Source organism: Crocodylus porosus, unplaced genomic scaffold (genome assembly GCF_001723895.1).
Source record: "Crocodylus porosus isolate Cpor-Errol unplaced genomic scaffold, CroPor_comp1, whole genome shotgun sequence".
Lineage (NCBI taxonomy): Eukaryota > Metazoa > Chordata > Crocodylia > Crocodylidae > Crocodylus > Crocodylus porosus.
In genome coordinates, this window is record NW_017728924.1 from 6,411,459 (window position 1) to 6,483,547 (window position 72,089).

A 72,089-nucleotide genomic window follows, 5' to 3' on the forward strand; every position below is an offset into this window, starting at 1 on the left:
TTTTAACACTTCCTGAAGTATTGGTTGAGGGACTAAACATTCACAACGGGGTTCACATACTACTTCCCATTAATAACCAGACACTGAAAATAATACCTTGAATATGGAACCTGATATTCTTCCACAGAAATGTATAGGATTTAACCTAAAATAGTTTTGGGAACAAGTTACTCTCCTGTTTCCATTTAAGCAGGAAATGGGAGAAGTGACTTAAAAGAAATTTGCTCAGAAAGAAAGTTACAAAGAAGAACTTAGAAAAGAAAAATAAAAAGGAAGTACTTCTGAATGATTTTTTAAATGTAGAGATGAGAAGGAAACCATTTGAAAAAAAGAGAAAACCCAATAAAGAGATATTAGAATTAGATGGGATTTGAATGCAAATCTGAGATTATTTTTAAAGGAGTAGATGGTCTAGGCTATTGTATGCAGGCATGGAGTGAAATCCTAGACCTGGGGTTGCCGACCTGCGGCTCCGGAGGCACATGCGGCTCTTCAGAAGTTAATATGCACCTCTTTTAAAGCTTGCACAAGCACATGGTGACCAGCTTCCATATCTGTCAGCCAAATGGAAGTTTGCTTGTCCAAAGATTCAAGGAGAGCCATATTAACTTCTGAAGAGCCACATGTGGCTTTGGAACCACAGGTTGGCCACCACTGCCCTAGACCCTTTGAAGTGAATAATACAATTTTCATTGACTTAAATGGCACCAGGATTTCACCCAGAGCTTTTTTTCCCACTAAAAAGGAGTTGTTGACTGAAAGGCCTCCCCTCACAATCAGATGACCCAGGCACGAAAGTAGCGGCCAGCAATTCTTCTTGCCTGGATCATGCATGAGTGAGGCTTGGTTGAATTCACTGTGTTCATGGGGGAAGGATGGATATAGCACTACAAAATGGTATGGTGAACTGTAGGTAGAAAGCAGGGCCAGAGCCTTTCTGGGAAAAGCTGAACATTTTTCAGAGTACAATTAAAAGACTAGTAGACAAGGTACTAGTTGCCTGGCGAGCTAACTAACAGTAACAAAACTCTTTATTAGATTTGATTGCAACTGGAATAATACCAACAGTGAACTCATCTCAAATCATACTGTGATAGAGATGTCATATGAATATATATTATTTGCAGTATTTATTCTCTTACTCTTAGATCATGTAGTATCTATTACGTTCTTCCATGGAAACACTTAAAAACATTTAAGCACCAACTTGCAGATTGTCCACAAGGCCTCTGAGCATGTTATTGCATTTCTTTTTGAAGTCCCAAGCTTACAGAAACAGCTGTCTCCCTCTTATTGTGGGACCTGTTTCTCAAATGATGAATAACTTCCATCTAATTTGGTAACAAAAAGGTTGGTAACTTCCTAAGATCATCAGTGGAAATTCTCTTAATTTCCAAACCAGATTTTTTTTTCTTGGAAATTATGTAGACCAAATGGAATGGAAAGAAGCTCTTTTTTTTAAATTTTGTCTTTCTCCTATTGCTATTTTTAAACAACCAGTTCACTTGTGAAAGGGTTAAAGCTAGCTTTTTCTTGCACCGGATAGGGAGGGTGTGCAAGCTGAAGTTTATGTTCTGTCCCTGCTCCATGTGGGGATCCAGTGTCCAGATGGAGCCACATGCACTGGCTGGAGCAGAGTCACATGTTATGTGGGTCCAGATCATCTGAGGTAGGCACAACATGTGGCTTTGATCCTGAGCCTGCCACATGGATCAACTCTGAAGCCCAGGGGCAGCACCAGGAGCTGGATGATGGGTCTTCATGGGCTGATTCTGGCCTTTGGCATCCCTATTTTACAGGGGTAGGAGTGACTTCTTGCATTTCTATTAGACACTCCATAGACAGTGAGGATTATGCACCCTCAAGGTATTTAAGACAAAACTGTATTAGAAATTGCAGGAGCAATTTTTATTTTAAAGCCACATCACTCATTTCCCAGAATCCAGGGCTATCAAGCTTTCATTGTGGAGGACACCAAAGAAATGAAAGTACCAGTATGCAGGTTCTGTGCCAGGTCATAGTATTCTTAGATAATGGTTACTGCATTTTTATTATATGATCTCATTATGATTAAATATTTGTAGCTTTTTATGATAAATTGGTGAGCCAAGTTGTGGGAGACCAGTGTGCCCAAGATTCAATTACAGCATACCAGCCCATTCATCATCCCAGCTCTGGTTATTCACTGTAGGTTACAGTGTAGGTTATTGCAAAGGAAGCCCAAGTCTCAGCTTGTATAAACCAGTTTGGATTGAAGTCCATAGGTGTGTGTTTATACAAGCAAAATTTTGTGTCCCCTGCCCCATCTGAGTTCTCCATTTTATCTGTGTCCATATAGCTTTCAGCTGTTCGGTCATTAGATTTTATTATGGGCAGGCTTACATATCTGTCAGCCCTCTGAAGAGCTGAGATCCAGAGTGGATGTTTTGGGAATTGTTACTTGTATTAAGGGAATGTTTTACTAATTTAAAATTGAGCTCATATCAGTTTTTAAAAAATGTAGAAAAGACCTTTTTGTTGTGTTCTAGATGCTGAGTGAATTGAAGCCTTAAGATATACATGAGAGTCCATCATACACAATAATGTGGATTTTCAGGAATCTACTTTAGAAGTCATGGAAATAGATGCTCTGTTGTAATTTTCAATAGGCATGTCTACACGTGCATTTACACCAGGTTAAATTTACTGCAGAGTAAGCTATTGTGCAGTTAGTGGGAATAGACCGGCATCTACACATGCAGGCATTAAGGTGAATTAATGCTGTGTGTGGAATGACATGGGACTAAAGTTAATCCCAAGTCAGTCCACATACACAGGGTTATTGTGCAATAGGGCACCTATGTGTGTGTTACTGTGCAGTAACTAATCGGCATAAATTTTATACCTGCATGATACCAGTATCAAATTTATGTTCAAGTCCGTGCAAGCTGTCATCGTAGTATGGGTGTGCACTTGTAGAAGCGTGCCCATACTGCACAGTAAATGTGCATGTGTTGGTGTGCCCAGTGTTCATAAGGTTAGTTTCCATCTCTGTCATAATAATGAAGGGAAATGGAGGCAAATCCCATTTATGCACAACCAAGAATGCAACCATTCCAAATTACTCTAAATGATTTTAACTTGAGGGGACATGGGGGGAAAAAAGTATTCAATTGTTTCATTATCACTATTTCAGAAAGTACAGTAATTTTAGTTCTAAATTAAATCTTATAGGAGGGGGAAATCCATGAAATGGATAAATAGAATTCATTATTTTTAAAGATAATTTCTTTAATTTTTGGTAAGAGCAAGAAAGATAAAATATATGAGCAAATTTAATCATAGACTTATCAAGGCCAATAAAATTAGGATTCTTTACTTTAGTACAACCAATTTTTAAAAAGTAATCTTAAACATTTATTATGACTATTGTATCTGTTAGATAAAAATCCATTAATTTTTAAGTGACAATAATGTGGAGCAAGAAAGACTCTGGACACTCTTAAATAAGGAAATTATTATTCTAAAATTACTGTAATCATAGACTTGGAAGAAAATGTAAATTAAAATTTGATCTTAAACAATAGTAAGTATGAACATCTCCTTCTCCCCACCAAAACCTGCAGTAAAGTGTTCTTTTCTACTTAAAAAATTGTGAAAATAAGGAATTATCTTTAATTAGAACAAATTTGCTTTTATTAGAATACGTATAACAACTCATATTTGTGCTGCCTCCTGGATTTCTATTGAATTATATTTTTATTATGATAAGATTATCACATTTTAATGTACCATATTGCAGTTTAAGAGTCTGCTTTCTCAAAAATGTTCTTGGGAGTCATGTCTTTTATGTGTTATGGAAAGTACTGTTTTTATTAGAAGAAATAAAGAAGCTGGTGCTGGGAGCTGAGCCTGGTGGAAGGGGTGGTACACTGTGCCAGCAGTACGTACCACCTTCCTCCACTGGGCAGCAAGCTGCTTAAAAGGAAACGTTGGTGCTGGAGTATTCAAGAGATAGTCTGAAGGAGGGGTGATGATTATTGAATTTGTGATGGAAACCAGTTGGAGATTGCAGGTTTTCCATCCAAATGATGAAGATATCCTCTATACACCTCAGGTATAGCATGGGTTTGATGGTGCAGTTCTTGAGGAATTCTTCTTCCAGCTGGACTATGAAGAGTTTGGCATGTTGTGGGGCCATTTTGGTGCCCAGAACTGCTCATGGTCTGGAGGAAGCACTGGTTATTGAAAGTTGTGTGTGTGAGGATGAAGTGTGTAAATTCAGTAATATCTTTAGGTCTGTACTCTGAGTTGTAAACTTGTTCTTGTAGATATGTACGGCAAGCTTGCATGTCATCCTGGTGTGGAATGCTGGTATATAAGCCGATAACATCATGGTAGCTAGGAGGATATTGCTGGGAAGGCGGTCTGTGTTTTTAAGTTGTTGTAGAACGGCTGTTGTCTCTTGGACAAAACTCACTCTTTGGGTGACGAGAGGTTTTAGGATAGATTCACTGAAATCTGATATTTCCTCAGTTAGGATTCCATGGTTGCGTATTATAAGTCTGCCTGGGTTCCCTTGTTTGTGGATTTTAGGGAGTGTGTAAAAAGTCCCTGGGTTTGGGTAGTAGGGAAGATCAAGATCTATAGTTTGTCCTTTCCCTTTCTGTTTTTCAGCCGTACACAGAACTTATGTAAAATCATCTTACTCTTTAAACTTTCTTCACTCTTACCATATAACTATGAGGGTGGTCAGTCATTGGAACAGGCTCCCCAGTGAGATTATGAAATCTTCATCCCTGGAAATGTTAAAGAGCTGGCTAGACAGCCACTTGACTAGGATGATCTTGCCTTGAGCAGGAGGATGGAAAAGAAGATAGTAGGAAGTCTCTTTCAGCCTTAGCTGGCTATGATCTGAATGTTTCAGTTTTCTGCTTAGGTTGGGACCTGTTTAAACAGGGACCATCTTTTCATTATGTTCAGTACCCATTACAAGGTGTTCTGGTCTGTGAATGGGACCCCAAGGCGGCATGGTAATATATATAATTAGTGGTATGGGTTATAATACTAATGTTATTGTGGCACCACCAGTAAGACTGATATCAGTCTAACCAGGTAGGTGTGCTTAGCAGTTATTGGAGTTACTTACAGAAGCAAGAGCCAGGATTTCTGGGAGATGTTCTCACAACTCATATATTTCCAGGCTAAGGAATATTCAGAGCAAGGGTCTGTAACATTTCCAGAGGGCATTTTATTTCCTAGCAACAAAAACAAACCCCCATTATTTTATACAAATGCAAAGTGCTTCTTTTCAGAGCAGCCCTAATTGCCCACGTTTCTTAAATGGGAATAACAGCATTTAATTATGGCTGTGGGGCTGAATGGATCCCTGTTCCTGGCTTAATCAACAGTAGGTGTTCTGTCTGCCTAATGTATTTTGATGAAAACAACAGGTTATTAAGGAAGTAGAATGGGAAATGTAATACCTAACCATATATTGTTTCACGAGGTGATGAGGTTGACTCTTTATACTAATTTAAATCTAAATCTTATATTTTAGTTAGGTTGGGTAGCACTTTCCTTCATAGGGATTAAAATTGCCTTGCGTAGGACTCCTTTTCTGTATTCATCAGAGAGAATAAAAATTCAGTCAGTCCTTCCTTACTAATATTCTGCCACAATACATAATCAGCCATGATACACAGGACGTTGCCTTATGCACGTTAAATTCATCTGTGGATAAACGCAATGCCCAGGAGTTTTCTATGGGGATAAGTACTGCTGCTCTATAGACTTGTAGAGCAGAAGTCTTGCCCCACTCAAATGGATGGCAAGACTTCCGCTGACTTAGATGTGGGAAGGCATTTATTTTGGGGACATCCCTCATTTTGTGACCTGATGGGGAGATCTATCTGAGTTGCTCTTAACTTTTGTGCTTCAAATGCACATTATCATTAATAAAATTTGATAAACCAAAAGCAGCAAATGATTATAAAAAGGTTATATGCTGGGAAAGTGCTTCTGGTATATGATGCAGCTCCAAAGATGTGAGTTTAAGCCTTGCTCTGGACTTATGCTAGGAACTACCCCCAATGCGCCCAGCTATGAGTGAGTGGCAAGCCAAAGGTGGCCAGATGTGGTGCTGACCACAGTGTTCCCTTGAGTGCTGTTGGCTACAGAAGCAGGTATGCTTTAACCTCCCTAGCTCAATGTATTGGTTGGCTTGACTAAACTTTCGACCTTGAAACTTCCATAATACCATGTTATGGCATAGCAGATAAAATCCCAAAGTGAAAGCTAAAACTGTGGTTTTTCAAGAAAAGCACAGAAAGTTTCTCAGTTTCAGTGACGCGAGTGGGTTTAACATCCTTATGCTCTGAAAAGCCCATCGATGGGGTTCCAACGGTAGCATGGGCTCAGTTGCATTGCATGGAAATACACTGTGTACATGTACATGCCTGTAGTATTTTTTGCTTCTGCATTTAACTTGGTGAATTAGGGCTTGATCCTCACATCATTGCAGTGTCCACATGGGAGGTTTCTACTGAAATCCTTACTCCTGAGCCTCGTATCATGTAAGGGGACAGCCTGCTACCTAAGTGAGCCAGGGGTGAAGTGCAGGTGGAAGGGTGGGGGCTTAAAACTATAATCTGGAACATCTGACCAAAGAGAATTGGCTATCTCTGGCCATGGCAAGATTGCTCTGTCCTATCTGTGGAACAGCAGATGCTTGACTCAAGGACAGCCAATACACACTGCTGGGGTAGAAAGGCCTGGGTTCGAATCTCAGCTGCTCTACTGAGCCTAGAATGATTTGCACGCATATTTCAGATCACTCCAGCAGTGTTCCAGTAAATTCTGTGGGTAAAGCTAAATGCATCTTTCCAACTTCTTCATGACACAAGAACCATGTTTTTACTTTCAGTTGGTAAAGTGATCCCTGACTGAGATTCTGTAGCAAGATGATAATGCAACATAGAGAACTACCCCAATACAAATACAGAGTAATGATGAATATTGCCTTTTTTTTCAATGTTAAACTTTGTGATCTTCATATCGCCTCTGTAAATGCTTTGTGTATCCAATATCCGATGTAGTTTTCCTCCTTTTAAGAAGTAATTTTTCATTTTGTTGTTTGTCAAACTCTTTTCCCCCCAGCTAATCTCTTTTATCTGGAAAGGAATTCTGAAATTGATCTCTTTATTATTTAAAACGTTCTTTGCTACCCTTGTTAAGTTATTAATTTCTGGCCTGCCCCACATGACTTGGTATCCAGACTCTGAAAACATTGATTTGTAACTGAATGATGATCTTAATTGCATGGAAACTTTCCATTGTTAGCATTTGTCTATTGAAGTGGATCCAGTTTATAAGGATTACAAAGATAGCATTAAATCAGCAGAATTAGTAAACAGAGAGGTTAAGTGTTTGGTACAGTGGGACTGAGGGATGCTATACTACAGTCTGGGAAATAGATTGAATCTAAGAGTGCTCTGAAATGTCGTGAGTATAGTATATTCAGTTATAGTGAATTGCCACGCCACTGTCTTCATACCAAAAATGTTATCTTTTTCTTTAGAAGCCTTATAAACAAAGGGCTCCTTCACATTTTATATAGCCATTGTAACATGCATTTTAAAACTACAAAAAAATAACCCACATAGAAATGATTTGGCATGTACAGCAGTTGCAATATTGTAGATGAATGTTCTTGGGTACTTGGAAGAGGCAAATAGCTAATTTCCCTGATTTCAATGTCATTTGACATTTGAAAATTTTGAATAGTTTGGTCTTTCTAGATGTCATCATATATATATCCATTACAGTATCTGACTACTATAACGGTTGAAAGATATTGGAGTTGTTTTTTTCATTTTTTCTATTTCTCTCAATATCCTGATTTTGCCCATAATCCCAAGCAATACAGTTTCTTTTAGACGCTACTTCGAGTTCATTAATGCTTACTTTTTCTTTAAAATATTTTCTTTTTATTTTTTGATAGTAAGAAATTTGAAAAGTGGTAGTGCTCGACAAAGAGAATAACCAGGATGATGTGGGTGTTGGTTGTTAGTCAGCACAATGGATTCTATATATGGCAAGTACATATGGCAGCAGTACTTGTATCATCCCAAATTGATTTCATGTAGGTGACTACTACTGTCACAGGCACTGGATTATGATATCCCTGGAAAAAAAATTCCAGGAGGTGAAAGCCAAGAGGGAAAAGATGAAGCTATTTACATACAATGAGTTTGGTAATCTGTGACAAAGCTTGCAAGGAGGAATTTTTCCAATTATTTGTATTGGTCTAATAAAAGGTGTCAGATTTACCCAAATACCCTTGTCTGCTTAGGTCCTTAGATCAACACTGCTACAACCTATACGTCTGAAACATGGAAGATATTGAATTTTGTCTTTTGAAATGGAAACTACACAACGTTCCATCCAGGAAGACCACAGACCAACTGCAGATGATTCCTCAGCTTGACAAAGGGTATTTGTACCCTAAAGCTTGCAAAGAAGAATTTTTCCGAGTGTATGAGTTGGTTTAGTAAGAGAGATCAGATTTACCCAAAGAACTTAGAAAGCTGTTTATGCACTAATATCTTGGTAATCTGTAACAAAAGGAAAAGGAAAAGGAGAAACCTACCAAAGAACAATGATAGAAGGTAGTAGCTGTGTTGATCTAAGGACACAGGCAGACATGGGCAAGTGGTGCCTCCCAAGTCTAGGGGGGCACCAGATTGCCGATGGTGGCGGGGGGGACTCCCCCCGGCCAATCAAAAACTGAGGGGGGGTCCACCCAGAAGCTGATCACTGTGACCACTGAGTGCGGAACCACCAGCAGTGAAACCAGAAGTGCACTTCTGCTGGTACTTCTGGTTTGACGGCTGGTGCTTTCTGGTGCAGTCGATCTCAGGGGGTGCACATGCACCTGCGTGCACCCCTTATGTGTTGCAAATGTAGGCAGACAAGGTTCTGATATCTTTTATTAGACTGACTCAAATAGTCAAAAGATATCAGATTTAACCAAAGAACCTCATCTGATAGAAGGTGAGGCTCTTTATTTTAAACACTGGCTGTGTACAAACATTCATATAACCTAGGAGGTCTCCCAACCTTTTTCTCCTTGTAGAGAAACTTATCCAGCTGCATGTATCCAGACATTTGAATGTTGAGGACCCAGAGGGGTAGAGAGCTTGCACTGTGCCAGGGAGGGTGGGCCTGGACACACATAGGAGCATGCTCTGCAGGCTTCCTTATTCTGCCTTGGAACAGATCACAGCAGTGCATAGGGCAGTCCTGATTGGCTGACACAGACTGACCAAGGTTAGTCTGTTTTTCCCTGCAGCACAGTGTTGGGATTGTGAAGAGGGGGTGTTCTGGAGTAGCAGAGGCCAGTGAGTGACACAGCTTCATGGGGTGGGAGGAGAGGGGGTAAAAAGGGGGAAAAGTTGGATGATCATGTTCTCCAAGAGAAGTCATGGCATGTCCAGATGGAGAAAATCTCCTGGGAGTGATTTAAATCTCTTTGTTTTTCCCAGATAGTTTTTCTCCTGGAGTCGCCATTTTTGCCTGGGGGGGGGGTGGTGGTGGAGAGGAAAGCCTAAAGACTCCTGGGACAGCAGTGACTCTCCCAGGAGAAACTGAAAGTCTACATGAGGTTAGTGTTAAAATTTTGTTTCCTGATGATAGATACCTAAAATCTACATAGAAGGAAATGGTCTTTTCCTATAGGTCACTCAGGATCAAATGTTAATTTAGTAGAGTTTAGGAGGACATGACCAGTGGAAATAATGAGAACAAATAGCAGCTATTTTCAGCTAACTTAGGCTGGAAATTAGAAGGAAGTGCTTATCTGCTGGAGGAGGAAGGTCTTGACCACTATCCCTCCACCTGATCAAGCTCTTTCTTAATGCTAGGTAATGAAAGATATTCTATTATGTGGTTGCCTACAATAGTGGAAGACTGGATTCAATGGCTTGGGAGATCCCTTCCAGTCTAGTACTGCTTACTAGTACAAGCCTTAACCAAGTTCAGTGCTTAATATTCTATGTTAATATTAATATTAATATTCAGTGCTTAATATGTCCATCTTTATGACTACCAGGATATTTGGGGGTATATGAAAGAGCACCACCAAATATTCTCAAGTCCATGCATCTGCCTTACCCCATTTTCTCTTGGAGTATGTGCCTACCTTATGCTTCTTCACTTTCAGTTTTGCAACTGTTATTGCTGGTAAGCACTATCATGCAGAGTCTCAGAAAAAGGTATTCATCAGCAATGTACAGCAAAGTACAAAGTGCAGTTAAAGGCATGTAGTACCTCCAGTCACTGTCAGTGGTAATAATTACACATGTTTCTTACCTTAAGAGGAGGCACAACATTTTCAATTTGATGGTGTTTCTCTTACATGGATGATTTATATTTTAATGATGTACCCGACTAATACTGTTGTAAGTATAGGAGCAAAGCAAGAAGTTCACTGGATATGCTGAGTGACAGCAGATTCCTGGGATTGCTGACAAGAAAACATGTGTTTTGGTTAAGTGGAACAAGTGATAATTTATTTTGTCACATTTAGGAACAACAAAGGATATTGAGGACACACTCTGGTATGTCTTCCTGCGCTGATCCACCTGAAAGGAAGTGGTCTTTCCTGATTGGTGGTTCAGGATCAAGTTGTCAATTGAGTAGAGTTCTGGAGCTGAGATAATGGAACAGCAAGGATAATAAGACCAAATTACAGCTTTACAGATGTGCCTTAAAAACAACTTCAAATACAAAGGAGCATAGGATTTGTTATTCTGTGCCAAAATATTGGTCTGTAGGTTCCAATATTTTATTCTCAAGCAGTGGCTTAACATTTGTTAACACCTGACACTCCAGAGGAAAGTATAAACACTTACAATGAGTATAAATGTCAGGAGGCAACAAAGGAAAAGTGCAAACTGTTGACCAGTAACTAAATCCAAATTCATCTCAAACAAGGTATTTGAGATTTGACTCTGTCCCATGAAGGTTAATAGTAAAGATGCTGTTATAATCAGTTGTGGATTAAACACTAAGGTCCAAGTTCAGCAATTGATGTTAGAATGCTAGTAAGTAGGAATGGAAGACTTCACAAGGGATATGTCTACACGTGCATTAGATCCAGGAGCAGTTTACTTGTAAGTAAACACTCCCAGGCAGGCATCTACACATGTAGGGAAGCGGGAGAAGATTTGCTGCTAATGGCAGGCAGCACTGAGCCAGGAGACAGGGTGGGGCTGGCTGCTGCTGGGGTGGGGACAATGTCCCCCTGACCCAGCAGCAGGGAGTTCCCAGCCCCCTGATTGGGACATGGGACTTGGAAAGCGTGAACCACTGGCTGCTCCACTGGCATATCAGGGCCGGGGGCTGGGACCTGCTCTTTTCAAGCCCCGTGCTTCAATCTCTTGATTGGGTTATGGATCTGAGACCTGCCCCTGACTGGGACAGTTCCCAGCCCCCATTCCATGATCTTGGGCAGGGGCTGGAGATCTTGTTCCCTGCTCAGTTCTGTGATCATGGACCTGGGTGGAGAACAAACTCCCCAGCCCAACCAGCAGGGAGCTCCCAGTGCCAGCTCCACACTTGTGGGGCTGGGACTGAGAAATCCTTATCTCCCCGTTCCAGCTCAGTGGTTGTGGGGTGAGTGCTGGGAGATCCTTATCCACAACTGTGGAGCCAGCACTGGGAGATAAAGATCTCCCAACCCCTGCTCCCCTGATCATGATGGCTAATTTACTTGTGATTAGCAAAGTTTACTGCACAGTAAGCATGTGTATGTGTAGGCGCACATGCTTACTGCCCAGTAAATTGCACTACTTTGCAGTAAAGCAGCTCATGTAGATGCACCCAGGTCATCTAGTCCAGCTCCTGCTCAAGACAGGATCATCCTTGACTAAACCATCCCAGCCAAGTGTCTGTCCAACCTGCTCTTAAAAATTTCCAGAGATGGCGATTCCACAGCTTCTCTAGGTAGCCTGTTCCAGTGCTTGGCTACCCTCAGAGTCAGAAAGTTCCTCCTTTATTCACTTAGCTTTAAGTACATGCTTAGGCGTAATCAGGTCTTAAGTGAGAAGTCAGATAGTTTATCAGTGAATTACATTTTTGTGCCTATTGACATTCACATAACATCTTCTTCAACCAAAGCAGCTTATTAATGTTTAAATAGAATTTGAAATAGTACTTGAAAAGAGTTATCACATTAACAACAGTTTACCAAAATTATCAAATTTTTCTGGTGAACATCTGTGTCAGTTGCAAATGTAATAAACTCAGGGCTTTAATGATGCAAATTGAATTTTGTAGTGAAAGTTATGTCTGCATAGGCCAAGAATTAATTCAGAATCCAGAGGGGGAAGAGTGAGCTATTAGTTTATTGTATCTGTTGTAAATGTTTCAGCTGGTGCTTTACAGTTACAGTTATCCTGAGGCTTAAATAAAGGAAGAAAATCAACCCTTCATCCATTCATTTTGAGTATAATTTGGAAATATTTAAATCAACAGAACAATAACACATGCAGTGGTACTTTATTTTTCTTGGTACTGTTGTTCTTAGAAATACATTGTCGGGACGAGTGAAAAAAGCAAAAGGCACTAATGTCCTGATTCTGAAAAGCCCTGAAACATTTTAGTATATGAATAGTTTCCTTGAAGTCAATGCTTAGAGCAGGATGAGGGAGGACTCTCAGAGTAACAACCACACTGCATGTGTGCTGTGGAGAAGAATTAGTCTTCAAGCACTGCCCCAGTTAGAGTATTTCTGTAGGGGCTACAAATAAAGAAAAGCATACTTTTATACCTGTTTGGCAAAAACGTAAGTATAAACTTAGCTTTGCCAATAAGAAGATCTCTTCATTGTAAAGAGAATTTAGATTCTTAGCCATGTTTTATTCCAAATCCCTCTACTCTTCACCAAGAAAAATCTCTGAATGGGAGCTGGATGTTCTTTAAACCTTGGCGAATTTACCTACCATGAGAGGGAAGTTAGTAGATGAAAATCCAGGATCTGGTTTATCTCAGGCTGGAATCAATCCATGCTTTTATAGGCAAAAATCCTCAATGTTGCAACAGTCCTCCAGTGCCCTTTCTACAATTCCCCATGAGAAACAAGCTGGTTTTTCACAAGTGACTGGGCAGCAGGGGTGATGTGTAGGGGGTGCACATGAGTACATGTGCACCCCCTGAGCATGACAGTGCACCCTACAAAAAGGCACCGCCGACATTGTCCGCAGCACTGGCAGGCAGTCACTACTCGCTACCCCAGGGCCAGCACTGCTGGCGGTGTGTGCAGGTGGTCAGCAATCCCTGCTAGCTGCTGGTAGCAGCAGGTGGTCGATGACCCCTGGTAGGTGCTCCCCCTCCCGCCAACATTGCTGGTGGCGTCTGCTGGAGCTCCCCTGCTTACCACCTCTGCTGTGCCCCCCTGCAGCTGCCAGGGGCACAACTCATTCATGCCGGGAAGCGTGGCATAAAGATGCCATCAGGTAATTAAAGGCAATTGTAGAAGCTGTGAAGACATGCTGTATATTGAGGTATGGCTTTGTTCTGGTAGTGTTCTCATGCAGGTGCTGAGATCTGGGTGCTATTCAACAAGGTGAATTGTGCAGAGAAGATGTGCCTCAAGTCATTCACTGGAGTACTACAGATAAAATTTGCATGTTTGTATTGGGCACATCTCCACCTGCATTAATGCGCCTAATTACGGCGCATTAAGTTTTTTGTCCCTGCGGGCAGTTTTACACATGCTCCGGAGGTGGAGCACCATTAATTAAGGCTCTGCACAGTCTTGTGTATTAACATCTCTGCACTTCAAAATGGTGGTGGGAGCACTTAAACTAAAGCAGACTTGACTAGCCAAGTCTGCTCCAATGCGTTGTTATTACAGTGTGTCAGAGCAGCCCCTCGGCACATCTACAGGCACCCTGTAATGACAGGTACTAACTTAATATGCTGTAATGGGTGCTACTGAGCAGCAGCTCTGGTGCGCATCTTTTATGTGATGCTAATGCACAATAGACTACTGTGCATTAGAGCATTAGCATAGCTTTTCCTGTGACATGCTAATTCACAGTAGAATTAATCTACTGTGCATTTAGGGTCTTGTGTAGATGCACACACTGGGTTTTTGGTATCTCCTATTTTTCCTGAGGTGGTTGAAACAGTCAGTAATACCCATGCTCCTTTATAAGCATCTGATGGGTAGAAGTGGGTGGTTTCTCTGCCCTCTGACTGGGTATGCTTGAAAGGGATCCACACATTAACCAACTGCTCTTTGTGTAGGAGCAGCAAATCAAAATACTGTCTTAGCTTTCAAGACAAGTGTAAATATGCAGCTGAATGTTTTCCTTATGTTATTCTCAGGAAATAGTTTTGGCCGGAGTTGTCCTGGTCTACTGGGAATTGTGCTGCTTAAGAAAATGATGCAGTAAATTTGATGAGATTTAACTGGTTCTTTTTTTGTTGTTTTTGTTCCCAAAAATGGTAAGCTTTGTCCTGTCAGAGGAGTGGGATTGGGACATAGAAACACCTCCTTTAAGAATGCTTCTAAATTTGTGCGCTGATAAACCTGGCTGACTGCATATATGCCGAGTGTCAGGACTGGCAGGGTCTTGGGAATTTTGTTGGTGGAAGAATGAGTGCCAGAGAATTAGGTGCTGAAAGATCAGGTGGTAGCTGAGCTTCAGGGATCTAAATTTGGAATTTAAGTTCCTAAGTCCTTTAGGCTAAGTACAGACAGTCAAAAATCCTGAGGCTGAATCAGTTCAATCTGAACTCATAAGCAAGTGAACAGACATTCACTTTTGATTCTGGAAATGGAGCCATGTGCCTGCAGTGGCCCAAGCCAGAAGTGGGGCGGGCACAAGTGCATGTCTCCCTGCTCAGCAGGAGCAGACAGCTTGGCTCAAGGCTAGATTGCCCACCCTGCCAGGCAGAAGTTCAATAAACTGATTTAACCTAAATCAGTTAAGTCTGATACTACATCCATCCAGGTTCTTCTTAAACCAGTTTCAGCCGTTTTGAAAGTGTTTTATATGCACTGAACTTCTGTTGTGTTACAGACCTGAACCAATTTCTGATCACTTTTTTACTGGTTTGTGTCATTTCTGTTACTAGCCATAGTAGATATAGCCCTAAGATCCCAGACTGCAAACAACTTGCTCATAAAGCATTCAGATGATGCTTCTGTCTCTTCTTTTCTGTCTTTCCCCCACTCCTCTTGGCAGAGTCTATTAGATGTTTTTACATATTTCTCTGGAGTATGCAGCACAGGAGGTACTATTAGCTTAATCCAGTATGGACAGCAGAGTGTCTTATCACATCAGGATGAGGTATTATCCCCAGAGCTTTCCATTTCTTTCCACACGGTGCTTGCAACATATAGCTGTCTCTCCCTTCCTCTATGCCAAGTACTCATCATGCTAAACTAAAATGACTTTACACATCTGTTAGCTAGAGTATTGTCATCAAAAATCCCATACTGGCATCGGATCTATTCTGAGCACCAAAATAATGCCTGCAAGTATTGGGAAACATTATTGGGATTATAAAAATGTATTTGGAAAAACTGCTATGCTTGTATCCAGCCAGAACTACCCTTCACTCCAGAACGAGATTGAATACAATATACCTGTCTTGTATACGGGTCCTGGGATAGAGTTAAATCTAATGTCCTGGTCCATTGGGAATTCCCTTTGTTTTCTGTTGTGGTAGCACTGGAGTCACTGAAGCTGATCAAAAATTTTAAACATGCCTGTTGCAGACATCTATTCTGAAACATTCCAGGATCCCTTAGCTTTCCCACTTCCCATCTGAATGCCATACCAGGTTCTGGCAGAAAGAACTGTGGAGTTGGTCTCTCACTTATAGTATCACTTATCTGTTAACATGGAACTGCTCTGAAAGGAGAAATTCCAACCCTAGAATAGTCAGTAGTCTAGCAATCCTAGTACATTCATGTGCTATAGTGGACCCAATTGAAAATATTTGGGCAATATCCAGCAGAACAATGCTCTGTATTTGTAATTCTCCTACCCCTGGTCACTGCCTCTGCCCCTTTTGGCTGTGCTAAGGCAGACTCCCCTTTTGCTTTGACTGAGGATTTCATCCAGGGATTGTCAAAGCCTGCATGTTTCTACAAAAAGCTGTGTTTTCTGATGGATCAGCAATTTTGGTGGAAACACTGTTTCATCAGGAAATTCCTGACCAGCTGTACTGATCAGATGAGCAGTGGTGTATGTGTGAACAGCTTTATTTTTCATTTTGGTAGTGTGAATCTGGATAAGTAATCAGAATATTTCACATCTTTCATGCCAAACTACTGTTGACATCGAATGAATGGGGAAGAAGGGTAGACTATGCTCCAGGATTACAGACCACTTCAATGACTCTTACTCTGGTATGGACAGGTGTGTGGGAAAGGAACAGAGTAAATTTTTGCATATACTCTTGTTTATTGTGTTTGTTGAAAAGATTGGTGCTGATTCCAGCTGGCATTGACATGACTGTTTAACAAAGGACAAGGCAGAAGGGGTATCCCAGAATAGGGGTTTTGCAGAATGAAGGAAAACAGAAGCTTTCACCCCACTTTCTTTCTATAGGTCCTTTGGCTTTGGTGAGTAAAGGAACTGTGATCCCTCCTGCTGCCCTGGGTATCTTAAAGCATCTTAAATTCTGTACATCGAGTATGTATTCTGTGTTTTGCTGGCTCCCCTGATAGCAGATCAATGGATCAGCGTGCAGGACCTATCCAGATGCACACACACCAGGCAAAAGCAGTATGAGGTCCAATCTGGCCTGTAGATCAGCCCCACACCACTCATCTGGCCCACGGGGCCCAAAGTCTGAGCATGACTACACTAGGGGTCCAGACTCACAGCAGCAGGACTCTCCAGGGCTCCTTACCACTCCTCCTTCCTGCTTCCAGGTTTCCTAGGGATTTAAAGTTCATAGTCATAGCCAGCATTAAATAAACAGGGCAGGGCAGGTCTGTACTCAGGGGAAGGGAAGTTTAAATTGCCTCCCTGAACCCAGCAGGGGTTTGCCTCAGTGAGCCAGCCCTCACTGCTCGAGGGAGCAGAGGGGCAGGGCCAGACCTGCTTTCTGGAGCAGGCAGCACAGGGCTGCAAGGAACTGCGATCCTTCCTTTTGCCCTGGGTAGTCCAGGGCTGCAAGTTGCTGGGGAACTATGGTTTAACTTGAACCAGGAAGGAGTCTGGGACACAAGTTTCATAAACCGGTTTGAGCTAACTCAATTAAATCTGATACTATGTTCAACCAGGTTTATCTTAAAACAGTTTCAGACATTTTGAAACTGGTTTATATTTACTGAACTTCTGTACTGTTGCAGGTTTAAACCAGTTTCTGATCATTTAACCTGGTTTATGTGTAACTTCTGTCCCTAGCCTCTGGAGTTGGTAGGTACAAGCTGTATTGGAGGCAATGAGGAAACATGGCTGGCATTTTCTGGCCTGGAAAGTTTTTGTGTCATAGCCAGCCCATGTGGGGAGATAAGTAGACTGTGTAGCATGCCCCAGATAACTGCTAGTTTATATGCTATTCATATGGCAGTTAACTGATTAAGTCTCAGTCAAATCCTGATTTATGTTAAAGAAGTTAAGAAGCTTTTGTACACTGCTCATGTCCACGAGCACCAGGAAGACTGACTAATCCCACCCATGTCTTTTAAGCAGTCCAGTAACTAATTATGATTACTTAGTTTTATAGGAGTACAAGGTGTTTTCACTGGCATTTTAAAGGCATTTCCAGATGCCTTTTCCTTCCATTAAGTAGTTCAGTAGTCCTGGATAGGCACAGAAAAAGGACGCTTGCATTTGATTCCCATCCACTTTGCATAGACAAGGCGTAATATCCCTCTGGCTCATTCATATAAAAATAAGCTTTATCTGCTGATTTTGGCTGTATCCCCACTTGGTATTACTTATAACTGAATTCAACTGTGCGTTGTTCCAAGAACTTCAGGCTGTAGATGGTATCGTGAAAAAGATAATAGACAAGAAGAGAAGTGGGGCAACACAGTCAATCTTGTGACAATAAATGTGATAAGAATGGAAAACACTGAAATAATTTTTTTTTCTTTTTTTTAATCTGACAATTGCAACTGGGTTGGCTTACTAGGTACAAGCGGCGGTTGGATTCTTCCATAAAATATATTTTGATTTTATAGGTAGGCAGGTGGGCCCAATCCTGCAGACTCAATGTCCAAGTTAATGGTTGTGCAGAACTCATGTAGGATCAGGACCTCTGTTGGCAGAGGTCCATTCTCTTTTCCTCTCTGCAGGTGTGTAGAGGGATGCCGCTTTTAAACCAGAGGGTAAACTGAGAGCATTTTTGAAAACTTATCAGTAGAGTGCTCCTGCTCTGAAGAATTGGCGTCCCTAGGTAAACTGTTTCATTTGAAACCTATTCATCTTGGTACCTTAAAATTAATCCCTGAAAACAAATACAAGAGAAGGGGTCTTTATCCCTGGCATTTTAGGTTTTCTTTTGTAACATATATGAGATCTCTGAGGGATTCCTATATTTAAGAATTTCTTGCTAAATAGACCAATTCTACTGTTCCCCTGTAAGAAATACCTTCTACCTCATTTCCTTGTTGTTTTCGGCAGTACAGAGAAAAACACAAACTATTGTGACAATTATTTTCTCCTAATTTGCCTCCTGCTTAGAAGTCACCCCAGATGGAGCTTACTGTAAGATCCTTGGAAATTCCTTGGGCCTAATTCTGCATTCTTGGCATATGCCAACCTCTCTGAATTCACTGGGAGTTGGTGGTAAGGCAGGAATGAACAATTGGGTGCTAAAAATAGAAACCCATGAGGGGATAAATGATCCTTCAGACATGCAATTAAAAAACAAGTGCGGCTGGTTTAAAAAATATATTGTAATTCCCACTCGGGTTCACCTGAGGTTGTATGGGGTTTTCTGTCTGTCCTTGTTGTTTTGGAATTGTACAGGTTTTTTCATCAGATACAGTAAGTTTTGATCTTCTGAAGAGAGGGGAAATGAAAAGGAAGAAAAAAAATCAAAAGGAGACCAACACGGTCACTAATGAGTACCTAACATGAATGCCAGTTTTGTAATAATTTCATGCCAGAGCTACTTACCGACAGCAGAGAGCAGCACTGTGTGGTGACCTGAATTGGAAAGAATGGTGTTGCTAAGGGAAACTGGATGTAAATAAAAAGTGAAATGGGTTTGAAAATCATTTAACTGCTTTTATGATGTTACAAAGGAGCAAATCAAACAAACAATATACGTTAAAGAGACATGTGGCAAAGAAAATGAACAGAAGCAGAAAAAAATGACATTACCAATAAGACCATCATAAAGCACCATAGTCATTTTGGAGAGAGAGGAATCGACATCTGATGCAATGGGTAGAAAGCGTAAGGGAATTAAAGAATGAGCTGACCAAGAGAAATAAGAATAGGATTAGTGATTATATATATACATGTGGCAAAAGTGAAGAATAGGAATAAAAGCAAAAGGCAAATATAAGGCTACAAGGATATTGTTTAAAGGCAACACAAATGCACGAGTGAAGAAATTGGGCATCTTTAATTAAAGTCAGTTCTTTCTTTTCAGAAAACTCTGACTCCATCTGATAGTAATTTGTAGACCATGTAAGAATTCTTCTATTGTTTTTGACATGTCATACATATATATCAACTCTTGTTATATCATGAGTGGTGTAACAAGTCATGAAGAATCTAAACACAATGTAGTCTTTCTGGAAATTTGAAAATAATCTCCTTTTCATGTCTTGTATTACTATAATTTATTGTTCTATTAAGAAAGACTAGAATCTGCAATTTTGTTGGTAATTGGCAACTTATCTTTTACCCACAATCATTTTCGGGAGTAAATTTGTGATGTAGATTTTTGCAGGTAATGAGCAGATATAAATACTTATGAGTCAGATAAATTATTCTGTATTTCTACATTCTGGAGACACTGTTACAATGAAGGCTGTAATCTGATTCTGTTTCCCTGGTGATTGCTAGCTGAAGTTTAGATAGCATCAGTTCGGTGTTCAATATTTTTTCTTTCCTTAAGATACTTGCGTTTGTATACACAATTGAACAGATGTGGGCACATGGTAGAAATGAGATAAAATCAAATAAAAATAGTAGACGATTGTAATTAATGGAAAATCAGATATAAGTTAGAGAAATTACTAATATGTTGTTCTTAAATAAATTTTGAATAGTTTTTCTTTTCCTGGAGTTTAGTAGAAAGTAAATTTAAAGGGGCACAGTCAAGGAGAATGAGTGATGGATACGAGCTACTTCTCCTAATATTGTTGAGCCCACCACATAAATGAACAGGTATAGGCCTAAAGTTTAAAAAGGACTAGAAATTCTAGCTGCCTTGAATTTCTCAGTGCTCGGTTTGAGGCACCTTGGTAGGGGCCTGGTTTTCAGAGAGTGAAACACCAGCACTTTCTAAAAATCAAGTCCCCTTTTCAAGTTAGGCACCTAAAACTCACGGTTAGGGCGTAAAGTGCAGTATTCAAAAGTTAAACACTAACATGACAATTTTCTGTATAACCCCTTGTGTTCATAATGATAAATTTGTAACCGTGTATGTTCCTCCTGCCATTGGACTGTGACCATTGTTATTCCTTGAGATGAGTTCAAGAGTGAGCCAAATTAGAGTTGTGTAGATAGGTCTATTTCAAGTGCTTGTCTTTACAACCTCTACGCAGTATTTTTTAAACTTGATGATATTGTATGAAGTAATAAACCATAGCAAAGTATTTGTAATTAGTTTTGCCAAATAATTACTTCAAAAACCATTTAATATTTTATATGGGGGTTATTGTTTTTGTTCATTTGCAGCAGAATATTGCAGCACAGCAATGTGAAAGTTGTGTAGAGCAGTCTCGTAAGGGCGACTGGTCATTGGGTCTCCTGGGGCACATCTGCATGAGGTGCAGAGGTTTACTGTAGAGCTGACTAATTAATTCTGCATTAAAGTCTTACTGTCTACAAGTGCAGTGCTATTGGGGTGAAATAAATTAATTACCCCTGCTGTAGGTTAGTACTTGTAAACAGGAGTACTATCTTATGGCGGAGTTATTTACTCCACTGCATGCACATGTAGATGCTGCATGCACATGTAGATGCTGACAGGGTTGTCTGAGTCATGACGGTGCTTTGGGACCCTAGCCTGATCAAGCTTGTGCCCTAGCCAGCAGCTCACTCCATAGCACTTTGAGCCAGGTCAGAGCAGCCCAGGCTGGTAAACTGGTCCCTGAGGTTGTCTGCCAGCTGGGGTTGCTCCAACCTGGCTCAGTGTGCTGCAGTCTTGGGCGCATGTTCAAATGGCGTGCCTGGGAGCAATAAACTCCAGTGCGATATGCGATGGAGTTTATGATGTCAGATCAATTTCACGTGGAGACGTGCCCCTGGGTTCTTAGTGAAATACTGTTTGGGGGGTGCTTCTAAGATCGTTTGGTAAAATAGAATTGCAATATATTATTATTACTGCACCTTCTCTTCACATTTTTGCCAGATGAAAATTGTAGCTTAATGAAATTAACTTCTGCATATTAACAGTGATAATATTCCACAGGTAGGGCAATAGCAATTCAGAAACAACCAATTGTGCTTTTAATTGTATCTTTTTGTTTAATCTGAAAAGGAGAGCACATTGTGTGACCCGTGACAGCAATTTTAAAATAAGATGAAGTGCCTATCCCAGATATTAGCAAGAGCTACAAAAGACTATAAAAGACAAGTGACGAGTGGCTGAAATAGAAGGAAGTAATCCTGTATGCAATTCCAGCAGAATTTCTTTAAACAAAAATGGGCCTTTGTCAATAACAGTTACTTACATGCATCACTCCAAGAGAGAACAGGGTGTATGTCTAGAAGAAGACATCCAGATCTAACTTGCTTTGGGAGGTGAGAGAGAGCAATAAAGGCTGAAGATATTCCAGCTGTCACTACAATGGTTGCCAAGAAAAAACGATAATTAGGAAGGGGGGGGAGTATGCCATAGAATAAAGTAGCAAGATGAAAGACTCAAGTTCTCCAATACTTTGGTCACAGAAGATTGTGGTTCTTAAAGTGAGCTCCCAGGTCAGGACTATCCCATAAACTCTGGGAAAATGGGAAGGAATATAAGATAGGAAAATGTAATATAGAAACCACCAAACTAGAAGAAATTAGTTACAAACCATCAGTACGTGCCCAAATGATTGCAAAGAGCAGATAAACTGTCATCTTTTTTCTTTGCTTTGCTTTTTTTCTTAAGGAAAACAAATCTACGGCAACATGGGAAACTCCGGGTAAGTACAGCTTCCTTCAGCAAAGCTTCCTCCCAGTCATACCATTCATTTGTTACAAGTATTGCAATGACAAACAACCTGATCATTTTTACACTTTCCGCTAACCAGTGAATTCATGTCAGCCACAGGCTTGGTTCTGCCTGTGCTGAAGTACGAGACAAATCTCCATTGGTTGAAAATGTGGTTACTATTGAAATTCTCTGGGGTTTAAGAAATACTTGCCCTTGTTTTTCAATGTCTTGCTGTCTAGAAGTGATAGCATAATGATTGACCACATTCTTCCAGGATTTTGTTACTGCTTATACTAAAGTAAATTTTTATAGGTGTCAGGCAAGAACCCAAGGCAAGTACAAATTTTGTGAAAAATAGGAAACTTTGATTTTAGTACCATTAAAATATTTAAACTTCAATTAGTGCACACAGAAGCATTATGGCACCAGCCAGCATAAACAGGTCAGATCCATCAGTATGCTTGAATTTTACAAAACTCCCACGACTTTTCCTTCCAGTCTTGAGCTCTTCTTAATCAGGTTGCCAACTGTGCTGAATAATGCCAGAATGTGGAGTTATTTTAGGATGCTGGATAAACTTCAGTTGAATAATAGAAGTAGAATGCTGTCTAAGGAATAAACACATGCTACAGATGGTAGAGATGAGGATGATAAGGAATATTTAAGTCACTGATGATATACTGATAATGAGGAACACAATAAGTGTTCCTCGTTTAGTATGAAGTTACTGCCCCCTCAGAAAAATATCAGAAGTGTGAAACAACTTTCCTAAAATATAGTGTCACAAATTCATGTTAGTAGGCATGTGTTTTGGAGCAAAGACCTTCAATTAGCTCCATTCATTACTTCTTCAGCAATCCAAAGTGCATTGAATCATAGTAAATTAGGGTTGGAAGGTGTCTCAGGAGGTCGTCTAGACCAACCCCCTACTCAAAGCAGGACCGTCCCCAAGTAGATCATCCCAACCAAAGCTTTGGTTGTAGTACTTTGTCATGTCGAAGTAAAAGCAGCCTTCCTACAGATTGCTTTGTATATGAGCTTTGCAGTATCAGCTGTAGCTATTTTATCTCCCTTCTGCTCCTGAGGGACCTCTCTGAGTCCTGGCTGCTCACCTACCAGGTACACACTGCCTGCCTTTGTTAGAGAGGTTGAGATAATGGACTTTATTTGTCTGGTACATCATATTCTTGTTCCTCACTCCCCACTCTCACTTCACCTTTCTCTTAATAGAGATGGAGGGGAGCATCCAACTCATTTTTTATTTTAGCTTTTTGTCACCTAATGCCTTCATCAAGATAACTGTTCAAACCTGATTTTTCCACAACTGTAGTCAATGATATATAATTTTCAAACTACCGTTAGAAAAAAAATCCATATTTAGATAATTGAGGCTCTGCCATCTACCCCCTCAAATCTTATAATCACTGCATCAGCACTCTGTCTTCATAGAACATAATCCTTTTAATGCTTTCACTGCCCACATAGCATTTCAACACCTGCACATACCAGCTGGCTCAAGCCATTTTGATTTTTCTGATGTTGCTTTTCACAAAATAGGAATAATTTATTCCTTTTCTCTTTATAAACCTTATAGGTCTGATGCACTTGACTGCTTCAGGAGGTCAATAACATCATGATTTCTGTGCAGTTTGCTGTTGAATATCTCATTAGTACAAATATTTTCTTTTCAGAGGCTGGTAGATCTGGGTTGTCAATTCTGATATAGTATAAAGGGCTTTATGCCTCAGGTTTTTGATTATCGTCAGGACCCAGAAGGTATGAATAATAGCCATTGCTAGCTACATTTTTTCTTATACCAATAGCTGGTTTATAGTGTAGAAGGAACCCCTGTTCTGTAGCTAGCGTGACTAATTATCAATTGCTGCAACCAGAGCTAAAATTCAAACTATGTACATGTGAACTGACTTACTGGTGCTTCTTCTAGGGTCTTTCCTTCCACACCCTGGGCCCATCCCTCTAGGTTTGATGCAGGTTGCTACCCATATGAATGATGGCCTGTTGGAAATGGATTAGTAGAACTGGTCCTAGTGCCATCTCTTCTCTGGCAAGCTGATGCCCTGATTGCATTAAAATGTAATCTATAACACCAGCAATTTATTGGTACTCAGAGAAGAGAAGCTAATTATGTCAAGAACAGAGACTTTTCCTCTGACTTCACAGCCGTCCAAAGGGGTTGGCCACTGAGGCTAGGGAGGGACATTACACACAAACCTATTTAAGTGATCAGAAACTGGTTTAAACCTGTAACAGAACAGATGCTCAGTGCACAGAAACTGGCTTGGAAATGGCTGAAACTGGTTTGAGATAAAACTGGTTGAATGTAGTATCAGACTTAACTGATTTGGGTCAAACCAGTTTCTCCAATGCCTGTCCCAGACCCCTTGCTGGTTTAGGGTAAACCAGACTCCCCCAGGCATGCTCTTTGGGCTGGGTGGGGCTCTCTGCTTCACAGCAGGGCTGGCCCCTCCCCTCTGCTCCGTGGCTTTAGCTCTGGCAGAGACTTCCAGCATCTGCCTGGCTTTTTCATGTTCCCCCCTCCCATCACCACTCCCTGATAAGCAGGGATCTCTGTCCCCTCTGCCTTACACAGACACTTCAGCATTAGCTAGCAGACCATGTGCTGGCTCCGGTCCAGGCAGCAGTGTTGGCTTGGGGCTTTTTGGAGTTAATCAACAGCTCAGCTGGTAATGTCCCTCCGTTCCTTCTTTAACAAGAGTTTGAACTAATGAAAGGCTATTTGGGGTGATAAACGCAGATAACAGAGCTGATAAGTGCTCTGTCATCATTCAAGGGGGGGGGGGAATCCCTCCCTAATCCTGCCAGGGCCTGGCCACGCCTTCTTCAGCTCAGCCCTGTAGAAGGGAAGGGAAGGCTGCTCTAGTGCCCTCCAGCTTCTAGCCTGAGCATGTGCCTGGGATGTCTGTACCCTAACAAACTGATTTAGCTTAGCCAGGTTAGATTAACCTGCAAAGATTGAATCAATTCAGGTTTAGGCTTTTTGAATGTCCCCTAGCCTGAGAGGAAGCTTACTGCCCAGGCTCATACTATTTATACCTTGTCTTGGTTTCAAAGCCAGGACTGCCAGTCTGACACCTTTAATGAGCATTACATCCACTTTTAAAAAGTAACTTTCCTAGGTGCAAGAGAATATCACAAAACATTTGACTCATGAAAATGATGAAAGCCTGTACTTTAAAACCTATAGCTGTCATTTCATGTTCTGTCCTTTGTAATGAATCAAAGCCTGACTTCAGTCTGTCTTGCATATCTCTATATCTTATCTGGATTATGAGGAAATGTTGATATATGCACATGACGTGTTTGGACAGGGTTTACACGCACGTTACTTTCACTGAGACTGTACAACTGCATACTTGTCCATGAATGTGTTCTTAAAGCTGGTAACATTTTCTACTATCGTGTCTGACAGCTGACTGGCTTTTATCCAGGAGATGTTTTCCTGCAGCCGTACTAAGCTTTATACTAAAACCTTTTTCTCTAATGAGTAAGTGCAGTACTTACCAATAGCAATATTGCGCTTTGTCTGCGTCCACCACTGACATGCTGATCCTGGATAAGTCATTTAGGCCACAGCTTTCAATGGTATCCTCAAAGTGACAACCAAAAACTGAGGTTTGGAAATGAGGTGGTTTGCTTTATTTGGCTTAGTTTATTCATCAGTAAAATGGATAAGTCAATAGTTACTTCTCAGGTGCTGTGAAGGTAAAGTAACACAAGTAATGCACTTGACCCTCCCTGGGTGGAACTGGATCTATGAATATGAGAGTGTACCAACCTAAAATGCAACTTTCTTTTACTGTCCAACTTAATTTTTTTCTTTTCAGCCCTGACTGCTTTCACTTTTCATGCTTTTCCCTGGTCGAACTCCACTGACTCCTAGGGAGGCTTTTTGTGAATTGACATGTCAGTACTATCAAAATTGGCTTTTTAATTTGCATACAATGAAGGAATTGGGCTATGATCATGTCTTTCTAAATCTGCTGCTGCCCCTTTGAACTCATTGCTCTTGCTCCAGATGCATGTACTTTTATTTAGAGAAGACATGGCTTCAAGGTATGGAGTTTTCATCTAGTATTTGGGGATAAAGTGTTTGAAACTAGTGTTCTAAGTTAAAGCAGAGGAAGGGAAAAAGTTACTTGGAAGCAAAATTTGCATACCCACTCACTCGCAACTAACTGGCTGTGTTTCTGTTACAAGCTGAAGATCAGTCTAGTTTCTTCAAAACCTTCCCAAAAGGTACAAATTTGAAATCAACTGACCTGATCAATAATTTCATGTAGAAACTATAAAATCTAAGTTATTTTAATTCAATACTGCCTTGTATTTTGGGGTTTATTTGAGCTTGAAATTAAAGGTGAAACTTGGGAATATGAATCCGTGAAAATGAAAACCAGAAGTTTGATCATATTCTAGTTTGGATCCAAGCGTACTTTTGATTAATGAGTACTGATGTCCCAGTTGGAGTAGTTATTTGAGGGTGGAGGGCTGGTTATTTTTTAACCTGATTGTAAGAAATTTGACTGTATATGGATGCAAACAGAAGCCAAATATTCAGCTGTTTGAAAATATTTTATGGCATGTCCCCCCACATTTCTGTGAAATCTGCAGGATTGAGGAGGTGATTAGCCTGCTGGAAACTGTAGGGTAATTTAAAACAATACCTGAGGCTACTGATGGCCATTAAGAAATGTATTTACATTGCTACAGGCAGAAGGCAAGAATATACGTAGTTAATTCCAAGTTTTACTGAAATGAAAGGAGAAACTTAAATCTCAATTCATCAGGAACAATTTTAGTCAAGTCTATTGCTACATCCATTGTTTTATTCCTCTGTAATCTCACTATAGTAACTGATTGCCTAATAGCAGTACTGCTTCTGTAATACCAATTTCCTAATATTAAACTAAGTATTGCAGGATAATTATACCAATGGAAGTATTACTGATACAGACTAGGTACAGTATTATAATCATAAAGAATCAAAATAGACTGGATAAGTAGTCTTAATCCCACTTGTATTATAGAAAATGATTAACACAGCCTATGGATGGCTTTCTTATATATTTCTAACTATCGTCTTTTCGGATGAATCAGAAGGATTAGTGAATAAATGAGTAAATTAATGAATAAAAAAATAAACTGAGAGAAGTAAGACGACCGAACAAGATATAATAAATGTGCCATTTTTTTTTATGTTGTCAATTATAATTTCTTTCGTGGTTGGGGGGTCATATCTGGCTTGAAGATTCCCAAGTGAGGCTTGTGGTTTGGGTGTAGTGGCTGAAGTTTGTTCAGAATCATCATTATTGTTTCCACCTTGTCAGGTAAGGAATTTTTCACTTCAAGTTGAATAAGCCGCTGTGTGGCTGACAACTGCTTGTGGGTCTTTGATATCATGCTTCAAGAATGTGATTCTATCAAAGTCCTTGCCTAGCTGAGCATAGATCAATGACAGCAGTTGAGCTTGTCTTTGATTTTGGGATAAACTAATCTTCAGCTATGGAAAGACCCAAAGTGATAAAGCATCTCTTTTGAAGTGTAAGTGTACGATGCTGTAGTTGATTGCCTTGTTCGGTATAAACGTATCGGTAGTACACTAGCAATAGTGTAACGATTAGTAGGATCTTGCTCTCAATCTTCATTCCACGTCTCATTGTTTTCAGTGGAAATCATGCAGGCAAGGCAGCTGCAAGATTAGTTTCACTGGCTTGGTGGAAGTGGTCATACGGCATAAGTTGAAGACTTCAGCTTAAATGCAGTGTGAGATCAAAGGGGGACAAAGAGTGAGAGAAAGAGAGATGGGCAGACAAGGTTTTTTTGGTAAATGTGATATCTTTTATCAGACCAACTAAACAGTTGGAAAAATAGTTCTTTGCGAGCTTTCAGCTACCAACACCCTTCTTCAGGCAGTCTGCCTAAAGGCAGGAGAGACAGAGCTGTGTTGCCATTTAATGAATATTTGGCCACTCTGAAGAGATTTATTTTTGTATTAAAAAAAAAAAAAATCAGCAACCAAGAAAAGCTCTTACATGAAGCTAAGCAGGATTTTTTGATTCTTTATGATCTCACTCTGCATTTAAGCTGAAGTCTTCAACTTATTCCATATGACCACTTCCACCAATCCAGTGAAACTAATCTTGCAGCTGCCTTGCCTGCATGATTTCCACTGAAAAAAAAATAAGAATTTGAATGAACAGTAACAGAAAGGTCCTGCTAAGTCTGCCTAAAGAAGGGTGTTTGTACCCAAAAGCTTGCCAAGAACATTTTTTCCAACCGTTTAGTTGGTTTAATAAAAGATATTGATTTACCCAAAGAACCTTGTCAGCCTGTGTCCTAGGACCAACACGGCCACAACCAACAGCCCTGAAACTGTGTCTACTGCATTCCTGTTGACTGGGCTGGCTGTTGTGTGGTGGAGCGAGTGTCTCTGTTTGATCAGAAACTTCATCCTGGCCAAATTTCATTTATACATATGTATCCACAAAAGTTCTGATTTTAGAAAATTAGCTTTTTTTGATTTAATGTCCCTACCCTCCCCAAATTCCCGCCCCTGCCCCCAAAAAACCGCAAACTCAGTTTCACTGACAAAGTCCTGCTTAGCTCCTTCTGAATGTTTTTCCAGTTGCTGAATTTTTTGATACAGAAATAAATCTCTGCATAGTGGCCAAACACACAGCTTTGCCTCTCCTGCCCTACAGATACCTCAGTATTACATAAACTGCTTTAAATGTCCATTATTTTAAAAACTTTAAATGTCCATCTTTAAAAAACAAACGAGCAAAATAAAATGCTTTAGAATAGTATTGTGCAGATGAGGCGCAGTGGGTTCTGCTCTCTGGGGAAACGGTTGGGTGTATTATCTTGGGAGTGATTAAATGACTGGCAATGGTCCTGCCATGAAGGAATACTAACACTAACATTAGCGCTTTGGAGTAATGAGCTCTTAACATGAGCTAGACTCCTGCTGGCCCCAGGCGAACTTCTGGTATTGAACCCCCCATTTCCCAGAGATAATGAAAATAATAACTGGACAATGGAAAACAAAATTACCATTTTTGGGCCCGCTTTCTGGCTGGGCCCTGGCGAGCCACCTGGTTCCCCCACACCTGTGTCTGGCTCTGGGTATAGCTTAAAGAAGCTCTTCTCAGAGTATTTAGATTTTGATGTTAATATTATGAGAGAACTCGTTTCAGATATTAGGAAAATAAAGTTTTCATTTATGGATCAACTGGTAGCTCTGCTATAATATATAGCGAATGCTTTCCTATATGTATACACTTTAGAGTGTATTTGCCCTCTTTTAGATGCAGATGATTGCAGACTAAGGCGACGCACACGGTTTTCACAAAATCTGTCAGCTACTTTAGGACCCTTTCCTGCCTTTTCAAATCCACGTGCACGCTTGCTGACATCACTGGGAGTTTTAACATGAATGTAGGGCCTTAAATTCTTATCTGTATTGAGGCAGATAAGTCTTATGATCAGTTTATGATCTTTGTTGACTTTACTGCTAATGATTCTGCTGACCTGGCAGACAGGCATAACGAGGGTCAACAGGCGGGAAGCATTATCTGAAACTTTTAATATTATGATGCTTTGTGCAATTCTCAAGATTGACTCAGCTTTTAAATTAAACTTTAAAACCCCTTGCAAATAAAATCAAGTGGGAATTGCTACACTTGTTTGCTCTCATTTTTTAAGGATAAATCAATCATGCTGTTTCTTTTCTTATTTGGGCTGATGGAGGTAGTTTGCTTTCATATTTAAAGAAAGCTCTAATGCTTTGATAGTCTTCCTTATTATCACATTATTATCATCGGGTGACCTAATTGCAGATGGCAAAAGAAAGATAAGATGAGTCCGATAATGCTATGTTGTTTTGCTGAATTGTTTTTAGACATGAGACTATACGTGCTCCTAATTTCTATTATTTTAAGGGCCAGCAAGTAAGAGCGAAATGTAAGGATTTCTTCTATACTTACAGCCATTTTAGAAAAATGATAATTACTTTTTGAGATGCTAATGGAAGTAAGCACTTTTCTCTGCTGTAGTAGGAATTAAAAACACTTCCATGTTCAGATGAGGTCTGTACTAAGGTGGAAGCCAGTTTTCCTAATATCCATCATTGTTTAACGTGTTTCTTTTCATTCTGAAACTAGCCGCTCTAAATTGATATGCAGTCGTTATTCTGGGGAATGATGAGAATTGCAAACAATAAGCCCATTTCTACTAACTCTTTTGTCTATCTAAGAATTTATTTACATATGGAGATGTACATAAAACCTTGTTTCATCTGCTATTTAGCTCTGCTGTGTCTCCTTTTCTCCCAGAGACTGGAGGCCGGTGGTGTCCCAGGGGCCTATCTATGTTTCTCCCAACTATACAGTTAATCCAGTTAAAGATATCACCACACAAATCCTTTCCCCTTGAGGCTGTTTGAGGTTAAGGCTTCATTTCCATGGGTTCCAGCATTTGTGATGGATCTTTAGAGCTCTTACCACAGCTTAACGTACTCTTTGTCTCCCGAAGTGCAAAGCACTTTAAGACTCATTGAGTTAGACCATTTATAAATAATATAATATCAGAAAAATGACCATGCTGAGTGAATGTTATTGAACCCCCCCTCCCCCAACAACCTAGTGTCTAAGGAAGACTCTAATATAAATATTTCACAGAGCCAAGGAAGCCTCTATGTAAAAATAATAATCGGATTAATAAAGATATTCAATGAATTGAGTATTTGGCAGTTCTTTTCCCCACAGAGTAATGCTCATTTAATAGGAGGAAAGGTTTGTGTTTAAGAAACATGGGACAATTTTTGAGCCTGTAAACTTCAATCCAAGTACTGCTGATAGGTAAGGGCTACTCTGTTTATAGTCTTTTTTTGGTCAAAACTTTTATTTGGTGGAAAATTGGCATTTTAAACTAAAAAAAATTATGGGAAGTATACTCCTCAAAACGATCTGATTTGTTTTGAAAAACCCAAAACATAGATTCATAGATGCTAGGGTTGGGAGGGACCTCAACAGATCATTGAGTCCGACACCCTGCCTTGGGCAGGAAAGAGCGCTTGGACCAGATGACCCCAGCCAGATGCCTATCCACATTTTTGATGAGAAGTCAACATTTTTCATAAAGTCCGTTTTTGTCCCGTCACTCATGTAGATTTTCATTCTGAGATGAAATAGCCTACAGGATTTCTAATGATTCCTTTAAAATAAGAAGTTACAATTTAATAAAGAAGCCATTTGCATGCAGTTAGTTTTCTGTCAGTAATTATTTTATCACTAAAGCCAAGATGCTTGAGGGTATGTATATATGGAGAAAAAGATGGGAATATGTTGGAGAATAAAAGCAATAAGAAACTGAAACAGAATTTGTGGTTCAAATCCTGTCTGTTCAATGCAAGCCAATTAATTGTAAAAGCGTTAGAAACCTGTGACCTTTTAGAACAATATTTGCAGTGAACATCTTTGAAAGCTATAACAAATTGCAAGCTTGATTCAAGCTAGGCTTTCAACCAACAGGTTAATAAAAACAGAGGCCCCTTCAGCTCTTATTCTTTCCTGTGACGCCTGCATTCTCCCTGCAGTTTAGTCAAGTTTTCCAGCAAGACTGACTTGGAGTTACATGTTACATCCTACATTGTAATGTAAGGTTTTCTATTCTTTATCAGAATTATTTCATTGTTGAATTAAAGTTTACGTGCTAAGTATAAGGTGTTGATTTAGGTAGCTTGATGAGAAAACTGGAGTGTGTTTAATTTGGACTTTGTTTAAATGAGTAGATCGTGTTAGTACCGTGAACAATACATTTGTATGAAGCAGATCTTTCATGAGTGTTGGGTGAAGTCGATAAAAGAAAAAAAAAAGGATCAGGATTCTATCCTAGCCCACAGCAAATTTCATTAAGATGACTCCAGTCTTTTCCGTTAGAAAGAGGAACAAACAATCAATCCTTTGATGTGCTTAGCCTACAGAATGGGGACTCTGCTACTTCCAGATATAATTGCCCAAATTTATCATGTGACGTCAGAAAACGCAAGTGGGTTTTTCTGTTCAGCACAGCAGGGGAAGGAGGAGATGTGACTGAGTTAGGGCTCTTTGATCTGTAGAGTCCTAGCATGGCTTTGGCTATTGCAGCTCTGAAGCTGCTCATACGTGTCCATACACCATAGCTTGGGCAAAGCATTTAGGGATCAGGACATATCAGAGTTTCTCACCCTACGTGACTCCGGAGAAGTGAGGAAATTGTAGAATTCTGAAATGTTTTATTCTCCCTTGTTGAATCAAAACTGAGTAAGAGTAGTTGAGTAGATGACCTAGTATCCTATTTTCTTCTTCCCATATGATCAACTTGCACATTGTTTCTGTCATTGCCTTGACCTAGAATAGATACTGCTGAGTAGCAACAAAGCCTGTTGTTCAAAGAAAGCAGTTGTGTTCAACTCCCAGCCAATTAAGTCCTCTCTTCACTTGAGATATGACTGAATCAGAAGACGCAGTTTCAGCTCAGCTGTTCCTTCAGCCTGTTTCAACGTAGTAAAAATATTCAGTGGATGAACTGTGAATATAATCAGATTGGACATGGGCCTGCCTGATTGTAGAATACCCATAAATCATGTTTGAAATCTTGTTGTCATTGGATTGTGGGACAGTCGATTTATAACTGGAGACCCCCTAACTTAAAAGCATTTGCTACCTAGAGGGACCCTTCATATGTTGCTTCTTGCTGAATTGAATACACGTGCAACCTGTATTTGCTACACACATAGCACATTAAAGTGCTGTTACAAATGCCTGACCTCTCAAGGTTAGTCCTTAATCAGATCATTCAGATAATCAAAACTACCTTTAATCTGAATGCTGGGGTCTTTTTCATTCGTGATTCAAATAAAAGGGACTCCTTTGCAACTCAAAATGGACTTGGCCTTTCATTGTTGTATTTCAAAGGAACCTCTGCCCTAGAGATGAGAAGCTTAGACGCACATTGCCCACCCCCACGCCACTATGGACATGCCTAGCAGCAGGTTTCTGTGCTATTCTACACCTCCTAAAGCATGTCTGATATTCATTTTTCATTTGCCTTTTCTTTATGGGGACAGTCATGTAGGCCACAGCACTCCTTGTGTTCCTTTCCTTTCCTTTCCTTTCTTGGATGTTAGGGCATGTACCTTGTCACAATTTATTAAAGACTTTCCTTCTTACAGTAAATTAACAGGACAGTCTATTAAAAGGGAACCCATTGCACTGCACCAGGTGACAGCTCTTTGATAGAAACAGAATGTTGCATTCGTTGAATCTTCAGATTGACTTCACAAGTATAGGTGGCTTTTAATTTTTAACATGATATTATGACTTTGAAACATTAAGTTCTTAGAGTCTTTTGGCCGATGTGTCAAGCCTTAACCTCCCATCAGCGTTTTCAGCAGGTAGGAATTTGCCAGTTTGCCTTTTCCTCTAATGGTTCTGTCAAATTAGCTGCAAATGCAAGTTCAGAAGCATCTCTTAACATTATTTATATGGAGAAATAGTGCTAACACTTTACAGATCTGCATTACTGGCTTTTGAGGAGCTGAATTATAGTAACACAGGCAATGGAAAAAAATGGTTTTGCTATAGCAAAGCACCTGATATATCTAAGTTCACTTAAATTCCTGAAATACTCATTCCTTGAGGAAACCTTGATGTTATTGTTTAGATCTACTTCTTTCCCTCAGACTCTTGAGGATCTCAGAGGTGGTTTGGTTCTTTCTTTCCAAGGTTGCTTCACATTGATTCACATCCTTTGAATTTCAAGCCAGAATGAACATAGAAGCTCTGCTTTACTGCAGACAAGGTTCTTTGGGTAGATGTGATATTTTTTATTAGACTAACTAAATAGTTGAAAAATTTGTTCTTTGCAAGCTTTTTGGCACAAACACCCTTCTTTAGGCACAGAGAGGGGCTGTTGGTGTTTTGTGTGCTTTCCTGGGTAGAATATGATTTTTCCAACTATTTAGTTGGTCTAATAAAAGGTATCACATCTACCCAAAGAACCTCACTTGCCTATGTCCTTAGACTAACACAGCTGCAACCAACAACCCTAACGTATGGAAGATACTCAATTCTGCCTTACTGCAGTCTTTTGAAAACTTGCTTTTGTATGGCCAGCCCTAATGACCGCCAGTACGTTATTTGGAGTGTAAACCAATGCAGTGCTACCTTTACGGGACAAATTTCTGTGCCTCATTCCCTTCTTTCTCATCCCCACAGGACTAAAAAACCCGATGCAGACGAATCGCTGTGCTTCTGTGATGCATGGTGAGGTCCAGGTGCGCACACAACGTCTACCACTGGTACCCAATCTTTAGAGCCTGTGGGCTCAATGAGTGGTATGCTGTTAGTCCATGGACTGGATCCAGTGCCTGGGGCCAGGGCCTGATCTGGCATGCAGGTCTGGAGTAGGTCCTGAAAATTTGGCAGCGGGGAAGCATTGGCTGTGTTATTTGCAACTGTTCCTCTGCTGTCAAATTTTCAGACCTGTGCGGGGAGCCCCATGGGCCAGATGAAATGGCTCCGAGGGCTGGAGTTTGAACACTACTGCTTTATATATGAGAGTGCAGTGTAATGGAAGCATCAGAAAAAGGTCAACAATGCATTTTAAGATGCTCAGGAGAACCTGGAGAGTTATCTTCGCTGCTGGAGATGGGAGGTAGAAGGGAAGGAGGATGGAGACTTCAGGAAGGCCGCTATAGGCAAGACCTCTCCATGAGTGAACCCTGGGGCATGAATTTGAGCCTTGCTGTAGACTCACATGCATAGCAGGGAGGTCGTCTTCAAAGGCAGTCAGTTATAATGCTAGCCACTTCATTCCTTTGTGTGCCTTCAGCTACCAGGTGTACCTTGCTGAGATTAGCCTAGTGGTCACCTAAGCTCGAGAGGTCTTTTGACTCACCTGTTTCCCATTATTTTTCTGTAGCAGCAAACTGTCTGGTTGAGATTGCCGGAAGTGTGCAGCAAGATCTTCCTGTGTGAGGAGATAAATGCTTCCCTCCCCCATCCAGCACCCTGAACCTGCCCCAGCTACTCCAGCAGTGCCTGAGGCTACTTCTCTGCTGCTGCCTTCCTCTGCCCTTTGCCATCCTCAGGCAGCCCCAGATAGATCTCTGGTGCCCAGGGGTCAATGCCTGCAATTTCGCTCCCCCCCCCCCACAATCGGCAGGCGAATGCTGAGCAGGGGTCGGCGGGGGGGGGGGTTCCTCTGGTGTGTGATTCCCTAGCCTAGTTTCACCAGAAGTGCTGCCAGTGGACCAAGTACCCCCTGGAGGGCCTGGCCGGTGCCCCCGCACCCCAGGCCGATGCCCAGGGGCATGCCCCCCCGGTCATCTGATTGGTATGCCACTGGGCAGCCCCTATGATGCCCCTCCCATGCTCCCAGCAGCATGCCATGCTGAGAGTGGGTGGATGCACAGATGGAGCCACGCACTACCCATCCTTTCAGGTTTTTAACACTTGGCTAGACAAAGCTTTGGCTGGAATGATATAGTTGTTGATGGTCCTGCTTGGAGCAGGGGGTTGGACTAGATGTGACCTCCTGAGGTCCCTTCCAACCCTAATTTTCTATTATTTTATGCTGCCTTGTTTGTCCCCTCCACTTCTCCTTTGCTGCCAAAGCCTCCAGAAGGGGCTGCAGGGCTGGTCGCCAGCCTGTGAGACCTCGTAGAAGCAGCCTCAGCCAGGGGGTTGCCCTTGTCCCCTGAAGTAGAGACCAGGTGTCATAAGGGGCCAGTTAGATTGGCGATTCTCACCCTTTTTTTTAGCCTCAGCCCCCCCTCTGTATCTTTTCTGAAGTTAGATCCTGCTCAGTGATTTTCAGTAAGGCTGCTATGAAATTCAGAAACAAATATGGAGTTGTTTTCAGCACTGGTTTCCTTGCGTAGGGGAAGGGAAAATGTTACACGTTTTGAGGACAGTATAAATACCATTCTGGGTATAAGAGTGAAGTGCGCTGTCAATTTTAATTCAGAAAAAAAGTGTGCCTCGGGTATCAGAAGTTTGGGAAACACTGTTGTACATGTTCTGTCACATAGTCTATGAAAGGCACCAAAATTTAAACTGGCATTAAGATAAAACAGGGACAATAATGAAAATTTAAAGTGATCACATTCACTTTTAGTTCACAAAGCTGTTATCTATTGAGATAAGGGCTGAAAATAAGTGACAAAGAAGAACATTGTGAACAGGGCAGTTGGCTGCTATTCATGGACTATTCAATTAACCAGTAAACTGTTTGGCAGGTCCCTTACCTTTTACATAACTCTTGTATGACAAAGACAATAGATTTGTTCACCATGATAACTTCACAGGATGGAATGATACAGACTGTAGGGAGAAGAGCATTTCCTGTTACTCAGCTATCCCAGTTCAGTTAAAGTACATTATCTAAGTCTGGTAAAGATGTTACAGATCTGATGGGTCAAGTTCATTGGGGGTCTGATTCCATTGTATGTGCCGTACTTTACACCAGAGAGAGATTTGGAGAGTGCTGGAATCTGATGGTTCTCACTGACTTTGTGGGGTATTGGGTTAGGCTGAGGCAGGGTACTAACATCCTTTTGTCCCATGGTGGTGTTTTGTGCTTCGTCTGAACAAGGTGTTAACTGATATGGAAAGATGAGGGGAATTCCTAATGGAATTGTGGGAATTACTTGGCATAGTCATGTAAGGTGAATGGACCATAAAATGACCTGGGTCAATTATAGAGGTTCCTGAGTCAATTTGTCTGACGTTTTCCTTTGCCCTTCAGCTCAGCTAACCTAGGTTGTCCAGACTTTGGATCCAGAGGTCCTAGGCCTTCGTGATTATCCATCCTGGGCATTGTTACAGTGGGGACTTGTAAGACTTCAAAGGTTTAACTTTGGATTCTTGGCCATCTAGAGCTTGGTTTCTGAGAAGTAAATTTTATGGGTCACAGATTTAAGTGGAAAACCACTTTCTTTCCTATGTTCACCCCTTGCTCTTGCAGTGTCTACCATACCACACTTTCTGCTGCTCACTCTCCTTTTTAGCTTTTTGGAGAGAGTTTTATATATAGCGGGGTGTATAAAACAGCATATATATTTCCAAATCGGTAGCAGGAATGATCATTTCCATACCTAATAAGTTATTGTTCCCCTAGGTTGGTAAGAAGCCATTGTTTTGTACCTAGTAGATTATTGGTCAGAATATAGGTGAGGTGACCAAAGATACAAGATAAATGTCATTTTGATTCTGTGCGCTACAGTTTTTCACTTGGATGTCACCAGCACACATTGTGTATATGTACAGCAATGAGAAATTTGCAGGTGGCCTTTTTCACTGAGGTCCTTTAAATCTAGGATATTCTATGAGATTTGCTGGTTTTATTGCATGTGCCGTTGTTATTCACAATGAGAGGTGCCTGAACAGGTGTTTGCTTGTTTATATTTATGCAAATAACTGCATTAGTCAGATAAATGCTTTAGAAATAGTCTTGGGTTCTTCCTTACCCTTTGTAACACCATTAAATGCAACTTGATGCTATGTGGAGACCTAAGCATTACTTCTCTGACCTTAAGATGCATTGGACACTCCCAGCACCCAGATTAGACCCATGTTATCCATTAGGTGAAAGGTCTTTCCTACTCTATCTGCATTTCTAGATAGTCCACAACTTGCATGCTATATTGTTTTGTTCAATTCTAAGCATCTGTCTCAAAAAGCAAAGGCTTGACCCTCTTCTCTCTTGCATTAATTCAGATTTATTCTACTGAAGCAAAAAGAATTTTGCTGATATAAAACCAGAGTGTGTAGGAAAGAATTTTTTTTGACAGAAATTTGTTTCTGATACAAATTTTGACTGTTTTTTTTTTTCATAGATGGAGTGAACTTGCTTTTAAAGTTGCAGTCAGAACAATAATTTGATCAAACTACTTGGGGCTGTGATATGTTGTTGCAAATAGTCAGCTCCTGGGCTTGAACACTTGGTAATGCAGGAGAAATGTGGTCTAATGTTGCCAACACATTGGTAGTCAAGTGTTGCCAATTAGTAAATGAGGGCTGCCCTATATTATGTTAGTGAGTGCTGCATAGTCATCATCCGTAACACTGATAACAGTGCTTCCTTACTTCCTTAATTTTGTGTTACTTGTCTAACTTTCCTTCAACATGTTGATATACGTAGATGGTATGAGTTCTAGAAACACAAAGTAATAGCATATTGGGAAGGGCAATAGAGGTAGAAGAATCATAATTAGAAAGTGGGAACCAACCTTTCCTTTTTTGGAAATTCTAAAATGTTGATTTGGTGTTTGCCCTGAAGTTGAACCAAACATTGAATTTTGAGATTTTCCACACAATGGCATTTGTGAAAAATTCAAGGCAATCCAGAATATATATATTTTTTTAACTTTTTAGAAGTCTTTCTTGAATTGAAAAATCAAAATTGTTCTTTAATTTAGTCTGAAGTTTTGTCTTCTGCATTTCCCTCCTCTCTTCCTTTGATTGTTTAGCAAGACTGACAAAGCTGTCAACAATTAAGTAGCAATTACATTTCTTACAGCAAACTAGAAATCTAACTGAGAAGTAAGTTGGCAGAGGATTATGATTCATTTGCTTGTCAGCTAATATTTTCCACTCTTGCATTTTATACCTGAATTGTCCCAATTTTCTTTTGTTGGGTTGTGTTATTTTAAATCTTTTTTGACAACTTTACTCATGGGAAGGGTTAACCCTTTTAAGGTAGAAACCAGCTATAGAATCTGAAAATTTGACATCACTTGGCAGATTGCTGGGGCCACTTTCTGGTGGTCTTTGAGCTGTCGGAAAAGCATATCACGTTAGCTCGGATAAAACACCGTACTAATACAGCTCTGTAGCTTCCAGTACCTGTGCTAGCTCAGTGTCTACTTGCCTTGGTGGACGTTATACTTAGTACCCTGGCCACATGTCCAAGCAATTAATGGTGCAATAAAGCAGGGAATAAACCACAAAGTTCTTAAATGAAATATGTGTAGTAACTTTGTGTAGCCAGCTCCCGTTTCACCCTAAATTGAATATGTGGCTACTCCTAGCCTTGGGAACATGTTGGCATCCTTCAAGACTCCAGTGTATTCCCAAGTCTGGGAGTCCTAGTCAGATGACCGGCACTCCCAACCAGAGTGCTGTGGATCCAACTGTCCTTGCGTGCATCTACGGCTGGGGGCACCGATCAGCTGACTGTTGCTCCAAGAACAGGAGCCTGGGCCCCTGGTTTCGTGATTCCTGGTGCAGAGGGAGCCCAGGCGACCCCAGCACTGGCAGCATGGTCCATTTGGGATCTGATCCATGGTTCCACAGCTGTGCCTCCCGCCATACGTGTGTGGTATGGCAGAAAGCCTGCCTCTTGGGGTGGCAGTTTCCACCTTTACCTGAATGTCTGTCAAGGGCCTCAGTGCTGCTGCACTTCCTCGTACAACGTGGTACTGCTCAGCCTAAGTAAGGGCGAAGCATCACGCTGTTAATGATTCTTACTTGCTGCTTATTGCTCTTCCTTGTTCAAATATTAACAGGCCCAAAAAGGGAAGTCTTGTTCATTTTCAGGACAAGCTGGGTCATTATTGTGCTTTTTATTCTGTTCTGAAAAAATTAGCTCAAAGATGGAGAGGTTGCGCTTGGTAGGAATGTGGCTTTTTTCTGCCAAGAGCACATATATATATATATGTATGTAGATATAGATAGATATAAAGTTAAAAAAATCTAGTTAGTAGAAAATCTGGAAACTAAACATTTGTGGACAAACCCAAGAACTGTAAACCAAATATTTCCTTTTTTTTCAGTTTTGTTTTTCCCCCCAAGGAAAGCATGGGTTTTCTGTAAAAACAACAACAACAAAAAACCCTGAAATTTTTCCACAAACTGATTTTTTTCCATCAAAACTTACACACACACACAAAGGTTTTGAAAGAATTCTTCAACCTGTTTCTAGTCCTTTTGTTTAATGCTCAATCACTCTGCTGCGTTGGTAATTTAATTAAGTGGATGCAGTCACTAATAGCACTTGCATACAATGGGCCACCAAGGTATTCTTTGCTACTAGCTACTGCCAGTCACTATAGGTTTCAGATTTATTATTTGAAGAACTGCGCAGTAAAAACTGGCTATCCCATTCTCAGTCACTTTGGCTGTCTAGCCCCTATTTATTTCAAGGCTTTCCTTGCTGTCAGCAGATGCCTCTTTTTTTTTTTTTTCTAGTTTTTATTTTGTTGAGGAAATAGCTTTCTAGTACTACAAACAGTAGATTATTAAATATAACTACAGAAGTGCCTCAAGAGTTATAGAGACTTGATCCTTTAGTGCAACACTAATTATATTGTTTTCTTCACAATTCTCGTACGTTTAATTCCATTTCCTGAGCTTGATTTGAGGGGGTCTGTTTCTGACATCCCAACACAGAGGGGATTAGCTACTGATTCAGAGCAGTAGTTGCTACCCACCCTATCTCTTTGGATTAATACTCTCTTTTCCTTCTCACATTTTTTTAACCGGATGCCTTCGTAGTCTGCACTGTGGTGAAATGCCATGCAGTGAATTTTTCAGCTCTCAGTCACACACTGTTTAGTTCATGGCTGAGTACAAATTCCCACAAAAGCCTTTCTTTTTTTTAAAGTCTGCATGCTCTCTTTCCAATAATAAGCATTAAAAAGACCCTCCAGCAAAAAATGCTAGGTGATCTTTATTCCTACTTCATTAAATTAGTGAAAGAAAACAAACACAATTTATTTTGAAAATGTAATTGAACTTTACCAAAAAAAAAATTCCAATTATGTGAGGCAGGGGACTGAACACAGACTACTTTAATTTTTTCTAATGAGTTAAATAAATTGTTTCATACTAGATTGTTTCAGGTACAATAGGCTAGAAAATACTCAGACAAGAAGTTTAGCGGTGCATAATTAGTAAGCTATTAACACAAACCTCACTGTGTAGCAGGTTGAAATGAGGGCTTTAGTTTCAAATTAGTTTTTGGATATTAACAGCTTAATGGTTGTGGAATTTTTAACAGGATCTCAATAATCTTACATTTTAAGTAAGCTATAGTAAGAATTTTCAAGGCAGCTGTTAGGAGCATTAAAAGCCAGCTTCCCACGAGCAGGAGAGCAGCAGCAGAATTCACGAGCTATCAGAAAAAACAGAACATTTGTGCAAAGTACAAAATATTCCTAAAAGCAGGTTGCATTCATTATATTCTCCATCAGTAAGCACTGTTGGTACAGTTAGACAGTTCGGTGCCAACTCGAAGTTCAATGCCAGTAGAAGGTCATCAGAAAATGAATGGATTCCAGCACCACTATTACTTTATGAGCTATTGCTCCTTTTACCACTTGAACATTGGGAGAGATAAATTTTATAATCCTCAAGTTATTTGGATTAGCTGCTTAGAATCTTTTTGCAAATTACAGGCCTTTAAAGGACCTCGTTTTTACTTTTGTGAGCAGAGAAGAACTTATCAAACAAAAACACTGCATACTGTCTATGTGCCAAAGACGCTCATGGGAGGTTTGAATGCCTCTGAACAAAGCAGTGCCAGCGACATCTTGAGCTGAGTATGCTGGTCTTAAAGTAACCGAGCATAGACGCGTCTTTTTAATAAAAAAAAGTAAATAATCCCGACTAGATAAACCATGCCAGCTCCAACGTTACACGTGTTGGATCTCACGCTGCTTGTCTTAATGAAGCAGTATTTTGTGGGGCAGCTTTTGCGAGGAGGAGGTATTTCTGTGCAATAAACATGCAGCTAGTCGTGGATGTGATGATCGCCTCTGTTTTCGGAGATCACATAATGAGAAGGATGGAAGCAAAGAGGGTGGGTGGCCCAGCGGTTAGGGCACTCGTCCATGACTTGGAAACCTGGGGTCCCTTCCCTGCTTTGTGTCCTTGGGTGCGTTACTTGGCATCTCCGTGCTGCATTTTCCTAGCTGGAAAACAAGGACAGTAACAATGCCTTTCCTCACAGGGGCAAGGATTTCTTAGGGCGATATCTTTTATTGGACCAAATCCAATACTGGAGTAAATGAAACGCAAGGAATTTCCTGGAGGAATGAATGGAAACCAACACAGCGGAGACCTGTGGGGCTTTACTCGCCCCTCTCTCCTGGTCAGCCACTGAAGAGGAGATTTTAAGCTCTCTGTGTGCAAACTCCAACTTCCCTGTAAATCAGCAGAGGTTGTTCCAACCCTTCAGTCCCAGGAGGAATTGAAGAGTCCTGCTTGGCTTTACAGCATTACATGGGCTTCACTTCCCTTGCAATAGATTTATTTGTAGAGAGCTCTCATTCGATATGTGTGAAATGATCCCAGCTTAATGAGAGAGGTGCAGAGTTGACAGATACAGATTAGGTATTAATTAGCTGGACGCCAGAATCATTATTGATCTCAGCCCTTCATTAGGCTAACAGCCATCTCTGGCAGCTGGATTGCTTTAAAAGAGCTATCTGTTAGGTCGCAGTGACTGGCATCTGTCCTTGAGTTGGGAGTTTTAAATGCCCCTGCCCTTTTCTGTTATATTTCACATACAGATCAATCACCCATATCGAGAAGCTCAATTATTTATCTCCAGCATGTGCATTTTTAAAATAATTGATAAGTAACCATGTCTGGTACTCTGAATGCAAGGCTACAGCATCAGTGAGGAGCAGCATGAAGGAAGGAAAACCAGTGCCTCTATTTCAAACCTTGCATTCATGGTCGGTGGCCAGACAGAAGCATTCAGATGTTACGAGTCAAGGCACACAAAAATCAGGGTGCTTATTTTTAAGTCGCTTTATTTTTATGTTGCTAGATGCACTGAACTTTGTACTTGCTTTTCGGTGTTGAAGCATAGTTGGTGCTTTATTTCTGAAAGCTACTGAAAGCCTGTACCATAAGATCAGTGGTAAAGTCACGAGAGGGGGTGACATTATTTAAATGCATTTAAATAATATAGTTGCCTGGTGAAGTTGCATGTTCTGTCCTCTTGGACGACAAGTCACAGCACCACTGAAGGAGTCATGATACAGCCTGGATTGCTGTCTTTGGGGATGTTCTTGGTATTAGTGGGCTTTATCCCTCTGAAGCCGCTGTCTTTCTGTTGACCCTGGTGGCCATTGGCTGATGCTGAGGGTCGATGGGCTTGATTCTCTACTCCACTGCTAATATAATAGACTTTAACTGAAATGGAAGCATGCTGCCATAAATCTTCATGAAGAGGTGGCAATTCTGTGGCATGCCAGAGAAAGGGAATTAAGAAGTAAGTGGGAAAGTGTCAAATTAAATCTCTCTCAGTATAATATTTATACAGTACCTAGCACAATACATTTCTGATTACAGCTCTCAAGTGCTATGTGAGTATGAAAGTACTAGAAGGTGAGCTAGCAAATCAAGGTGATGTGTTAAAACAGCAGTAAATTGCTAGGTTTGGCTTGCTTTAGGTCAGCGTTTCTCAACTGTTGTGTTTTGAACCTTTGGGGTCACAAAAGGCAAGTAAGGGAGGTGAGAGGTATTGAGAGATTTATTACAGGGTAAAAAAAAAAAAAGAAAATCTTTCTTCTCTATTTTTCTGATTCTTCCTAGTTGCCTTGGCCTTCAGGGTTAGCTGTTCTCTGTCAGCTTCTCAAAACACACGCATGAATACATTATACATTCATAGATTATTTTCACCTTTATTTTCAAATTGAATATCAGAGGAACATGATTTGTCTTTGATTGAATAAATTGAATAAATTGTCACCCACCTGGAAATGGTGAAGATCTCATGTACAAGCTAGATGCACAAGCGGCTGGTACGTGCCTAGCTGCACACCTGAGTCCAACATTTAGGCACTACTGGCATTCCCAAAATCCCTCTCAGTTCCTGCCTACCTGTGTAAATCCTGCATTTTTGCTAGCAGGCGTGTGTAGAATTGGTAAAATCTTGACGGTGCCAAGGTCAGGCCTACCTTATGCTTGCCCCCAAAGGGATTCATACACTAGGCACTCTCTACACCCATCTCAGTGGCAGGTCCTGATCCAGACCCCACAGCTAACTAAATGAGGAATGGCAGCTTGGGGTGGTTGTGCCCCCTCTCAGACATAATCACCCAATGCCTAGAGCAGTGATTCTTAGCCATGGTACTGCAGGACCCTGGAGCTCCTTGAGATCCTTCCAACGGTGCCATGCATTGCCACACAGTGTTAGCACTGTTGGGTTTACCGACATGATTCACAAGATGAACCCAGAGATTTCAGAGAGAAATCCATAGTTGTGGTCTTTCTGAGTTCTTTGCAACAGAACCCCTCCCCCCCCGCTGTATTATTTTTCTGTAGGCAAAAAAAGAGTGACGACTAAGAGCTGGCATTTTCCGAGGGGTGCCTTGGGTTTATCCAGGGGTGTTTGAGTCTGAGAACATTGAGAACCGCTGGCACAGGGTGATCACCATGGTTGTTGGGTAGTTGGTTCAAATCCCAGACCTCAGTCAATCTGATTGCTGGCCTACGGGCAGAAAATATTGACTGGGGTCTGATGTCTGTCTTAAAGAGAAGACTTCCAGCTGTGACTACAGAGTGGAGAGAGGTGCCTAATGCTAAGTGTCTAGGGTCATGAGTGGAGCCCTCTCAGTGTACTCTCCCTGCTTCCTTTAGGAAACTTCCCTCTCGGTGTACTGCCTTTCAGGAATCCTATTCTTGAGGTGCCGTGATGGGGCCCTGGCCAATGGCCATCGAACCTGGGCTGTAATTGCATGGCAGCCTGGAAGTGCAATTCTTGTGAATCCGACTTCCCATAGCTCAGAGGCAGCTCACGGTCATGCTTGTTGGGACAAATCCTGGAGACTTCAGGCCTTACACAGATGAAACTCTTTTTAATGTCCAAAGGTCCATTGACTTAAAGGGAGCTGAGAATGTTGTCATGTCCTTTTAGTTATTAAAGTTTCTCTCATGGCAGCCTGAAATTTGCACTAGCCTCTGTTCGGTCCTTCACACTTTCCGAACAGCTTGTTCAATGGTGCCAGCCAGACTTGCATATTAATATCTATGTTTAAATGGCTTTTTTCTTTAAGCGTTTGAGCAGCATCCGGTACTGCATAATTTTCTTTCTGAAGGGGAGGATATGCCATTATCATCTGAATGACTGCCCTTACTCACTTTTAATTAATAACACTCAAATCTCATTTGGCAGCATGTTTCTTTAAATCTTTCTGGATAAAGATACTGGACCAATTACAGTTATGCATTATATTTTTTGGAAGTCTGTGAATAAGTGATTTGATGCTGAAAAGTATTTAAATTATATGCAAATAACACATAACTTTTTTTATCTTGCTAGAATTCCAGCTGTGTATAAGGAACAAAATGCTCCATAGGCAGAATGGTACAAATCATGTTATTTTTATGCCTGTCTTCAGAATTGAACTTTTTTTACTTCTTAAGAAATGCCTTTCTACCTTACAACCATAGCCAGAATCTCTAATTCAGATGTAGAGTCCAGTACAGAACAAGAATTCCTTAAATCTTTATGAAGGCTAACTGAACTTTGAAAGTCTGTGAACAGGAATACACAGAGCTATTTACCCATTTACTTTCTGGAGCATGGGGACAGGGAAGAGCGAGATCTTGGCCTTGGATACAAATAGTGAGCAAAGGAAGAATTGCAAGTGTTATGGATCACAGTGTATCCCATTGTGCATTATGAGGCAGTTAGAGTATTTGTAGCTTAAGCGAAAAGTGTCATTTCAAATTTGTCAAAGTTAAATATAGTAATTTCAAATGAAATAGCTACACCATTATTACCTCCTTTGGAGGTAATAATCACTATCCTTTTCAAATGGTCATTCTAGTTCTTACATTCTTATACAATCTAGTAACGAGTTTGAACCTGCAGTCCCCTCTCAAGCAAATTAGAGGGAGTTATGACTGAGTAAAGATTAGAAGCCAGGGCCTTAAAATTACCATTATCATTGTCATCAATTATAATTATAAAGGAGCACAGAGAAATTTCACAGAAGGAGAGACATAGTGAGATATACTGTAATCTCAAGGAAAACAGTCAGTCATTAATGATAGGTAGGTACCATATTGTCATATTCATCTTCCATGTGCTTTGCAGTGCAGAGATCGAATATTCACTGTTTTCTGGATCGTCTTTAACAAAGGCATCAATATAGAGAGGGATGGGTACAAATAAATGGAGGTCCCTGAGCCACTTAACTTTAAACTCTAAGGTCTGAGCCTTTGCCCAGTTAAGCAGGTAGGAGGTTTTCATGAGGCAATTTTTCACTATTAGAGTCTTAATGTCACCTGTTTCGTATAGCTGTCTCGCAGTATGTGTATGTGCAGCCTGCCTTGCAGTACTGAGCGTGCTTCGCTCGTCAAGTACATTATCTATACAGCATCTCATCCCTTGGCCAGCTGGACACTGGAATGGGCTGTTAGTGCTAGCCGAAACACCCAGATGGTGTTCTTTGCTTTTATTCCCCGTGCATTCCCTATTTGCTTGTCTATTTTCATGGTCATGTTTTGCCATCTATTTATTTGTGTAAGTAAAATTAAATTTCCCTGTTTTCTCCTCCTCTTTTATTTCCTCTACTTGTGTTACATGGTGGCATCTGTGTAATGCTGTGATTTTAATTACATGTTTAGCATGCAAATTGATGAGATAAGCTTGGGAGACAGCAATAAAAAGCCAAGACAAATTTAAACAAAAGTCCCACAGATTCTGCTAAAAGTTCCTGCAGTTTACTCTGCAATTTGGCAGCATGGGTTAATAGCCTCCACATCTTTTCCTATTCCCAGTAAATATGTGTATTTGCTTGCACATAATGAGAAGAAACTAAATATGAATGCATGGTAAAACTAGGAGAGATGTAATATGCACTTGCTATGATTCATACAGTACCTAACTTTACTTTAGACACCTATTAATTCAGCAATAAATATAAATAAGTCAAGATTAGGGGGAAAGTTAGTCATTTATCTTACAGGGACACTTTGGAATCCAAATTATGTTAGCAACCTAGGTTAGCATCTACCACAAACAGTTCACAAACTGTACATGGCGTACTACTCCGATGTTTAGCATACGTTTTGTTGACAGTCTGTTACTACCTGGCTGCACATTGCAAAGTGCAGGTACATTTTAAGAAAATTGGCCTTTCTCTTGTGTTTGCTTCTGATATCAACATAGATTCAATGTAAAACCTAAGAAAGGACAAAGATATGCCAGTTATTAGCAAGCTTTTGGGCTCAGTCACCCTTTGTTAGGGACAGGGAGTCTCTATTGGTCTGAGACGGCACCTGAAAGCTTGCCAAGAAATTTTTTCAAGTACTCAGTCGGTCTAATAAAAGATACTGCATTTACCCAAAGAGCCTTGCTTGCCTATGTCCTTAGGCCAAGATGGCTACAACCAACAACCCAGCAAAGATATACCATGCCTTTAAAACTGCAGTGCAAATAACTTGATTTGGCTGATAACGATTCCCAGTATCTCTCTATCTAGATACTGGGAATTGTTATCAGCCAAATCAAATTATTTGCACTGCAGTTTTAAAGGCATGGTATATCTAGATAGATAGATAAAATGAGGTGTGTGTATATATTATTACTGACAAAGAATTGCAGGTGCAAAGAATCACACCAATCAGAGCCTTCTAAGTACACTTTTCCTCTTTTTCCTACACAGTAAATTCAAAAATAGGTGACATATAGGTGACAAGAATCCTCAGCTGGCTAGGTAGGTTTGATGTGTGGGCCCTAGAGGGAGGGCAGCAGGGTGGGGAGCCCAAACCTACACCGAGCAGCCCTCCCCCACACCTTGTACAAATCTGGGGGGCACATGCCCCACATGCACCCCCCCAGGAGTGTGCAGTAGCAGGGACAAAGCCCTCTGCCACTCTCTGGATGAGCCACCTGCAGCTCCATCCCACTCCCTGCCTGGGCCCTGCAGCCATGCATTCTGACTCGAGGCCCTAAGCCTCATGCATTGGTGCAGCTGGGCAGCAGCCCCAAGCCCTGCCCAACTCCATCCCTCCCTCCCTTACTATGGGTGGCATCAATCCCCAGCCCCCCACCAGACTTACCTGAGGGGAGCTGCTCTCCAGGTTGCCTGGCTGCCATGTGCACGTGTGTCTGCGCACATATACCTGGTGCCCCCTGCCTTCTCCCACTCCCCCCAGCCCCTTGCAAGCTGCAACTTGCCAGCTTGCAAGGGGAAACCCCCCATTGTTTCCCAAGTTTATCTCCTTTAAAGGAGAAAATCAGGGTTTTTTTCTTTAAAATTAGGAAATCTGGGTTTTACTGCATTTTTCTATGGCAAATGGAAAACTCAGATCTCTGGTCATAACAGGAGCCAGTATCTTGTCTTCTGAAACAACTCTGATGTTCTTTCAGCAGATCCAGTCCACCTATGCTTGTGTCCCTGCTACCTCATTGCAGCTTGCTGCATAAGTTTATCTTACTTCCACTTTTGTCTTAGGCTTTTCATTTTTGGCCTTTCCCTAGGGCTAAACACAGTCAAAAAGCCTGAGGCTGAATCGGTTCAATCTTTTGCAGGTTAGACTAAGCTGCATAGATTGAACTGATTAGCAAGTGAACAAACATTTGTTTTAATTCCTGAAATGCAGTCACCTGCCTGCAGTGGCCAGGGGGTGCTCGAGCACCACTCTCTGCTCAGCTAAATCAGTTAAATCTCCTACTACATCCATCCAGGTTTATTTTAAATCTGTTTCAGCCATTTTGAAAGTGATTTATGTGCACTGAACTTCTGTTGTGTTACAAATCTGAACCAGTTTCTGAGCACTTATGGGTAACTTATGTCCCTAGCCTGTGTGTTTGTTTTAAGTGTGTCAGGCTTGCTGCATTTTCAGCTATACATCTGTATGCTATAGACATGGCTCCAGGGATCAGGTATATATCTCCTAGTTCTTTTTCAGCATGATTGAACCAATCTGAAATCATTCTAAAATCCTTTATTAGAAACTTTATAGTTTCTAATGCTCTTCAACAGCATTTTCATTTTGTAGTAGGTTCAGTGCTCCAAGTTCAGGGTTTACCACTGAATGAAGCAAATATAGTGCTAGAGATACAGTGGGGCCTCAGTAGGACAGATTTAGCTAGCTGATAATAGATGTTACAACCTAAAAGACATTGCAAAATGGTTTATTTTTTGACAAAACTTAAAGCTGGTAGAGAGTGGACAGTACATCACACGCTGAATCAGCAGGATACTAGCTAGGCTAATGTGCTCTATGTGCTATGTAGCTGAGAGACAGCAGAAGAAAACTTGCAATGGCTGATCTGGTCTGAGGATTCTCCATGGATTATTTATAGTGCACCTTTAATGGGGAGCTCCGGGGTTTTAGGCACATTATAGTAATTAAAAACATGTATTATATTAGCACTGTTGTATCCAGCGCTGCTTAACGGTCCTCCTTTTTTCCAAGCCAGCTCTCAGTCATTTCCAAAATGATGTTTTCCCTGAACTATGGAAAGTTTTATGAATGAACAAATGAATGGACTTGTTTTCCAGTAGACTTTGAAGCCAATGTGCCGTGATTTCAGAAGGGATGGTACAGCTTTGTGTTTTGTAGCATCAGCTGTGTTTTACTCAAATCGTTGCTTCAAATTATTTAGTCAAATGATTGTTTTATTCAAATGATTGAAAATTTTTGCCAGTTCCTTCATGTGCATGGCACCAAAGCACTTGGAGATGTCTAGGATAATTTAGCCAGGCAGCAATGCATGCTGCTGCAGCTAGACTGATCATTTGGAGAGCGCACATACCCAGAATCTTTCAGGAGATTTGTATTGGCTTTGGTGGATTGTTTGTGAACAAATCTATACCTCATTCCCTTCTCCCCACAATATGCCTTCCCACCTTTTCCATCACAATAGCTAGTTCCATTTTCTCTGTATTATACCCCTAGAATTTTGACTTTCTTCTTAATTTAGGAGCACAGACTTGTTCTTTGTCTTATATTGCATCAAATAATGAAAATGAAACTGCATTCTCCTAATGAGTTCTGGGATAGTTTTGCCGATTTAGCTTGGACACAAAGGAAAATATACAACTCTATAAATATCCTATTTCCTTTCTGATTTAAAGTCCTGTCTGTTTGCATTTGCAGTTATGAGGCAACTTCAAATATGCCATCTTGGCAGAGTAAAATAACTGGTATGCCTCCATCTAGCACAAATAGAAAGCCTTCTTATTGGCACTAGGTTAATGGGATGATATGGCAGTAGACTTCACTTGGATAATGATACTTCAGTTTATTCTGAAGAAAAAAAATCGGCCGTTCCAGCTTAATTGCCGTCCTTTTCTTTGTGCTGTCTCTCATTTCTTAAATCTCTTTCTTAAGAAATGCAGATATGGTGTAATTAGGAATGTAAAAATACCCAGGTAACAAACATATAAATATTGCAAAATGTACATGCAAGAAAAGTACATCGTGAAGCAACATGGTGCTGACAAAGTGGCAATGTACTTTTAAAGAACCTTCCATCTTGTGATCCCAAGTCATTTTCTAAACATTAATTGGCTAAGACTTGCATCCTTATGAGATAGGCAGATGTTGAACAAGCTGGCAGAATGGGAAGCAGAAAAATCTGGAGCACGGAAAAGTCAAGTGATCTTCCTAAAATCATTAAGGAAGTGTGTGGCACAACTGGCCACAGAAGCCACAACCGTTGTTTCCAAGGTACACGCATCAAGCACAGGTTTATCTGTTGGAGAAAAGAAGCAACTGTTTCATTTCGAATCAACTGATATCCCTGGGGCCCGCTCTAAAACTCATTGAATTTAGGGGCTTAGACCCTCAGAGTGGAAATCTAACGCAATAAATATGTTTTATATCAAGCATCAATAGGCTGTTGTTTAACAAATACACTACTTTTTCTCAGTCCCGTTAAATTCTAGGTTAACATTGAAAGCGACAAAGCATGTGGATCAAGCAAAATTATGCACATTTGACACAAAAAATAGCACGTTGATGAAAAGCAGTATGCTTGATTGGTTTTGCTTTAGCTGAATCATGTACAACATTACAATTAATCAAAACAATGCCTTATTAAATACATTAACATTTTACATTTTAAATCCTGTACTAAAAGCCCCAATGAGTCATTCCAGCAACAAAGCTAGTAAATGATTTTATATTTGTATCAGTATAACTGTCCCTGAGGTTTACAAATTGTTCTCCCTTTCAAAGCTGCTAAGTATGCAGAAGTTGCCTGAGCTATATGGACTTCCTCATTAGGCTGAAGAACTTCAAAGTATTTGGGGCATCTTCCAAGTCTGAAGAGAAAGACACATGGTGCATTTCAACTGAAGCTGGGGATAAAAGGGACACTTTCAGAACATAATGTTCCAAAGCCTTCATCTCCATTTCAGGGATATCTAATTCCTCTTTTAGCAAGCCACTTGCTTTCCTTTCACAGTTCCTGAAGCTAGAAGCTCAGGGCGCCTATACACGTGATGGACCTCTGCTCTGATGCGTGCTAATTAGCATGCATCAGAGCAGACTCAATTAATCGAATCTGCTGGAGCGTACTAAGTAGCACGCTCTGGCAGCTTCACTTCATGTGTATCCAGCGCTCCCACATTACAAAATGTTGGCGGAGATACTTTCACTAAAGCTTGTTGAGCGAGCTTTGAAGTGCCCCCGCCGCCATTTTGAAGTGGGGGATGCTGAATAGACATGACGCTGTGCGTGCTTTAATTAGAGCAGCTCTCAGAGCTGCTCTAATTAAAGTGGTCCCCACACTCCATCCCAGGGAGCATTTGTATAGATGCTGTTAAGTTTTATTCTGCTGAAGGCCTAGCTGCTTCTCTGCTAAATTTGCCTCTACCTGAAAGAGGAGGTGGACACATCACGTAGAATCCAACTTTGGTCATAGTTTAATGCATTGAGATATTTAACAGTATTTACTCACAGTCTCTAATTTTCTCATCTTGAGACCTTTCTCAGCTGTTCTGATGTTATTCAACTACCAGCCATCCAAACCCCATTGGATACATACTTAAGTTAGTGATTGGATACATACTTGGGTGTATTACACATGATTTCAAAAGCACATTTCTTAGGAAGGCTCTTATTTTTCATTTTATTACATCTCAGCCAGAAGGCAGAGATTCTCACTGATTGCAGTGTTAAGAGAATATACTGCAATTTAAACTTGAAGGCTTGGATCAGGCACTGGGCATGGGGAGTTTAGTGTTCTAGGGACAAAGTTGCTTTGATAGGGCATCAAGGCACTATTTCTGGGATAGCTCCAGATTGGAGTGAAGTGAATAGTTCAAGGCACTTGTTTTTGTTTTTTTTTTAACCCCCCTAAGTTCATATAAGTGCCAAACAGGGCTTGATTCTGTGGGCTGGGCTAGAATTAAAGGATGCCTAGGATTTGAAGTGCATTTTGCTGTCTCTAAGCAGAACTGGGGTGTACCCCACTACTTTCTAAAGGGCTGGGCATATTGCCTTGGGAGTATGGTGTGTGGACCAACACATTTATCAACTTTCTCTCCTAGCTGCGAGAGTTCCTGAAATACATTTTGTTTATAAGTAGTTTGATTTATATTGGAAAATAGAAGAGTATTAGCTTAGAGAAAAGAGGCAGACATATTCTTATGGGAATTGTAGAGATATATTATGGGGAAAGCATGCCTCAAAGCTTTTATGCATATCATACTTTGATGTACCAGCTTGCCTGTGCTTCCTATTTGACAGAGAGAAAGAGAGAGAGAGCGCGCGAGAGCTGATTGTATAGTCAACAGAGCAGCAGGACATTTGCATTGCATTGCTTTACTTGAGATTGCACACTGCATGCATTGCTATGTAAGCAGACATGTTTAACCCTTTGTGGTAGATCACCCTAGCTTTGAACACTAAAAGGCTAACATGAATCATCAGTATGAAGGAGGCATTTTTTCCCATGTAATAGAAACGGGCATCTCTTGTTTTAGCCCCAAGAAGAATATATTTCTTAATAATTCATGGCTGCTTACGATTTCAGTGGTAGAGAACACAGTCCATGGTCTGTCGGATAAAATGACCTGCTTCCTATGAGCCTATGGATGAATTAAAGTGTAATAACGTTGCACACTGTGCAATGTGTTGCAGACAATATGCCACGTTGTTTGGTCAGATCACGGTTTATATGATGTGACGTAACTTTATGAAGCTTAATGGCATGGGAACATTGCACCGTAATAGGTCAGCAGTTTAAGGTGATGGCAAAACTTACTTCCCATTCAAGCTGTACTTGTTTTCATCATAGGAATTACAATTCTATATAAATGACTAGAAGCCTGGTTGACCCAACCCAGATATAAAATAAGGCCAGAATGGAAAAAGTGGGGAGATGGAGTAAACTGGAGGTAATAATAGAACAAGGTGCAGGTGAAAGGCATCTCTTGTGTCCCTTCAGAATGCGTTTCTGATGTGAACTGTCTGCTTCTGCACCTAGGTTACTCCAGACGGGACGTGGTATTTGGCATCCATCTGTGCATGCTGCTATTTGCATTGCAATAGCTTGTAGCCGTTGTAGTCGTGGACACCCCCTTTCTGTTAGGCACTAAGTGTGTACAGTGTATACATGACCTCTAAGGATGTATGGCATAAAGAATGAATTGGGCCCTAATTCCACAAGCTATTTCATCTGGATAGGATTGGGACTTTACAGGTTCACGGGATTTCAAGGATCTTAGGGTAACCTTACATATCCATGGAATAGACTGATCATTGCTGACACTGTTACTGCAAGATAGCATATATGATATAACCATTAGGCTTGCTTCATTCTTTCTTAGAGATCCAAATGTTTATAAAAGTCTCTTATGGAGGCTTGCAGGGGTCGTTTGACCCCAGTACTCTTTCCTGCCGTGGCAGGGGGTAGGACTCGATGATCTACTCAGGTCCCTTCCGACCCTAGAAACTATGAAACTTATGGTTATAGACCAAGCCATTATTTAAAATCAAGATACCTGGTATTCAGAAGGAAGGAGAAATATTTATAGCTGCATTTCCTAAGGTAAATTTGTATCCTCTGACCTTCACAGCTGTCTTTTGAAAAGTAAGGCTGTGAACCTCAGCATCTATTTTAAACTCCCTCTTTTGGTTCTTCGTACTCTTCTTAAGTCAAGCAGTTTTCTTCTGGAGTCCTTAATCTAGAGGAGACAGGCATAATAAGATCCAGTGGCTGGACAAAATCAAATGGGAAATAAGAATCGGTTTTTTAAGAGTACGGGTTAGAAGACTTTACTAAAGGATGGAACAGATTCTCCATCACTTGAAATCTTTTAGTCAAGAAATGTTCTTGTTAACTGGAAATTGTTGGGTTAGATCCAAGAAACCCTGGGCAAAATTAATCGCGTTGTGTAATAATAGGGTTTCAGACCAGGTGATCCCAATGGGTTTGTTGGCTGTTAAAGCTGATGGTTATATTATGTATTCTACCCTTAGTTTAAGCGAAAAAATATGCTTTATTTTTTATTTGGGCAGAATTGGGAAACCTTGCATGGAAATTGAACCAAAGCAATGTTTTTTTGGATTTTTAGTTTCCTAGGTGGCCTGACGCACAGTACAGTACGTATTCACAGATTTTGCCATTCACAGAGATCTCTAGAGTGTATCCCCCCACGAATGGTGAGGGTCTGCTGTATTAGAGATCTTGGGAAGATCCACATAGATTCTGGGAGGACTCGGCTTTGCAAATCTGTGGACAGCATTTTTGCTGATTGAATTGAAATAATTTGCATTTAACCATAGATTTCCACACTTCAAAAAACAAATAAACGAACTATAGATTTCGTGCTGGTGGAAACAGCATAGTCCAGGCAAATGGCAGTTTCTGTTTCACCATAAAGCAGCAGTGGAGTGGGTTTTCCATGAATGTTTCAACAGGAAGTAACTGCTTTGGCAGAGGAAACAAAAAACTGAGTGGAACTTGTACATCTGGACTCTTGATGTTTCCCTTCCACTTAAAGTTTTCAGAAAAGTATACAGAAAAAGGGAAGCGGGCTGATCATTGAAATGCTCAGAAGGATGCAGAGTTAATAGGCTTTGCGTGCGCTTCTCCCACATGCAATTTTGAAAAATTATTCCCACTGCCCTAGTTTACCTGCTTCTTCTCTCACTTACACTGGTGTGACTCTAGAGTGTGTCCGTGGATAACAATGACGCTGATGTAAAACTGGTCTGGAGGACTGGGGGATTGGGTTATAAATCCTTGTTTTGTTCAGCAGCTGGCCAGTCCCCTCAGGTTGCTGCTATTTGAATAGAATCTCTAAAATATTTCTGACTTTGACCTTTTTATTCCCTTATTGGAAAGAAATAAAAAGGGCTGTTTTTAATTAACAAATGCAGCAATTACAAATAGAAGTGATATGTGCAAAGTGAAGCAGGTACCAGTATTCTCTATTCATGGAAGCATTTTTAGCGTTAACAGCAGACCAGAGCTCATTACATTGCTTCCCTCTAGAAACCATCCTTTCTATTTCCTCTTTTCTCATGGGGTAGATACTCTATGACTGTTGCCTGGAGTATTAAGATATGAAAAGGTAATCCTGCAATGGTTGGGGTTCAGCTGCTATATTGGAAAAAAGTGTACAGCTCAATGAAAAGCCCCAATGGCTGTAATTAAGATAACACTTCATTTGATAACTGAATATGGGCCCGACCCTCAGTCACTTTGGAGCTGTGGTTTTTCTTCTTACCATTTATTTTAAATCTCCACAACAGAGCTCATTTGTTCTGTGGTAGGACACTATTGATACCTTTGCACCTTTCAACCAAGTAGGGAGAATCTATTAGCGGCCGCAGCTCAACCTTTAAGGAATCGAGCACAAGTGAGTGTGGATGAGTATTGACTGTGATCGTGGTAGTGACTCTACAGTTGACTGTGACAGGTTCTGCGTGTTTGGTAACAGCATGAAGGGACGCCCTTTACAGACGTTGTGGAACTGCCGTGGCATTACGGCCACATGATGCAGCCTGGTGTCTCCTCCAAACCTTTCCTTCCCCTGGTTTACCCTCCACCCTTCAAGTTCTGTGCAGCTTCCTACACCTTCCATTTCAGCAGTTTGCCCTTGTTGTGTACTTTGTGCAAGCTTTTTCTGACTTGCGGGGGCTGGAGGTAACCAGCAGATAGCCTAAAGTACAGATACAGCCTTCACAGCCATCTCAAGGTGTATCCATACACTTCAAGTATGATACTCGCTTCTTATTTGTGACATTTCTGTTCATGAGGTTGTAGTTGTCCCCAACTATGCATTTTATACACTCATGCTGGGTTGGTAGGTTGGATCACCCCAAGTGTGTTTCTATTGCCAGTTATGAAATGTGTGGTTTTTTTCATGATGTCAGCTCTTAAATGTGCGGTGATGTGCCCTTGGCCTTACTTAAAGAAAGCCCTGTGTTGCATGTAGCAGGGCACTAAAGAGAGCCTGCTACTTTAGGGATGAAGCTGCCTGGCTAGAGGGCTCTGCTCAGCCCTGTGGTTTGCTAGGGAGGGAAGGGAATCAGGAGGGAACAGGGAACACCTGACTGGGGGAGGCTGGGTTTGGGCTATCTCAGTGAAGGGCTGGAGTAAACAGCACCCACTTGACCTCTGGCAATTGCCAGGGAAAGAGCTTCTTCCCATGGAAGCTGCCTGAGACCTGTGGCTGCCTGCCTGACTCCCCACGGCTGCCTGCTTGGCTAGCAAAGTGTTATATGACTCCATGGAGTCTGTCAGGTACCTAGGCTGAGAGTCTAGTGTCGAGAGGTGAGAAGTTTGGTCCCCATAAAGGGTTATTATACTGCTGTTATTGGTTGCATGTTAAGTTGTTGCCTAAGGGTTTGTGACTACATTCATGTGTAGTCCAGTGGTTTGTTGTAGAGGAGGTGGAGGCCTCATTAACATCCAGAGAAAGGATGCAGCTGCAGAAAGCCCGGAGAGTCCAGCAGGGCAGAGAGAGACCAGAGAGCCAGAAGGGCTCAGAAGTGATTGGAGTATAACACTTGCGAGGGGAGGTTGGAGGCATAGATAGAAACCTGGACACCAGCACACAGAAAGGGGCAGCCTCTTACCATAACTAAAACATATTCACTCAGTCAAATGCATGCCAGGAGAGAGAGGGGGGCAGACTGCCCAAACAAGCAAGCAAGCAAGCCGTGGGGAAGACCAACCTTACGGTATAACCCTGTTACACTGCACATACAACTGATCCCTTACCTGCTGGCAAGAGATAGGATCCTTTATTACTTATTTCTTGAGATCTGATTTGTTTTATTCCCTGAAGCACTCATCCTATCCGGTGCTTTTTTGGACTTGAAGCTTCCTTTACAATATGTAAAGATACTGTAGTATGCTGATTCATCTCGTGTTCACAGAGCCATCTGTGTTGTGCTCTGGAAGTACACGCCTCGTGCTGTATCAGCAACTGTATCGCCAGTAGTGACTTTCCTGGGAAGTACTTTATCCTCCGATCTTCAGTGCTGCCTTCTCTATAACATACGTTGTAGTCCTTGGGTGTACTCAGCAGTGGCTTCCTCGTGATGCTTTCTAATGCTTACAGGGTTATTGCATGTCCAACTTATGCTCAAAGGTGAACTGATGGGTTTGATCCATTCCAAAGAGCACAGTGAGCACTCTTTTCCATATGGTTATATTTGCTTTCTATGTCTGTCCAGGGTCTGCTAACAGATACTATGGAATGCTTATGCATCAGATTTGCTCCTAGGTAGTCCTGTTTCTAAAGCATTACCCTGTAGCTCTGAAAGCTCTAGAGCAGGGGTGGGCAATCATTTTGGCTGGAGGGCCATTTAACCAGTTTTAGTGAGCTGTTGGGCTACAAGGGTAGCCCCGCCCCTTGACAGATGCCCCGCCCCCTGGCCACCATCTTGGGACCAGAAGTCCCATGCCCTCATCCCTGACCTTTGCAACCAGAAGTCCCTCCCTTTGACCCTGGAAGTGCTCTTTTTGGGAAGGGGGTTTGCCATCTTGGAACTGGGGAAACCCCCCCCCCCCAAATTATATACTAAAAATCAAACAACCACAATAACATATTTTAATGTTATTTAATAAAAAAAACCCCATTGTCCTGATTTGTGTGTGTTTGTGCTGTGTATATTGAAGTGATTGCGTAATACCTCAAAATGAAGTGGGCTGTATTTTGCCCACCCCTGCTCTACAGCAGTGGTTTTCAACCTTTTTTTGTACCAGGACCCATTTGTAAACATCGATGACCAGTCCCGACCCAGTGCCTCTTACTCCCGACTCACTGCCTTTCACCTCCAGGCTCCAATCCCCCATTATGTAGGGTGGGAGAGGATGTATGTTGGGCTTGCAGAGGCCCTAGCAGCCCCTTGCAGGCTGGAACTCTGCCAGCCTGCAAGGAAAAAGCCATGGTTCCCTGTGTGTTTCTCCTTTTAAAAGAGAATCCATTTTTAAAGTTTGTTGATCCATGTTTTAAGTTTGTTTGTGACCCTTTCATATATTTCTGCAACCCGCTTTTGGGTCGTGACCCGCGGGTTGAGAGACGTTGCTCCGGTGGGCTGTAGTGCTTTAATGTGCCATAAACCAATTGTGTTGTTATTTCCTTTTCCAAATAACCTGTTTTTGGGTCTGTGAACAGTCCCATGCTACATCTTTATGTATTAACCATGTCAAGGATTAACAGACCTCTGAGATGTTTTCCCAACTGAAAACATAGTTGGGCTTCCTGACAGATTGTCGAACTCCATCTATATTTTTTGGCCTGAGCATTTCCTTAACAGCTTCTAGTTTCTCATGTCGGGCCAGAATTCCTCCAAAGACCACAAAAGTCCATCAAGGCCTTTGCAAGCAGTTTTTCTGATTTGACTGGGCCTTAATGCATTATTCTAATAATTAGTACAACCAAATAATTTGCATTTCCAATGCTCTCAGAGTAGAGAGAAGTTTCACGAACAAATAGAGGTATACTAAGCTGCAGTCTCAGCCCACTGAGGTCAGTGGAAAACCACTGTTGGGTTAATACTGTGGGTCCTCTTCAGCTTTGGCTTGTGTGCATTCAGCTGAAAGTTCAGCTCCCAACAGTAATAAGGCTTTGCTGCCAATCAGTAGCATGGTCCTGGATTCCCTCTTCTTCCATTTTCTTCTCCTACAATACAAATGTTTTCTATATTATGCTTGAGTTCTTAGCACTAGCATGTCTCCTCTCTCCTTTGATACTTTTTTGGTTGTTTAAAAAACACCCAGACAAAGAAGCAGAATCTTCATTTTTGTTTTCCTGGGATGACAACACTCATCAAGCTGTTGTTCTGCGGTTTTGGGCATTATTTCTGACAATAATGTCTCATTTGCTTCTTATCCTTTTTTCCACCCCCCATATGAGAGTACAGACAAAACCAAAAACTACAAAGCAATAAAACCCCTTTCCCCTCACTTTCTGGTTTTGTCTCCCCTGGTCAGGGCTACATACAGAATCAACTCTTACTTCTGTATTTGTGTAAGCTGCTCATGGAAATTTAGTATTTCCAGTAGTTGGAAGCTTTTTCTGTTCTTGCTTTGTGTGTAGGTTATGCTTTATTTACCTGCAAAGGGCACACTCTTCCTTTCCAGGGTTCTCACTGAACTGGTTGGCTCCCACCATGGTTCATTGATGGTATGCTGGGTAGTAGTAGTAGTAGCAATAATAATAATAATAATAATAGTAATAAGGATCCATGCTTGTAAAACTGAAAGTAGCCCTCTCTGAAGAAAACTGTGTACAGAGATGCTGCAACTTCAGCTAGGACTTTTAACACTGTTGGAGACAAGTGCATGGAGGGAGGTGTTTCTTTTTGACATAGACCTCTAGATATTTAGTCAAGCAGACATTAAAGGCAGGGAAAGTGTTTGAAATTATTAAGAGATTTTCCTGGTTGGATCTGAGTAAAATAGAATCTGTTCTATAGAAACTCTCCCTGCGCCATTGGGTGGACACTGAGTCACAATGGACTACCGTGGGGTGGGTAAAATGGTGGCCAGACTCTATCTCCCGCAGCCCCTGCCCACATCCCTGCAGATGGTTTCCATGGAGACCCCAGCAGCAGTGGTGGGGGCAGGATTTCCATGGAAACCATCCCCAGCAGCACTGGCTGGACATGTGGCTGGGCAGGCAGATGCTCCAGGGCTGGGGCTGGGATCTTGCAGTGGTGACAGTGTGGTCTGGGTGGGGGCAGAGCCATGATCTGCTGTCTTCACACTGCTGCCCAGGGCATGTGGGCAGCAGATTGCATCTCTGCCCTGGCTCTGGACCACACTGTCACTGCCACAGGATCCCAGCCCCAGAGCAGCTCCCTGTTCGACTTTGCACCCTGCCAGAGCTGTTGAGGCCAATTTCCACGGAAGCCCTGGCCCCATGCTGTCATGGCACTGATTCTGGGCGTTTCTATGGAAACCGGCCGGAGCAATGCAGGCAGGGACTGCTGGGAAATTAAGTCTGCTGCAGGCCCGATCCAGCCTGCGGGCCAGGCTTTTCCTGCCCCTGGACTGATGGGATTAAGTGAGGTGAATTGTGTTTATCTCTGTGTTTACTTCGTGAACAAAATTATTCAGATTTCTCCTCAGTCTTCTGTCTCTAAAGATGTACGTCATCTTGAAATCAAAGGGACAAGATAGGAAGCTGGAGCAATGGGGTGCTAGATTTATTCTGTGGCCTAATGCAAGTCACTGCAGAGCAAATCCTGATTCCAGTGAGGTTAAATGCATTTTTCTATTGACTTCAGTGGAGCCAGGATGCCAACTCATTGTACCTTTGCTTGTTTGAGAATCCTGTCTTTCTAGTGTTCAAAGAAAGGAAATTACTTGGTTGTGTTGGGGCTCACAGTAATGTGCTGGGGTCAGTTCAATCAGAAAAAACCTGCTTGCAAAGGTCTTGATGCTGGAAAGCACAAAAACTAAAATGCTCTGGTGAATCTGGGCCCGTGGGCTAACTGCAAGTGCAGAAGCAGAAGAGCTGAAGATATTCTCAAAGCACAGAAAATAAATTAAATTTAGATTGACTGTCACACAACTGTATCTTCACGGGTAGTGCGAGTCCTGTGGGGGATGCACTGATAGACCATAGATAGACGCTGTGTTTTGGAACATCTAGGTATCACACCTGAAATTAAAAAAAAAAAGGTCTTCAAACTTTATGGAACAGATTCAAAGATAATGGGAAATGTTATCCCTTGGGTTTTGAACCGGGCCCCAAAAAACCACATATAACCACACAATTACTTACCGAACTACTTTCATTCTAGTTTACCTCTTTCCCTTCCCTTAAGTTTTAAAGTCTCTTCAGCACAGTGGCATTATCTACTTTTATACTTGAAAAGCACCTGACACATGATGAACACTGCTGAAAGCAAATCCTCATCATCCTTATGGATAATATTACTGATAATATTTATTGTCAACATTTTGAATAGTCTGGAACCTTTGACCTGAATTTCTTCATGGATGGAGCATAATCTCAACATTAACTAATCTGATTTAGATTTCTTTATGTATTAGACAGTTTGCAGTTTGAAATAATTCGATAGAATGCATGAGTGTGATACAAGTCGATAAAAATAAGAGTTGGTTTTACCCACAGTATTGAGTGTGCTTGTTTTCTTATTTAAAAAAGTTGATTTCAAAGTATGTTGCTTGCCTCGCTTTTAAGACAGCCAGCCTCATGTTTCTGTGGTCATCATTATGAATCATAGATATGGAAACCATTAAAAGCATAAACCTGTTTTTGTCTTCATTTTGTAAGAAGTGTTTTTTTTTTAATTTAAAAAAAAATAAAGTCTACATCTTGAAACAGCACACGCCTGTCTTACAGTCTTACACTGTACTTGTATAATGGTCATTAGCTAAATTTTTAGAAAAAGCCCTGTGTGAGAATATATCATGGTTTCATGTAAAAGCAGAGTGTGTTTTATTTAATGAAAGAGTTCAAGGCACCCAGAGGAAAATATTTCATTATGATTGTGTCCTTTCCAGTTGAATAACTATCCATCTAGGTTACATTAATTTAGAGCATGTATTTGGAATGATCTTTTTAATGGTTTTGTACAGGTTTTGAGTTATTCCTTTGATATTACATGTTGGTACAAGAAATATTAAGGCAAAAGTATTATACCTTCGATGCATGGATATTAATATTCTCACTAATGGGTAGTAGGGAAGGCTGGCATGGTGTTAATGGGCAAGAATCTGGAACTGTAACTCTGTGGAGTATGCTTAATTGTCTAGTATCCATTCACAGCATTTATTGGAAAACAAAATTATCTGCAAGGTTAATCTGAGAAATCAATATTTTACATGGGACCATGGGATTGCTTCAGATGAGATAGACAATGGAAGCTGAGGTTCAATACAAAACTGTGCCCAATGAATGCAGCTTTCTCTTTGAGTTTAAGGAATTATGTATTGCAAATAGATATAACTTTGTGACTTCAATTTATAAGACAGAAGCATTATATAACACTTCACACATTGTCCTTTTGAATGTGCAACTTGTAAACTCTAAACGTAATCTAAAATTGCTTGCTTTTCTCTCTCCATTTTGATTTGTCACTATTAAAACATTCTTTTCATTAGTGATATTTGCCTGGCAGCTGGTTGAAAAATATGATAGATGGAAAGACTTGTTGCCTGCTTCCATTCACTTTTTCCTTATTCAGTGCCTTATTCAAAGTGGCATTTCCTTTCGGGCTAAATGCACATACTAGCTATCAAAGTAGGTCTTCACAAACATGCTCCAGGGCTTTTGGGTGGTTTGTGTATGTGTATGCATCTGTGTGTGCATGTGCACCCACTCGCATTGCTCAGAAAGTTTCAGCATCTAAAACTAGAGCCCTGTCAAACCAATCATTACAGAAGTTATTCTGCGAAGCATAGACGGGAGCAAGGACAAGTAGTAAAAGAGGGTGAAAATGGCCTCAGAGGGATAAAACATGGCACACTGCTTTATACCACACACCCTCTAATTCAGTTTCTACCTCTGATTCACCAAAGTGGTCTGGACATGCTTAACTTTAATGGTTTCTGTGCTGGTACTTAAGTTGGTGGGGACTGAGAGGCCTCTCCAACATCCTTGTAGAGATGGATTGTTTTTTTTTTTTTACTTGTGGAGAAGTCGGTAGTATATTGAGGGAGGATCAGAAAGCATGTCAGTACCTGTATGAAAGCTAATATTGCATACGCTCAGACAGGGGTGTAAAGCCAGATCTAGCATAGCTTCATAATGGAAAAGGCGGTTGAGAAGTACTATAACAAATGCCCGTCAAGAATGATGAGGAGGGTGGGGACTGAGCATTGCCACCCACCACTCCACACTGCCGCTGCTGCCTCCCAGGGGTGTGGGGAGAAAGCTTGCCCTGCTGTCCCCTCCATCTGCCTCCACCAGCTCCCCATGCCACAACTGCCTCCAGCATCACTGGCCTCACTCCACCCCACCCCGCCCTGCTTCTCGGATGTGGCAGAACACCACCATGATGGCAGGGGAGGAGTGTCCCCAACATCATGGTGGCGCTCTGCACTCTGATTGGTTGTTTCACTAATCAATCGGAGTGCTCCAAGGGTGTTATGGACAGACAGACAGATGGACTTAGCCCTTTATGATATAAGAATTTCTTGCCTTGTGTAGAGACAACAAAATTTGGGGATATTCGGTTCCTTTCCCCCCAGCAATTCCCTGGTGTTCTGGGTTTAGGGAGCTATACTCTTGCCCTTTCAGAAGGCAAAAACCCAGTGTTCAAAAAGGAAAACAGGCAGAAGCTGTATCTGTTGAACCTTAAGGAGTTAGCCTGAGTTCTCTTCTCCTCCTTTGAGGGTTTTAACATAGATTTGAGGAGCCAACTGGAGTGGGGAACCTTCTTATAATATGGCTGAAGTGAATAATTAGTGTAACGCATGATGTATGAAAGGGGTGGGCAATTATTTCGGGTGGAGGGCTGCTACTGAGTTTTGGCAAGCCATCAAGGGCCGCATGACAGGCAGCCAGGGGCAGAAAAATATTACATTTTCTAAAGCTTTTAGGGGCCCCATGAGCCAGATAGAATGGCTTGGTGGGCCACATCTGACCCACAGGCCACATTTTGTCCACCCCTGCAGTATGAGGTCCTTTTCTTTCCTCAGCACACCGTATATGTTTGTGAGGGGCTGAGCATTTTCATTTCTCATGAACTTCAGAAAGAGTATCGTCCAGGATTGGGGCTTCTGTTTCACTGAGGCAGGGGTTGAACTACACTTCTGCCATGCACATGCAGAATAGGATGAACAATGATATGAACTGTTCCTGTTTCAGCTGTGAATCTAAAATTGGCTCAGTAAGACATATGCTGTACGGTACCCTCCTTTGCTTCCAGGCAGTTTTCCACAAGTTGTTAGTATTTTCTACAAAAGAAATTTTCATGCTTTCTAGAATAATGTATGGTCTTAATAAAGCCACTGTTAAAGGCACATCTAGGAGGCAAAATAAGCCTCTATTCTGACGTGCAAAGAGATGTTTAGATGTACCTGAGGGTAATGCTATATCTTATATAGATCCCTGGTTTGATGCTCAAGCAGCATTTTGATGTGTGCAGCTAGGTCTGGCTGTTAATTCTGCACATGCACGAAATAAGAGCTTGGGGACTTTTGCATCTGAGTTTTCTAAAAGACATAAAATTAGATTATTTAACCTTCTGTCTCTAAAATGACTAGATAGGATCATGGCTTGGGAGAATGTTTGAAGGGTGTTAAATAGGAGCGCAGCCCCTGCATGCTGATGACTAGTCTAAACATGCTTTTTCCTTACAGAGAAAGGTTCAGATTTCTACACAGCAAGTGACTGTCTAACCACGTGACATCTTTCTTTAGCATTGTCCATGTATTGACTATGTCACAGCCTGCAGCCATGTTTTCCTTAAAGATAAGTTTAGGGTGGTTTTTTGTATTATTTCTCTTTCTTAGAGATTTTACAGGCCATTCTTCACTCCTTCATATTCTCATGTATTACCTATGCCATGGCACTCTCAGTCAGAGGACGTGACTCAGTAAACTTTTAGTGTGTGTGTACTAGAAATCAAATCCCTCTCCTTTCTCCACTGGTCACTACAGCTTCATTTGTATCCCAGTTGCTGGGTCTGATGATCTTTTCAGAACATATTAAAAAAAACGAACAAAAAAAAACAATGCTGATTTTCTCTCAAATCATTCCCTCTTTGCTTTGGGCATATCTACCCATGTGTATTTACTGTGCAGTAACCAAAATTACTGCGTAAGGGCATGTGTCTACATGTGCATGCCCCTACTGCACAGTAAATATGGTGACTTACACCAACTTGAGGGTAAATTTGATACCTGCATTATGCAGATATCAAATTTGCGCCCAATTAGTTACTGCACAGTAATGCATGTGTAAATGCTTTACTGCGCAGTAGCACTCTGTGTGCGTGTGTGTGTGTGTGGACTAACGTGGGACTAATACACAGCGTTCATGCACTTTAATGCCTCCACATGCAGATGCTGGCCTATCCCCACTTATTGTGCAGTAATTTACTGCGCTGTAAATTTAAGCTGGTGTAAATACACATGTAGACCCATTCTTTGTTGTCATTTTCTGAGCTGTCTCTGATGGTCTTTTCAGTAATTCTTCCCCCTTTTTTTCTGAGATCTGTTGGGTATTGGATTTGATTTCAGCTGTGTTGCTTTCAATCTTCTTAATTCCAGTTTTTTGGAACAATTTTGATCTCGGATTAAGCAGTTCTACTTCTCATGACTTAATTAAAGGGTGCTCAACCCCCAGCTCACAGGCCAGATCCAGCCCCGGGGGCCATATAATCTGGCTCACGGTGGCCCTGAGTGCTACATCGGGTGTTTGGGGCCAGGGACAGGCAGCATGGGGCCCTAGATGCTGATTTTGGCACTTTGCCCCAGGGCCCAACCAGGGTGTGTGGGTGTGATCCCTGGGGCCAGACCATTGTTGCCCCTGCTTAATTTGTTACTTTACACTCTCCCTATAATCTCTATGGCTCCTCTAACACACCAGTGAGCTAGGTATTTTTTATGCTGTGGCTATTAAAAATTGGTGATGGTTATTATTTATATATATATTTTTTGTGTTTTCTGCCAAGGAGGAGATTTTAAATTTCAGTCTCTGGGAAACTCACAGATCATTACGGATTACTAGTGTTTCTTGGTACAGAATCACAGTACTAAACTCTTTCTCTCCAAATCCATGTGTGCGTTTTCTGTGTATAAAAACAGGGTGAATTATTTATGTGCAATTTAACACTGTTCCACCCCACCCCACAATCATGTTTATGAACAATTTCCTAGAAAGTCCCTTGAATGGAAAATGGTAATAGTCCAGGGTGTGAATGTGACAGCAAACCAGAAACTGCTTATAGACCATACACGCAGCAACTGTGACTTCCTTAGTGCACATCTGCTGGTGACCTCCACTTGGTGTGGGTGTCCTGGTGTCAGTTGACTTGCGCTTGGTCTGAAGTAAAGTTGTGTGTGTACTAGGAAACATCTAAATTCCTTTTGTAGCAAAAAAGGGAGATTCCTTCAGAAAAGGGATTGTCATTCCAGAGCTTGGAACAATGTTTGTAGGAGACTGTCACTGAATGACTGCCCTGTGTTCAAACTACATGGTATCTTGTTCTTTATAACGAAAAATGTTAAACAAGCGTGGACTTGTTTTTATGAACTTTTTGCAGTAGGTCAGTAAAATAGCGTTGTGCACAGATGAGTAGCTGCAGCGCACAGAAATGAATGCATCTTGCTCTGGATGATGCAGGACTAAAATGTCATTTTAGAAGCTATCCTAAATAAATGCTTGGCACATAGTTGGGTCACCTTAAGAGCGCAACCTAGAATGGCCCATCACTTGGAGTCGTGTTTTCCTCCCCTTGCTTTGGGTGTGGAATGACTTTATACCGAGCAGTTTATTTGCACATGAGTGTGGGGCAGGGAAGAGGACTCGGGGCTCTTTCTGCTCCATCTTCCTTACCACCTACGTTGTTGCAGTGAAAAGCAGCCGTTGACTAGCTCTTGCTACACACTATCTGAGCAGAGCCAAGTGACAGGACGTAGTGGGGACCATGCTCGTGTGTGTCTGAATAAAGTGGATGGAACTGATTATAGACTTGTTTAAAGAGCCAAATTAGGAAGAGGAATGAGGAATCTTGGCAAGCAGTCACCTGCTGTAATAGGTATGCCCCTATCCTATGAAATCAAGGAGTAAAGTATGCTCATTTAAATCATGCTCCTTGTTATAGAAAAGAAATAAAAGGTGCTGTAAGAAGGTACTTTTACACTATTTTTTCTGCATGGATTGAAATTTCCCTTTATTCAAGACAAGCAGCCTGTTTTGTGATGGGGGAAGCTCTTTTGCTAACACTTTGTGCAAGCTTATTGCAATTAAAAAAAAAATCTCTAGTTTAAAGAAATAATGTGTTGGACGGGGTTTTTTTAGTTAAGAATTTTTTTTGTTTTCAGGCTCCACATCAAGGGAATTTTTACTTCAAAGTTATCTGCACTGGGCAACAATAAGTTCTAATGAAACTGATATCCAAACCTTAACTGTATCATCATAAGTGAGATGGTATAATAATGCCTCTAACCACTGTGCATCCTCTTTGATTTATTCCACTTTTGATCTTTACCACCTGCTGGACTGAAATAGCTTTGTTCCCACTTGCAGACTCTGGCTGAGATAAATTTAAATTAACCAACATACCAAACAAAAATACACTAACAACCCGAAGCCAGAAACCTGGTTCTTACATGATCATTATTTGTGCCCAAGAAGAAACAGCACAGGCCTTGCCATGAACTATGCAGATAAAAGCCTGAGTCTCCCACAGAAGGGAAAGAACAAGGCTACAGCTCTGAGTAAAACTTCTATCATGTAAGACTCACACCTCTTTCTGCCCAGTAATGGCCTTGCACTGCATTTTATTCAACAAAACCCACAGATTAGGGGCTTGATCTGAATAGCTGTTGCTAAGAGGGGGGGAAATAATGGTATGATGAAATACCAAAAGGCTTCTGGGAGTGGACGTAGATCCAAAACGTTGTGTGTATGCAACGACTGGCTTTGTGCTCGGAAAGTACTGAGCATTGTCAAATCCAGTTTAGGCATTAGCAGTTGGCTGAATTGATACTATACCATGGGGCTTGGAAAGGAAGAGGGAATTCTTTTTAGCACTTTCCAGGTCCACAATTAAAAAAAAAAAAAAAAAAAGTCCACGCGGTAATGATGATGTTGGGAACAATCTTTAGTTTTATTAAGTTTTAATAAGAATTTTAGTTCATGAAGAAATGTGTGACAGCCATTGTCAGTTTGATTAAAGCAGGGGTACTCGACCCCTGGTCTGCAGTCACGCGATTCAGCCCGGAGGGGGTCCCCGTGGGTCTGAAAATTTGGCAGTGGGGAACAGTGGCAGCAGTTGCTGCTCTCCTGCCACCAAATATCTGGATCTATGGGGAGCCCTGCAGGCTGGATAGCATGCCGATTCGGCATGTGGACGTGGCCTAGAGAGGGAGGTGGTAAGGGGCCCGGATGTGATGGCGTGGTGCCCTAGGGAAGCAACATGGGTGGTATAGACCCCTGCCGAGGTGGTGCGGGCAGCACAGGGCTGAGGAAAGGGGCACGGAGTGATGGAGGTGTCCCATATGGTAGTTTAGGACCCAATCCTGTGGGGAGGGGCTGAAGGAGATGGTGTGGGGTCTGATCCTGCCTGTGAACTGGCCCCACGCTGCTCATCTGCCTTGCTGCACCAAAAGCCTGAGCACCTATGGAGTAGTGGCATTACACGGAAAAATATACATGTTCACTTGCTGGCACTGGACTGGGAGTGGGTGGACAATTATTCACCGTTCTGTGTTGTACTTTCTACCGAAAACTGTTACAGCTGGGACAACTTGTGGATTAAGGCTCTAATGTGCTGAAGTAGGCATATCAAAATGTAGTCCTCAGGGACTGTAGGCACAAATTTAGTAGTCAGGGGAGCAAATACTTAGCTTTGTGCCACAATTAAGGAATTACGAGTGCAAACTCTTCCTGCAGAAAGGCAGGTTATGCCTCTGACCTTTGAAAATTTACCTTATAATGAGCAAACTTGGTTCCTTGAGCTGCTGATCTTTTTCATATTCCACAGGGGTATAATAGCATTAATAATGTTTTGTAGATCCTGCTGAAATAGCCAGAGTTCCCTTATAGAAATTTCCAAAGATGATGGGTGCAGGAGTCTGAGTCTATCCCATTGAGCCACTGTCTTCTCCCGGGGGCCGCCGGAGATCAGCGACACAATAGAAGCACGAGCCCTCACTTGGTCCCTATTATGGAGGTAGTAAACCCCATCTCCTGTGCTGCATGGTTTGCACGTGTTGGGTCAGCAGGCGGGTGGGTCTCCACAAAAGTGTCCTCAGAGGTTTCCTCTCTTCAGTCCTCCAGCCCTTACTAGTTTTATTACAGGAAGAAATGAGCTTAACCTCAGTAAGAGGAGTCAACCTCACTTTGCATCCTCCATCGCTGGTTCCCAAAGAAGAGGATGAGCTGGCCTTGTGACCCAGCATTGTAAGATTTTGTGATTTTTGAAGGGTCCCATTAGTATCTATGAAGAGGAAGTTACTTCAGTCATTAGTGGATCGGAGCCTGAAGAATGTTTTAAGTGTTATTCTTTTTAGTTTCCTGAACACTGAACTGTACTTTAGTCCGTCAAACAAATTACACATCTTATCAGATTTTCTTTCTCTCTTTCTCATTAGGTTCCTATTGAGACCTGTAATGAAAAATGCATTTCATTTAGATTTCTTATATAAAAAGAACCCCCAAACCCCTAAAGAATGAAATCCCTTACTTGCCAAGTTTATACCTTGATACCACTTACTTACTTTTACATAAATTATCCATTTCCTGGATTAATATAACAATACAGAAAGTCTTTTAAGGTGTTAATATTTTATATTCTGAAGAACGATGCTACATCAAACAGACAATGAGATAGAGAAATGAATTTATGCTTTGGACCTGTGCACTGGAGATTAGAAGCCCACCATTTAAAATGAGCTACATATACTTGATGTAATGTCTCTCTCATACTTGCTTTTATACATCTTTAACTGATTGAGACTATCACTTATGTAAGACAGGACTTTTCTACTGAAGATCATGAGAGATCATTTGTGTCTTTTCTCTTTTTTTAGGAACACAAAAAGAAAAAGAAAAACACTTGAATTGGACAGATTTTGGACAGAGGCTTTTATTTTCTAAAGATATTCTGAAAACACTCTAAGATTTATGGGAATCAAGGAGTGAATTAAGTAATCTAATCCCAAGCACTATTCAGGATGTGTAGGGCCAGGGCAGGGCGGGAAGAGGGTGGGGGAGTGGGTGTGCTTTAAAAATGCTTATTAAATTACAGAAAACAAGATAAATCATTGATAATTTATAGTAAGTAAGCACATTTTGATCCCTAGTAGGTCCATAATTGTTCGAGGCTATTTAAATGGCAGCTTGAGGGAGCCTATCAGCATTGAGATAATGCATGGATAGCAACTCTTCTTCTGACCATTATGCACTGTCTGAATTTGGAGATCTTGCCATAATTTTGGCAGATCCGTAGATGCTGTAAAGTGCCATCTCTCCATGCCTGTTCATTTAGGGCTAGATTTAAATGCTGTCCCTTGCATTAGACCTGATGAAAAGCCCACTGAAATCAGTGGATTCACTTTTTTTCTATGGGCTTTCAATCAGAGGACTGAGTAGCACTTAGTGCCTCTGAAGCAAATAGAATTATCTGCCGACTAGGGAACTAAGCAGCATGAGTAAATGTACTGGAATCTAACCCGCAGATAGTGCTAACATCATGATGGTGATGATGACAATGACAAAAATCATTAGCTTTATGTGTGGGGCATGCTTTGGCCAGTAAAATACTGCATTAAGACTGTCCACTTGACCATCTGACTGTTACTTCTCTATTTGAAAACTCTGGAGCCCTTTTCTGACGAGTATGTACCTACGTCAGGGACAGATTGAATGGATTCAGTGCATTGGATATTACTAGCACATTTATTTCAAAGTAATTATACGAGAAAAATTCATCCAGGAAAAATATTTGGTGCAGGCTGAGGCAATGGTATGTTCTAATGTCTACATATAAATTAAGCTTTGTCTCAGTAAATTAGAGCCTGGGAAGGCATAATCTTAATACACTTCACAAATTACTTTGCTGTAAACTCCTAGATGGGAAGCACAGTTCTGTCTCTGGGAAAAAATAAGCAGTATTGGACTTGTTTATTTCTGAAGATCAGAGTACTTTTAAAGCACTTGTTCAGATGCAGCTCATTCTGCATTTGTGGTTAAACTGAATCATAAAGTTTATTTCTACTATTGCTGATAATCAGTGGTGTAGTTATTCTGGGTTTCAGAAGATGTTCTCTCTGCCAGGTTTTGGTGTCCTTTCTGATAATAAATCGCATAGATTAATTGGTTTGTTCCATGCATAAACCAATGTATTTCAGTGGGATTCAGCAAAACATACATGCATTTATGTAACTTTAAGACCACAAGGAGTTCCTTTTGAAGTAGACAGCAGAAGTGCTTATACTATCTCAAGTGTCCTTAAACTGGTTTCCAAGTTGCATAGACAATGTACAGTCCTGAACAAGTATAAACCTGTCCAACCCATGGCAAATTTATAGTGGGATGAATGAAGTGAACTCTATGTTGTCGCAGTTTCCATCCCCTT